The 69,510-nt window shown below is 43.0% G+C and overlaps 7 protein-coding genes across 31 annotated transcripts in view; 3 read left to right on the forward strand and 4 right to left on the reverse strand.

The window, feature by feature from the left end:
* Positions 1-1,264: 1,264 nt before the first annotated feature.
* On the reverse strand, positions 1,265-6,892 carry LOC112878438 (calcium-binding mitochondrial carrier protein SCaMC-3-like). The gene is made up of 5 exons (XM_025942934.1): positions 5,859-6,892; positions 3,302-4,081; positions 3,129-3,219; positions 2,631-3,023; positions 1,265-1,533 (listed from the first exon to the last, which is right to left on the reverse strand). Exons 1-4 carry the CDS (start codon positions 6,352-6,354, stop codon positions 2,831-2,833), a joined length of 1,560 nt encoding a protein of 519 aa, XP_025798719.1. The 5' UTR covers positions 6,355-6,892; the 3' UTR covers positions 1,265-1,533; positions 2,631-2,830.
* A 7,072-nt stretch (positions 6,893-13,964) lies between these two features.
* On the reverse strand, positions 13,965-24,950 carry LOC112881801 (DEAD-box ATP-dependent RNA helicase 41). Of its 24 annotated transcripts, none has more exons than XM_025946854.1 (8): positions 24,812-24,950; positions 24,504-24,605; positions 22,202-24,029; positions 17,682-18,188; positions 16,805-16,871; positions 15,695-15,740; positions 15,455-15,564; positions 13,965-14,489 (listed from the first exon to the last, which is right to left on the reverse strand). In XM_025946854.1, exons 2-3 carry the CDS (start codon positions 24,571-24,573, stop codon positions 22,480-22,482), a joined length of 1,620 nt encoding a protein of 539 aa, XP_025802639.1. In that variant the 5' UTR covers positions 24,574-24,605; positions 24,812-24,950; the 3' UTR covers positions 13,965-14,489; positions 15,455-15,564; positions 15,695-15,740; positions 16,805-16,871; positions 17,682-18,188; positions 22,202-22,479. The 24 variants fall into 24 exon arrangements, with proteins under 24 accessions (XP_025802639.1, XP_025802598.1, XP_025802536.1 ...); XM_025946813.1 differs by having other exon boundaries at positions 17,289-18,188; XM_025946751.1 differs by having other exon boundaries at positions 17,016-18,188.
* LOC112881930 (ethylene-responsive transcription factor WIN1) lies at positions 17,424-18,198 on the forward strand. The gene is made up of 2 exons (XM_025946864.1): positions 17,424-17,557; positions 17,658-18,198. The coding sequence occupies exons 1-2, from the start codon at positions 17,451-17,453 to the stop codon at positions 18,190-18,192; spliced, it is 642 nt and encodes a 213-aa protein (XP_025802649.1). The 5' UTR covers positions 17,424-17,450; the 3' UTR covers positions 18,193-18,198.
* Positions 24,951-34,854: 9,904 nt separating the features above from the next.
* Positions 34,855-37,280, forward strand: LOC112893130 (SPX domain-containing protein 1-like). The gene is made up of 3 exons (XM_025960303.1): positions 34,855-35,222; positions 35,334-35,466; positions 36,607-37,280. Exons 1-3 carry the CDS (start codon positions 34,941-34,943, stop codon positions 37,041-37,043), a joined length of 852 nt encoding a protein of 283 aa, XP_025816088.1. The 5' UTR covers positions 34,855-34,940; the 3' UTR covers positions 37,044-37,280.
* A 413-nt stretch (positions 37,281-37,693) lies between these two features.
* LOC112889395 (nuclear pore complex protein NUP205) lies at positions 37,694-59,128 on the reverse strand. 2 transcript variants are annotated; one of them, XM_025956002.1, is made up of 45 exons: positions 58,837-59,124; positions 58,624-58,719; positions 57,431-57,505; positions 57,227-57,331; positions 57,033-57,143; positions 56,435-56,594; positions 56,178-56,260; positions 55,943-56,065; positions 55,643-55,843; positions 53,799-53,888; positions 53,496-53,651; positions 52,176-52,292; positions 51,898-52,104; positions 51,336-51,437; positions 51,102-51,233; positions 49,729-49,859; positions 49,532-49,651; positions 49,233-49,338; positions 48,281-48,478; positions 48,074-48,192; positions 47,784-47,934; positions 47,587-47,699; positions 47,434-47,515; positions 47,253-47,339; positions 47,090-47,167; positions 45,909-46,103; positions 45,302-45,394; positions 45,122-45,235; positions 44,863-45,021; positions 44,720-44,775; positions 44,577-44,649; positions 44,288-44,478; positions 44,051-44,183; positions 43,897-43,974; positions 41,465-41,629; positions 40,224-40,394; positions 40,020-40,154; positions 39,621-39,764; positions 39,420-39,542; positions 39,232-39,324; positions 38,905-39,027; positions 38,595-38,695; positions 38,355-38,474; positions 38,183-38,258; positions 37,694-37,924 (listed from the first exon to the last, which is right to left on the reverse strand). In XM_025956002.1, exons 1-45 carry the CDS (start codon positions 58,981-58,983, stop codon positions 37,841-37,843), a joined length of 5,517 nt encoding a protein of 1,838 aa, XP_025811787.1. In that variant the 5' UTR covers positions 58,984-59,124; the 3' UTR covers positions 37,694-37,840. The 2 variants fall into 2 exon arrangements, 1 of the variants encoding a protein (XP_025811787.1); XR_003228097.1 differs by lacking the exons at positions 37,694-37,924; positions 38,183-38,258; positions 38,355-38,474; ... (1 more) ...; positions 38,905-39,027; positions 39,232-39,324 and having other exon boundaries at positions 39,523-39,542; positions 40,020-40,156; positions 40,225-40,394; positions 58,837-59,128.
* A 6,984-nt stretch (positions 59,129-66,112) lies between these two features.
* Positions 66,113-67,570, forward strand: LOC112885357 (adenine nucleotide transporter BT1, chloroplastic/amyloplastic/mitochondrial-like). The gene is made up of 3 exons (XM_025950994.1): positions 66,113-66,703; positions 66,788-66,949; positions 67,037-67,570. The coding sequence occupies exons 1-3, from the start codon at positions 66,113-66,115 to the stop codon at positions 67,568-67,570; spliced, it is 1,287 nt and encodes a 428-aa protein (XP_025806779.1).
* A 1,088-nt stretch (positions 67,571-68,658) lies between these two features.
* Positions 68,659-69,510, reverse strand: part of LOC112879054 (uncharacterized protein At2g34160-like) — a 2,519-nt gene continuing 1,667 nt past the window's right edge. Inside the window, exons 3-5 of the mRNA XM_025943378.1 lie at positions 69,228-69,290; positions 69,083-69,147; positions 68,659-68,990 (exon numbers count right to left, since the gene is read on the reverse strand). Of these exons, the coding sequence (XP_025799163.1) occupies positions 68,895-68,990; positions 69,083-69,147; positions 69,228-69,290 (224 nt within the window). The 3' untranslated portion in view covers positions 68,659-68,894. The remainder of the gene's footprint in view (positions 68,991-69,082; positions 69,148-69,227; positions 69,291-69,510) is intronic.

Genomic DNA, 69,510 nt, shown 5'->3' on the forward strand with positions numbered 1-69,510 from the left:
GGACACTTGGCACGGCCGGGTGGATCGACGCGACCTCAAGAGCCGGCGAGATGCCATTTGGTTGCGGCCTGGGTCCTCGGCGACCGGATCCGCCCAGGTGTCCGCGAGGGTCCTAGGAGCGCTCGTCGGCAGCGGCGAGAGCTGCCAGATGTCCCGCCTGCGCCGTCGCCGTCGGAAAGCAGGGATCGCGATGAGGTTGTCTAGTCTAGGCGCCGAAACCTCCTTAAATTCGAGACGTGTCAGTGTCAGAGGTAAGACCAATCTGACCCCTGAAGCTAGCAGTAGCAACAATCTCGCGAGTCCTGGACCCTGTTCGGATCCAACCGTAAAAGGGCAAAAGGGAAAATAGTTGCCGTTTTTTTCCGTTTACACCCGAACACCACCCGTTGAAAGGGAAAGAGCGAGACGAGGTAGCAAAATAGCAAATTCCGACGCCGCCGCCCGACCCCGCGCCTTGGCCTCCGCCCCCCGCCCGGCCTCCGCCCCCTCCGCCCGCCCCCCCCCCCCGCCCCCGCCGCCCGGCCTCCGCCCCCGCCGTCCGCCGCCCGGCCTCCGCCGCCTCCGCCCCCCGCCCCTGCCGCCCGGCCTCCGCCCCCACCGCCCGGCCTCCGCCCCCGAATCCCCCAATCTCGCGCGGGGTCGGGCGGCGGGCGCCGGAGGCCAAGGCGCGGGGTCGGGCGGCGGGGCGGGCGGAGGCCGGGCGGCGGGGGGGGGGGGGGGCGGAGGCCGGGCGGCGGACGGCGGGGGCGGAGGCCGAGGCGCGGAGGCCGGGCGGCGGACGGCGGGGGCGGAGGCCGAGACATCAAAAGGGCAAATTTTTTTGCTGGAGGATCCGAACACATCTAAGGGCAAAATTTTTGCCACTTTTAGCAAATGGCAAAAATTTTGCCCTTTTGCTCTTTTGCTATATGGATCCGAACAGCACCCTAGTCAAAAAAAGAAGAAGAAAAATCTCGTGAGTCTCCAATGTAAAACACAGCTTACGTCCAGTGAGCAAACAATAACTTCTGAAACGTACATGCTCTCAGATGCAATTGCAGAATCACGGGCATGGAAAGGATAAGGGTCAGTATTATCAACTGGAAGAACCATTCTTCCCAGCAACCAATCTGCACCGGTCTCCAGGCACCCACAAACGTTCTGCTCGCCAGGTCTATCAGGTAACCATGCATCCAACACTCCAGCAGAGCTCCATGGAATATGTGAGAGGATCCGCATTGGTTTATGAACATGCATCAGTTTACCATCTCTTACATTTATCAAATAGGCAAAAGGTATCGCATTCGTGAGCTGCGCACTGATGCAATACAGGCTCATCACTGAACATGTATGGTAAACACAAATAGAATATATATGAAGCAACCTTTTTCGCAGGCAACTGCTGTGTCAGTAAAGGTCACAGACAGCTTCTGTCAAAAGCTCAGAAGCGCAGGCAGTTGGACTAAGGTGGAAATGCCCCACTGTAACGGTCACAAATTGTATGAACAAAATCGCCTCAACAGATAACTATGTGCCGGAGATTCCGCCTGTACACTGAAACATGCGAAAGCACCGTCAGAACAAAGATAAAAGGTGTTTTGCTACATTCGTTGATGCAGTTTTGTGGGTTGTAGTACATAACCATTTTTTCTTGTATGATATGTTAGTGTACCATCATTTAGCACATAATGAGTCCCCTTTTTTGCAATGCATCAAACGACATGAAGTAGAAAAGGTAGCATTACTGCACTAGTATCACATTCCAGCTTTTAAGGCTATGCCAATAAAAGGGGAAAATCCAAGCCCGATGGAAGAAGAGAATCACCAAAGACAAAGACAAATATAGAAATTGTGAATCAGTACAGTGTAGATTTATTCTATTCCGGAGACAATTTTTAAAATCTCAGGCATTAGTTAATATAGGAAGCATGTACTTCTCACAAAACCACAGGAAGAGAAGGAAATTGCCCATGAAATACGATGACAGTTCCTTGTGAAAGATTTGTTACCAAGAGAGCTTTACCTAGCCAAATAATGAACAGGCAGACTGTGTGACATTATTTCCATCGTAAGACATGAGCATGCTTACTAACCAATCTCTGACATAAACTTTAACAAGGCACAAGGAATGGGTATGTTTCAGAGCATCACTTAGTTGATGACCCAAGTATGTTGCACTGATGTCAAGGTTGCTTAGACCGAATCGAGCTGCTAAGATGATTTTATTCTCTCAGACTTCAAAATGTAAGTAGTTGCTAGTATAGACTCCTAAATGATCCATAGCAAATACTTCACCATTAATGAAGTATCCATGGTCTGTATTACTTATGAGAATTACAAATAAGAAAAAATCAACTAATCCCCTAGGGAACATGGATTAGCTAGCCACTGTCAGTACAGTATGCTACAATCTATCTTTAGCGCCTTCTGTAGTCTGTGTGATTGGATCCGAATCATTATAATTAAATAAAATTCAAATAAAATCCAAGAGATTACTAGATCAATTCCCCTCATCCACAAATCCCTTTATGGTATTGTTGATCAAAAAGTTTTTCTTAGATGCAGATTATAAGTACCATAATATCATATAAGCAGAAGAAAAAAGGCATAAAAAGAAATACTTGTAGCAGAGGTTGACAAAGGACAACTACCTGTATTCCAGTTTGGACCCTTGATTTCTGTACCATAATATCACCTTTTTATTTTTGTCAGTAAGAATGAGAATGCCCCGCTTTTACTCTATCTTGAGGGCAAAATACTCTCACACTTCAGAGATGTTACGTTAGCACCTACTTATCCAGGAATGGCATGCGCAATACTATCTCTACACTCAGTTGCTGGTACACAATAGTTAATCTAGGGAGAGACTTTTCTTCATCGTCTCATAAACAAGATAGGTAATACTTGCAGCTGGCACCACTTTAAGAAGATTTGGTACAAGCCCTTTGTAAAATCCAGAAAATCCTTCACGCTGTAATGTTCTCCGAAAACAATCAGTCATTCCTCTATATCGATCCTCTGAATTGGCTGGCTGAGCTTGTATTCTGTAAGTACCATTAATGAAAAGAATGCGTGTATGGGCATGTGTGAGGGACAGAGCTCCAAGGTTGTACAAGTGTACATTTCAATCAAGAAAATCTACTGCTCACCTTGTTCTGATGACTTGTAAAGGGTAAACACATGTTGCCCCTAGAGCTCCAGAGACTGTTCCACAGCCCAACTGTACTAAAGGGCCAGGATCTACATCATAAAATCATGATTTAGTGACAACAATTGAGAAGTAAAAGGGCTGAAGTGTGAACAGATTCTGGTAGAAGTGTACCGCTGTCCTTGAGGATATATGTCTTCGACATTTCTTTCAGTGTCTCATAAACAGTAAGATCAATTCCAGCATAAGGGACCATGCCAAGCAATGATGGAACAAGGCCTCTGTAGAACGCTCGGGGACCTTCATGTATCCATATATCCCTTGATAGTGCACCAAGGCTAGGAATCCTGCCTCGTTCATAAGTCTGTAGACGAGTCTTCACTAAATCAATGGGATAAATCGCTGTCTGGGCAACAGCACCAGCCAACCCACCAGCCATGAGACGTCCAGAGGTACCAATGTCACTCTTATCTTCTCCTTTACTTTTCATTATGTATTCTTTAAGCATTTCATAGGTGTAGAACCTTATAGCACTTTCTGGAGCAACTTTTACCACATTCAATCCATTCCCTCTGAAAAAACCCACTAGACCGCCCTCTCGCCATATACTCTTAACTGCATGTGCAACTGTAGTACGGTTTGTTTGCACTTGCATATTGACTTTGAGGCGATCAAGAGGTGCGGTTGCAGTACGAGATGCTGCACCAGCAATGCCTCCTGCAATCAGATATTTGCTTGCACTCACATGTTTCCTTATTCCTTCTGGTATAGCAGCCTGCTCACCTATATCTACAAGGCAGACTCTTTCCCAGTGATGATAAATGTTTTCAATGGTCACTTCGTGAGGGTAAAGCAAAAGAAAATCTCTCCATTCCTCAAAAGTAATAATACCATCATTGTCCTTATCCACATGCTCAACGAATCTTGCAAGCTCTTCATCACCAATTTCAATACCTGCAAACATTGATCTGATATTACTTATAAGACATATCACAAAGACTAGATTTGTCAGCCAATTCCTTGGAACACAGCTATTTACATTTCCTAGCAAGCACGCTGTAGTTTTCAAAGTTAAAACGAACTTCAGATACAAGGAACTATTTCCTATTTTCGAAATGGTGAATGCGACAGTTAGGCCCACATATGCTAGCCATATATACACAACTTACACATGACCCTTCTGGCTATTTTATGACTCTGGTGACAATCCAATACGCATGAATAAACACAAATTAAGATATAGAAACTGGTTAAAAATTTTGAAATGGTGAAAACCATAGTAATACGCTTTATGATCCAACAGTAGAGGATATGTTGTGGTATTTATATTAACTGATTACTAGGTTGAAAATAAAAACCACTGAATTTGAGACATCGTGTTGGAAAATACAAACTAAGTCAAAACTCAACTCCACCTAGGTTAAACACTTCAATATATGCGTTTTTCCTAAGTGAATGCTCCAAGATCCAGTGGTATTCCTCAGCAGCAAGACAATAACATAAGCCCCATTATCTTGAATAATTTAGAGCAGGTTCCAATCATGATGTTGCAAAATCGACCAGTTTCATTCTGTTAATTTTGGAGTAAGGCATACATGCTGGTAGCGTGGCACACTACATGACTATTCACGGTGTAACCAATGACAGTTTGCATTCAAGTCTTTTGCTCCATTTCCAAGATCAGAATGTTACCGCACAATTTAGGGAAGAATTAGATTGGCTCAACTAGTTGACAACCACGAACAGTCGAACAGATCATGTGCATCTGTTTGATATGTATAAAAGTATAGTTTAACTTCAGAACATAAGAAAGGCCTTATATTTACTTATTTAGAGAAAGCACAAAGTGATATAAAGCACCATATGCATCGTTCACATCAACTTTAGTGATATGTGCGTGCGTATTTATGTTCCAGATCTCAATGAAAAAGTTTGTAGAGGAAGGCTCAATGTTTATGCTAACTCTATTCATGAAGCAGGCATTGCATCATGCTTTCACTTTCCAAGGGAGATGATTTGGCTTCCACCACTAGCAAAAAACAAAACTGAACTAAGTTAATCATAGCCGCCAGATACATTTCTCATGGCAAAAATGGACTATCTTTCTCAGAGCTAACGTAAAAAGAGAACATAATAACTAATTTCAACGTTAGGAAACATTGAACTTATCCACTTTGATACTAACGGCCAGAGTTGAGTACTAAGTACTAACACAACTGGGTAATCTATTTGCTTCAAAAAAGAAACTATCACCATACAGCATGTCTCCATCAATACTTTGTGCTGCATCCTGATCATTGAAAAAGGATACCCAAATTATGGAAAGACATCATCTTGATTTACTATTCTAAGGAGGCCCATAGCCCCAATAGAAGTCTAGAACCATCACAAAAGCCGAGTGACTGTTCTCACCAAAAGTAAAGTACCACCTTACTTGATGTGTCCATCAATATACCACATTGCATCTTCTTTTGCCGAATTTAAATTTGGGTGCCTAGATTAGGGATACTGCAGGACAAGCATGTATTGGTCTGTTGGATTATGATTTAGGAATCTCAAGTGTGGACGATTTAGCTTCCACAGCTATGTTTATCGCAGTTGCCAGCTACGTTTCTCATGACATCTATAGGAACTATCGAATTTGCAGAACCTCTTTCGACATCATCGTTAGAAAATCGAGGAAGTCAGTGGAGGCAGTAAGGAGGGCAGGAGGCGTCGGCATTGCGTTTACCAGCCTTGACGAGCGCGTGCCAGAGCTCCTCGGGCAGGATGCAGCCGTTGTGCTCGACGTCGATGGCCTGGAAGATGCGGTAGAGCTCGAGCTCCTTGTCATCCATGTACCTTCGGAAGTCGTCGTACCCGACCCGTCCGTCGCGGTCCCGGTCGCAGGCGCGGAGCAGCGCGCGCGCGTAGTCCTCGGCCCCGGCCCCCGGCCCCGCGTCCCCCTCGGGGACGGGGACGCGCAGCGCCGCGAGGCCGGCCATGATCTGCGCGTGGTCGAGGTGGCCCCGCCCCGCGGCGTCGAAGAAGGCGAAGACGGCGCGGATCCGCGCCTCCCGCTCCGCCTCCGTCTCCCGCAGCGCCAGCCGCACGTGCTCCATCGTCGCCGCCGCCCGCGCGGGGCCCCCGCACCCTCCCGCCGCCCCCCTCGGCTGAGGCGCGGCGGCCGCGGGTGCTGCCGCAGCCGCCGGGAGGGGCTCCACCGCCTGGACCGCCGCGCCGGACATGGCGGAGGCGGGCGGGAGGCAGAGGACGGAGGCGCAGCGGAGCAGGCAGGATGGCGACGGGCCGGCGGCGATCGAGGCGCGCAGATTTGGATTGGAAGGGTGGTTAGCTTCCTCTGGTTTGCTTCGTGGAGCCGGCGGCCTCCTCCCCCCTCCGCCCTCCCTCCCGAGGGAATCGAATATCCGCGGCGCTAACACGATCGCGATGCCGCGGGCTCAAAAGCGTCGCTAAAGCTTAACCGCCTCCGCCTCCGAGATGCTGCTGCTTCGCGAGCTCAGCTGAACAGCCAGCACCGACCGAGCGCGGCTGCCTACCCTTTTCCTTTCCTTGCCGCGCCACGTAATCTGGACACCCTTCTGATTTCATGGCGCTGGCGACGGATGAGATGGGGATGGAGACATCCGAGACAGCGACGGTCAACACGTGCCCGTGCTCTCGCGCTGAGTGGTTGCAACCGCCACCTCCACGCAGCAGAGGAACGCTCCAAGCGAAATCGCCGGAGCCAGGAGCTGAGAAAGAAAGAGCAGGAGTGGAGCGAGCTGCTTCTAGCTAGCTCCGATCAGCAAGCCTGCCAAAAGTCAAACACGAGAGAGAGGTCAAAAGGGGGTTGAGAAGCTGCCCCTGCGTCGTCTAGTTTCTAGAGCGTGGCGACCCGTCAAAGACGACGGTAGTGTCACGCTCGGGCTAAAGGGCGTCAGAAAATGGTAAGATCGTGGGCGAATACGATGGATGGCGTCGACAAGAGGATGCAGGAGAAGGCGACGGCCGGCTGGCGGGCTGGCGGCGGAAAGCGAGCGAGTGGGAGGAGGACGAGCTCGGGTCTTCACGATGGGATCCCGAGTCCTGGCGGAACCATGGGCAGGGAAGGGAATGTGCCGAGAATGTGCTCTTCTGAGTCTTCTCTGCTTGTTGGAAAGGCCTCGTAGAGTTTCTTCGCTTTCCTGGCAGGCTGGCCTGCCACTGCCGTGCAGGCCCCACTGGCCAGCGAGTCCTGAAAGGCCAGAGGTTTGCTTCTTTTTTTTTTTTAGAAGAAGAAGGGTTGGATTTCATTATCATAGAATTTTTACATCCATCCCCTTAAACAGGACACCCTGACAAAAGAAAGAATTACATAAAAGTCCAAAGCAGGAGCGCCGTCTCCACCGCCGCCGCCGACTGTCTCTGCCGCAGGCCGAGCCTTCTCCATCTCCCGCAATGAAGAAGAATCCAGGATGAAACTCACGGCCGGAACCTGAATTGACGAAAAGATCTTCAAAGCCCATCACTAGCACACTAGAAGCATGCTATTTATCCGTTGAACGTTCCGGGCGGTCCTTCCATTCACAAGCTCAGTCATGGGTCGCCTCACCGGCACCACCCAGTCGGCAAGCACCAAGCAGGCCAGAGGTTTGCTAAGCAAGCAGAACGTACGCTGCAACTGTCCCTAGCCAGCCCAATTACTCAGCGGGCTAAATTGACCTATAATGGGCTGCGCCGTCTTCTTTTCTCGTTTTGTTGCGTCCTCCTCGACAAAAAGTAGGAGAGAGTGAGCACCGCGCCTGTGACAAACACCACCGGCCTAAAAGGCTCGCTCAGTCATCTGTAGTGGGCCTAGGTTTGTACCTGAACCTTCACTAAGTATGGCCCGCAGATTGCCGCAGCATGCATTAACGTCTTTAGTTTTCAAAACACGCATGTTTACACAGATGCACGCACATAACTCTACACTAAAAGAACTTCTAGAGAATTGGCGAAAGTAAAATCCTAAAATAAATCAAAAAAATATGAACATCCGTCCGTGCCAAATCGAGAATTCGAATAATGATGGACAAGTTCCACCGCAAGAAAAACTTTCTTACCAGCTGAGCAACGCCCACGGTCAGCATTTTAACTGCAGAATCGTCGTGAACTCATGCATTAATAACGCACAAGTATTACAAGCAGTATATTACTACCACAATAATCAGCTGCATTGCAATAATACTGCATTTTGTGCACGTGTCCTTTTATTCCTCCAGATTCAGTATGCATGGATGATCACCTAAATATGGAGCCGCTAAGCGCTAATTTAGTATTATACTTGTGTAGTGTCCATGTCAGCTGCCTGCAACAATGACCTTCCTACCTACAACAACCATGAGTACATGTGATGATGCCGGCCCGGCCGCCGGTACGTAATGTGCAGTGTACACGTCGTCGTGCGCAATACGTACGTCCTCATGGAAAGGGAAAGGTTAGACTACAGCACTACACTGCGAGAGAGATCGAGCTCGCTCGAGCAATTAACTGAGTGATGCTCAGTTGGTTAGCTAATTAAGCTCTTGTCTGATCGGTCACAAAGCTCCGGCCGGCTGCATGTCATAGTGTGTATACTGCGTGGTACGTATATATAGCCGATGCATGCAGATCGACCGATCAACCACCAAACTACCAGAGAGACAAAACTGTTAATGCATATGCTGTACAAGCAGCCTATAGCCTACGGCACTGCGAGGTTATAAGATATCATATTAACGGACAGGATGCGGTGCTGTAGACTGCGTGATGAGTCAAGATACTGTATGTATCTCTTAAAAAAATAATGAAGCAGTAATAATATATATATATATATATATATATTCATCATAGATGTTTTAGTACGATCACATACTCCACGTACATACTCTTTGTTCGGTCAGATACGCTCTGCATCATGAGATACACATGTAGAAGTAGCTATAAGCGTGTGTAGAATGGATTTTCCTGCAGTAGGACGTATCTGACCCAACGAAAGGTATGTACAAGGTGTATGTGATCATACTAGACTATCTGTGATAATATATAGTTTAAGTATGTGACCATACATAGAGTACATGGATATACTTATTTTTATATACTAGTACTAATATATATATAATCATGATATATACCCCCTGCTTGTCCTTAGAAATATGACCTTTAGGATCTACTGTAATATAATTGGCTTTTCCGAAGGCTTGCATATTTAAGGACGGAGCAAGCAAAGTTTGAAATTATATCCTATTCCAAATATGAGAATCTTTTCGAATATACTAGACTAGTTGGAATTAGCCGGGTTGCACAAACGATTCGGTAACTAGGAAGATTTTTGCTGGCCCTTTTTGGATGGAAAGGGCCGGGAGAAGTATTAACCTTTGATCACCATATGTCACCTGCTCATGCACACCCAATTTGCTTAATGTGGTGCGTACACATATTTGAGGAGATATTAACGTTACTGCACTGGCTGGCTGGTTTAAATTTGACTTATGATAAAATTAATTAGAATAGCGCCATTATTATACTCTTCCCTCTTCTGTATAAACTCAGTAAAATTTAGATAGTCTGGATTAGGACAAACTAAAATGGCATTTTAATGGAAACGGAAGGAGTACCTGAAATGCAAATATTTTTAAGAAAAGAACCTTTTGACTCTTCCAAGTTCCAACTGCTAGACCGCTTACCATATATAGTGCTGACTGCTGAGTACGTACAACCGAACAATCCGAGTCACATCTACCTATATGCATAAATGTCGATGGTTACGCTCCTTAATTTGCGATCCCCGGACTTGATTGGCGGACGGGGAGCACGTACGGTGGCGTTACACGTGTACGCATGCAACAGCCAAGAGGGAGGATGTGTCGTGGTCAGGTGCATGGTCGTTGTCCACGGAGGAGACGCGCATGTCGTCGAGGGTGGATGGACGGAGCGAGGCATTGCCCTGACGCCGACCGTATACCACGCACGCTAGCTAGCTTTCATGGCGGCACGACGGCGGTGACCGGCCGGCCGATGATCCATCTCGAGCGAATTTAAGGGAACGGCGACGCCCGATTTATTAGGAACAAGTGCTTTCTGCATCATCATCATCCCTCCGATCTGATCCCTCGATCTCTCTTTCGTCCTCCTCGTCGTCTATGTCTTCTAGCTAGCTAGCTATCGAATTAAGGAAGGATCTTCCGATCCATAGCTGGTAGCTGCATCGCGTCGTCCATCCGTCGCTCTCACTCCATGCGGTCGGCGTCGTCGTCGATGGAACCGAGAAAACCGGCCGGCAGTAAGGACCTAGCTCATAATTCGCTAGCACATCGGATTCTGATCCCCCCCCCCCCCTCTCTGGTCTCAGTGACGGCCGGCCATCTACGCTTTGACAAGCGACAAGGACTGACTAACCGTGTGCTTAGTTTAGTGCAATGTAACGGCAGAATCATCCTTGATCACTGAACAACATGTGTACGCCTGTCACTCTGTCGTAGCCAGGCCGGTGACGTTTTCACGTCGTCCCATCTGAAAAACGGACAGCTGAGACTGAGATCGATCGGCCACCGCCCTCTTCTTGTCCGTGCGTGGACGCCTCCGTCCTCGATACTTCCGATGTGCCGCTCATCAGGTTCAACGATTCCATCGCTCGGCAAGCTAGCCTTGTTGTTTAGTGTTTACTTTATAAGCTACCCTAGTTTCATGGAGCTATGGAGAATTGATCATAAAAGGGAAAAAAAATTGCCCTGCACACACTGTTCATATTCTTTATATGCAACAGGCTGGAGACCGACCGTTTTAGAGCCTTTTGGGCTTCCCGCTGATGAGCAACATGGTCCCGTCAGTCAGGCCATTTTTGGGCCCTGCGTGCGTGTTTGCTGCCTGCACGCAGCGGGTGCTTGCGAACCATATTCGATCTGTGGATTATAGACTGAGCACAATTCCAACCCTTCAATATCATTAACGAGGCTGATTTTTGTTAATCACTTTTCGCACATTGTTAGATGATGTGTGGTTCACTTTGTACTTTTGTGTTGTGGCTGATTTTACTGTACTGTATAAAAATGCAAGGCCAATTTACACAATAGCTCTACATGTGCAGATTTATTTACCTTTTTGTTGTCTACTCAGATGTCCATGTTCATGAAAATGGTGCTCAGGGGGCTGAGTTTGCATGAGTTTTTACTTGATGCTTGCTATTTAGCCCCTCAGCCCCACTATCACTAAGTCTCTATTTTTCTTTGTAATGTGTAATTATTCCTAAAAACACATATCAATTACAATGGCAGGAGTACAGAGACAGCAACAAGACCGTGTAACATCAGCTAACGCAGTCTCTGGTATTCTTATATGTTGATGCATTTTCATGTGGTGGGTTCTGAATTAGGCAATGGCACTTTTTAGGTTCAGGCAGCATACATTTTCATTAGGCAACTTCATTGAATATTCTAACATCTAAAGTATTTTTTACTGTAAATGTAGTATGTGGTTCTGAATTAGGCAATAATACTTTTAGCACAAGGCAAATTCATATGTTTCATTAGGCAACTTAATTGAATCTTTTTTTACAGCTAAAGTATTCTCTATTTTTTAAAATTTTTGTTCAAATGTGTGAAGGTTCGAAGAAACAGGGTGTGGACTCGACTGTTTTCTGATGTTTTTGATACAGTGGGGAGTGGAAAATAGAGAGCCCTAAAGAGGGGTGCACAATAAGGTGAGTCCATCTCTCTACTTTTTTCTTCGATTTTTCTATCTTTCTCTTTTGTTTCGAGTTGTATAATTGAAGCTCGGAACTAGAGAGTAAGATTTTTGATGCACGGAGATTTTGTTTATGAGAAAATCACATGTTTTGTTTATTACATTGGTGAGTGATGGGTGAATTTGTGATGTGAGAAGTTTGGATATCGTGGCTTAGTTAGGACGTTACATTTCATCCACATGCAGCAGTCTAGGCTACTGCTTTCACAGGAAATCTGAGAACTGAGCAGAGCATGAGTAGCAAAAGCAGTATACCACTTGAAACGGAGGGTGGACATAGGACTTCACATGATGCAAGTCAGCATCATATTCACTAATCTTATTTTTATCACTGTTTTACATTTGTCATGCCGTGAAAGTATTTCAAAGCTACAACTGCTTTTTCGTTGCTTTGGTTTAGGCACATTATTATTCTTGGTTAGGGAAAGTATTATTCTCACTTAGGCAAAGCAATATACTTAGAATGACAAATTATTATTATTCTTAGTCAGGTAAAGTTTCCAGCATCAACCACTAAACCTACCTATATGCCCATTGCTTCTTAATAAAAGGTTTCAGCCTCAAAAACACTTGGATTTTTGAGAGAAAAAAAAATTCCAGCTACTGAAAAAAGGCACTCCCCACTTGATATTGTTCTGCTCTATTGGAATTGTCTGCAATTGCCGTAATTTCTCTTCTCTGCTTCATGCCGATAGGGATAACATGAGCTCATCACCTCTTCTTTGAGTGTCTGTAGCAGTTGTTTTGCTACTGTACCATCAGCAGCGTCTGTCATCAGCTTGAGCAGGTAAGCAGCTCAGCAATCCAACAAGATTTCAGATGCCATTTTCATCGTTACATTGTTTAATCATGGCTTGCTTGATTTTGGCCTGTGAATTGTGAATTGAATAGTTGTTTAGTCTATTCAGTAGAATGAATTTTAGCTCATGTGCTTTTTGTTCATCTTATTTAACCTGTCGAGTAGATTTTATTGGTTTTTTCTGTAGACGCAGGCAGCTGCAGCTTGACTTTGTTTAGTGCAATTAAATAACAACGAATATCTTTCCATTCCATTGTTCATTAGACAATAACTTGGCTCTAAATTAGGCAATAATATAGAAGAAATTAGGCAATAACGTTGTCCTATATAGGCAGTAATGTTAGCTCCCAATAAAATTGTTTTATAGAGGCAATAATAATAGTTTCCAATAAGCAATAATATTATTCTATCTAGGCATAACAGTACACTTCATGATGCAATTTTGTTTGAATACCTCACAATTCATTTTTTTTATTGGTTGCCTTCAATAAATAGTTGACATAAAACTACCAACAATGCTAAGACAAGCAAATTCTTCAACCTACTAGTTAGGATTTTTTTTTGCCCTCCATTGCTTACATAGTAAAATATTCTCTGATTTTTGTCATTTTTTATCATTGCATTGCAGGTCACCAGAGTATTGCATATGAATGCATATTGGAAGGCATTTTGAGTAATTAGAAGCAAATATTTTAGCAGTTGGGGAGTACATATTTGAGTACATTTTGCAGTTCTGATTCAGATAGTTCTGCAATGAAAAATTGTAGGCACATAAATAGATAACTTTTGCAGGTTTGAAAACTGCGGTCTAAGACGCACGATGATGCACGACATTTATGTGTTGTTTTTTTTCCAGAGGGTTGATGCTGTCTGTTCTTGAAATGCCTGACTCTTTTTGTCGTTGAGTGATATTTGTGCTCTAAGATGCCTATTGATGTTGTTTATTATTTGTTGAAATCACATACCCTCTTATGAGTGATGCCTGATTAATGCTTTGTGTTGATTCTGAATTGCTTGGGTGAAAAAAAAATCAAATCTCCTAGGTAGTGAATTGATTGATGTTTATGATGTGTTTATGCTTCTAGCCAATTTAGAGCCCGTGGCGTGCCCAAGTAAGTGGATCTGGGGGGTTTTGCTTTCGGGACGCACGATCAAAGTTGGTTGGCGCTAAAAGGAGGGGAAGTCTGGAAGCGACAAAAGAGGGAGGTATTTTTTTTTCCAAAATAGTGCGACCGTAGGGAAGTATGTTTTTATGGCCGGATCTTTAAAAATATAGTTTCTACGAGTAGTGTCCAGCAGTTAATTAACTACGCTTGATAGTTTCTGGATTAGGATGGTCCTAATATAGAGATTTGAACTTCTCGACTTACGAGGTTCGTTCTTGTAGCTACACGATCTAGTCTTGGTCGGGATTTTTTATGTTCCCATGAGCTTTATTTTGTGGTACAAGCCCTCTTGCGACCATGTGTCAAAACCTCCTAGCTCCCATGGGATCTCTGGCACGATATTACCGCGCGCATGCGTGTGGGCACCAGTGCAAAACCTGCAGGCGAGGAAGGCGCTCGCGCACCACCTGGCCCGGCCCCGGCCTGACTTTTCCGGGCTCAGACCGAGGGCAGTTCCGATGGCCGAGGAGCCGAGGGAAGGTCTTGTGTTGTACTCTTGTCTCCAGTGTCGAGTGGGGGGCCGGAGGCGCGCGTCCGGAGCTCGCCTGATCCACACGCACGAGAAAGCTTACGGTTGGAGTTGATCCGAGCGATTAAAGCCAGCTTTATTGCGCTGTCCCCAGATTTGTCCTTGCGGCCTCCCCTTTCCAGGGTGAAGATAACAGGAAACCCACTGCTGCAACAAAGTTAAAAAAAAAAAAGAGGAAGACTGTTAGAAAGATCGCAAAGAAGTCGCTAGGGCAAGCCGTGCAGCTACGGCACAACTAACCACACATCCTACTACTAGCCCTTCTTTTCTTTTTTTTTCCCCTTTCACCAAACCACACTTTGATGCCCAGTTCAGATCTACTGATCCAGGCATAGGACGGCCGGCCGGGGCCGGCTTTCTAATCATGTGTAGATTAGACGAGCGGAAAGAGTAATTGCTAGTGTGAGATTGGAAAGTGCCCAACCACCTGGGCTCGTGTCAAGGCTGATGGTCTTTCTGACTCTGTTTCATGTAGCCATCTCTGCATCGACACATTAGGAGATCGTGGCAAGCGTGAGTCCAGCACTTCTTATAGCTCCAGGAACGGAGATGTCATTAATGTGAATGGCATAGACTGGCTGGCCTACAGTGTAAAGAAGACATGCACCAACGTTTTCCAAGCACAAGCACTAGTTTGTCAGAGATTTATCTATCCTATGATGCTGTAGCTTATCTGTGTTATTGGCCATTACTGTGAAACACAGGGAGCACATTCTCTACTACCATGCATGTCTCACGTCTGGACTACTGAAGGCATGCCTCATGAAGAAAAAAAAAAAAGGAAAAACGAACAGCTTCCGATACCTCGCTAAGGTCCATGATTTTGCCGGAAATGATTTCTGGAGCCCAGCTTAGTCATATATGGTCCCAGAAAGAACTTATCCCTCTGTCCGCTACATCAGACAGGACCAAACAAACTTTTCTAACGTGAATGATGAGATGAAAGGGGAAACAAAGATTCAAAACCGAGATATCTGGCTGAAAGCGTGCAAGAGCTTCATTCAAATGCAATACCCTTTAATTGCAACATTACTACATCCTCTATTCTTCTGACTCATGTGCCAGCATCTTAAAGGTACCTTTGCACAGTGCGTGAGAAAGGGCGTACGTACCTGAGACAGTGTCAGAAGACAAGATCTCACCGAAGCTTCTTATGATCCAGCAAGAAGTGACCGACTGCCACATGCCTGTGGAGCCAAAACCGTAGATGTACTGCAGGTACCTGTTTCCCATTAATTGAGTGGACAAGGGCAACGAACTTCCATCAATTCGATTCACTTTTTATTTTACACTGATTAACTGATGTAGCAAGGGGGGCAGTTGCTTGCAAGGTGAAATATGACCCAGCTCACCTATTTATTGCAGACCAACGCTTCAGTTTTGGCATCATAGGAAGGCCTAGTACCCCAATCATGCAAATGACTGTAAATACTACAAACGTGCCAAATGCAAATTCTTTTTCATTTTCGAAAAAAAGTATGCCTGCTAACGAGAGCATAGAATATTCCAAAGTGTGACTTCTTAACTTCTATAACTATGCATAAGTCAAAACCCATGAAGATGCGAAATTATACCTCCGAATGAAATGGCAACAGTTTTTCAGGAAAGCACTCAAACAGGAAAGTTGCGGGCTAGAGCAAACACAACATTCAAGTGTTTCAAGTGTGCAAAGCGGCAAACAGGCAATAAAACATTTTGGGCAAAGACTCCAGCTCCCTTTCGAAGAGCTCCAAAATCACTCAGAATGTATGGATATAGCAAAGGATCTAGACTTGTTATAAACAGTTGTCAACCTATGTTAGACTATAAACCTATGAGCGATTTCAGAAATTAACAAAAGACAGCCAAGTTCAAGTATTTCCTACAAATTCAAGCAACATGAATTCTTCAATGAAGAACAAGTGAAGTTATGTATATAAAGTCAAAGAGAACTAGTGCTCAATGGTATTCCTTTCTGCTGCTGAATTTCCATGTGAAAAATATTGCAAAAGCCAAATGTTAAAAATATTGTCAAATTCTCCACTGAGCAACAAGTTAAGACTATATTATAACAATTGTCCACAGTGTCAGCAAAAAACTCTAATATTTATTCATACTTCCATAGAACAAACATTGATCAACACCTAGCACACACCATCGTCATCACCAGCCTGTACCGGCAGCTACCTCAGACAAGCTTAAATGCCAACCAACTCCAAGCAATTCCAGAGCTAACATCCCAGGGCAACGGCAAACATGACAATTCTCTTACAGGTCTCACTGAAATCACTCTAAACACAATCTATACTCAACTTCAAGAACCATTCCTTTCAACATCCAATTGTATACTTATATTCAAGAGAACAAAACTGACTGATGCAACACGACAAGAGATTCCAAATGAAGCAAAAGAGATTTTAAGACACAATCTCGAAAAAATGCACAAAATATTGCACTACACAATTTTTCAACATAAGTCTTACCATATATGTTGTGCAGTTGTGTCCATGCGTCCAATGGCACTCAACCATATGATTGGCCCCAGTAGCTCTGGAAAAGGAGATGAAGTAAATCCAAAACAGGTGTACATTAACCCTACATAAACAACTAATAAACTATGGGAGACTGGATCAACTCAGGGTTGCCCCACAAATAAATGTGGCAGCCATGGGTGTAGGTGAGAGTGTTTATTACCACTGTACTAGCAGGGAAGGTGGTTATGCTCTACACACACAGTTCACCGACAGCCCACCCCAGCAGACACTATTGTGGACCCCCTTCAGTTGCCCCCCTGATTCCTCTCTTCCTCTTCCGCCCTAGTTTTATCCATTAACACACGCTTGGTATACTGCTGGTGACCCCAGCACCCCTGATCTCCAGCCAGCCTATGCCGCCTTCTATCATGATGATTGTTGAGTGAAAACTAGGTCAGACATACTATCCACCCCCTTCCTCTCTGACACGTACCTGGCTGCCTACGCAGCTAACCACATTTAACGCTCACTGCAGAAGCAAGTACAGGCTGGGCAGTTTATATTCACTCAACCCAGAGCGTTCCTCCCCCACACGGCCACAAACTTCAGTTCAGAGGAGCCCCAGCAGAGCTCATCTCTGCTTCCGGTGTCCTCCATGACAGAGAATCTCCACTCCAGGAAAATGGTACAGCCAAAGAAGTTTCGTGGAGTCCGGCAGCGCCACTGGGGCTCCTGGGTCTCCGAGATCAGGCATCCCCTCCTGTAAGTCCATTCCCTCCCACTAATTTTCAGTGAAGAACATAAACTGGTGATGCAACCATAATTCTGAGTTGCAATGTGTACATTTTTGTGATGCGCACAGTAAGAGGAGGGTGTGGCTGGGCACCTTCGAGACGGCAGAGGAAGCAGCAAGGGCATATGATGAGGCCGCTGTGCTGATGAGTGGCCGCAACGCCAAGACCAACTTCCCTGTCCAAAGGAGCAGCACAGGCGAGCCTGCCCCAGCTGCGGGAAGGGATGTTCGCAGCAACATCGGCGGCGGCTCCTCTACAGCCAACCTGTCCCAGATTCTCAGTGCCAAGCTCCGCAAGTGCTGCAAGGCGCCATCGCCTTCCCTGACCTGCCTCCGTCTTGACCCTGAGAAGTCCCACATTGGCGTCTGGCAGAAGCGTGCAGGAGCTCGTGCCGACTCCAACTGGGTCATGACCGTGGAGCTCAACAAAGAGGCAGTGTCCACTGATGCAGCATCACAGTCCACGTCAGCAACAACTGCTTCACCAGCAACAGCGATGGATGACGAGGAGAGGATTGCGCTGCAAATGATCGAGGAGTTGTTGAGCAGCAGTAGCCCAGCTTCACCATCGCACGGGGACGACCAAGGCCGTTTCGTCATCTGAAAAGTTTGGATCAAACAGCACAATGAAGTCATCATCTCAGATCAGAGTTTCGCTAGGCCGGTTGGTACACAAGCAGTTCAGGTCGCTCCAGTTATATAGATGTTTCTATTACTAAATCCAACTTACAAGAACTATAAGTTTGCAATTGTGTGCAGTATTAAGTACTTGTGAAAAGCTCTAAATACACATGTTCCTGTCAAGATACTTTGTTATACATCAATGTCAGTGATATAATTTCTTATAAAGGAAATAAATAGACTATGATTGTGTTACTGTTCATACTTTGTTTGGACCTCCGATGTTGAACTCTGTTGAGAAATCTCAATAACACAGATTTGAAAAGTAGAGTCTTACTTTCTTTCTTCAAATGAAGAAGAAAAGGCTGAACAAATAAATCTCAAAACAGGATGAAGGCGATATTTGTGAATAAGACCTCTGCATTATGACAGAATTGTTTCAAAGGGCCATACTCTCTAAGATATCATCACTAAGTCAGTGTATTTCATACCAACTCAGTACTCATTTAATGTGAAGAAATACATGACATGGCATCTAACACAAACCAGCAAGTAGATAACACATTTCTTTGATCATATCAACTAAAGCAGTAACTCTACTGAAGGCAGTTACGCAGAAATGGATAGAATTCAGTCTGGAGGACAAGATGCAAATTGTTTCACTAAAAAGGCAAACATTAGAAACTCAAGGTTTTGCATTGTGTTTGTGGAAACACACATTCTTGGCACTTCTAACACCATCTTACAGGATCAAAGAATGTGGTGTTTTTGGACACTTAATTCCACATCACGTCACCACTGAACAGTAATGGAGAATGAAACATTTCAAGATGCTCTGTTCTGCCAATCTTGTGTTAATAAATAGGTCATGAATAATAATATGTTCAACATGATATAACCATCACACCTCTGCAATGTGGACGTAGATATGCACTAAGGGTGAGAGCGATGAACCCAACGTATGGACCATCAAGGTGTGCAACAAACACTTTAAAGGCCTTAAGGTCGTATTCATCGAATAAGCAAGTGTAATATATAAATAATTGATAATCATGATAGGCTACTACAGACAAAATGTCATCATGACCAGCATAACAATTGCCTTCAGGCTAGGAACAATCAACATTCAGGTATCAGAATTTGGATTGGCATCTGGCACCAGCATCCCTATGGTGGGAATTGGAGCTATACCACACAAGAATAGAGGCGTTCATGTGCTGTTTCATGTGGAATGCATATAATCTTAATAAAAGAAGATGAGGGGCCTTAAACCTTGAGAAATACAAAAATGATCATATAACAACCCACACCTTTAATCCATATCCATCGGAATTTTTGCAATCCTTCCAAGGAACCAAAATGTTTAGCAAAATATGGATTTGTTAACTACCATGAAATTATTTTGGAGCCCAACTCATTTACAGACACAGAAAAAAAAGCCACAAGAAAGGTCCATCTGAGGTCACTAAGAGACGGCCATCCAGTTAGATGCACTAGTGAAAATAGTTTACATAGTGGTGATCATCCACTACTGAGGTAGTCAATTGCAACAGCAATACTTGTAATATAAAAACATTGAGCTGAAAGAACCCCAACCAATTTGTACCTTAGCATGGGTGCAAACACAACAATGGCAAATCAAAACAAGATGTTCAAGGCAGCCCTACATATGAGGGTAAAAGATAAAGACAAAGAAAGACACAATGAGTGCGCTCTTTTTCTTTCAGAACTCAAAGAACGCACTGCCAAAAAAAGCAAGTATCAGCTCCATGGTTGGATTTGGTGGTTGGTGCAAAGCATGCAGTCAATGCTAAGGGCCCAGCCAATTAGTTGGTCAGTCGTAACGTACAATTGTATTAGAGAAGAACAACAGAGCACAGAGAAGGAAACTAGATTCTACCATAGTCGATACATAATGAGGTTTGGTTTGTCATAGAACACAGCATTGCATTCAGTACATAACATAATGAAATAGCATCTGATTAAGACCTGAAGAACTCCGTTCCTTTTGAGAGAGACTTTCTGGATAGCTACGTAAAAGAGCCAAGATAGTTAGTATGCTGCTTTTTTTATCAAGACTTTTTCTAAATTGAATAATGATATGAACATGGAAGCTTTGAATGGTAACAGTCTAGCTCTTTTTTCCCACTACCTATGTTTGTCTCAATCACATGTTTCATATAAAGTTATGTTTGACGACTTCAGTTCATTCAGTGGCACTAGCTGCTTCCCCTTGAAATTTCTGAAGTTATCTCCAATAACCACCATTGTATCTCCTTACAGTTATTATTCTTTCCACAATATACACGAAGTATCAATAACTCATTCTGTCAATGTGCTAGAACAAAACTGAAGCATGTGATCTCCGAGAAACAGAAATTACAGATAAACAGGAAACGTAGCCAGCTTGATGTAGGTGTGCTCATCTTTCGTAATTGGAGAAGGTAGTATCTATGAATTGATCAAGACTTATATAATCCACATTGATGGTGATCATGTGCGCTGTATGGCTAAAAGCTAATCAATACAGTCGGTTTTATTCATCAAAATATGGTAGATATGTGCCTTGTATCAAGCACTAACAGATTACAACATAGATGGTATGTGAAAGTTCGATAGTGTGTCCACATAATTTAGAGGTGAGACATGACCCTCCAAATTTTCTGCTATTCTTTGCTCGATAATTTCTGGTACCACATTAGCTGGTCAAGGAACTTCTATGATGCAAAAGCAAGCATTGAATTTGTCCAGCAAGATTGCTGTAGTGGTCCCATAACATTAACTCTATCCTTTGCATCAACCCTATTCCAATAACCAGTGATGTCATCTTAATTAAGACTGGTAAGCAACTAAGCATAACATATTGAGTTATTCACTTTGTGATGGTGATCTTGTCACATATTAGATCTACCAAAAATGGTTTAAATAAAAGATCACATGTATGTGCTGATTGATTAAAGGAAACACCAAGGGTAAAGATGGTTGAATGTTGCTGCAATCGTACAGAGATGCTTGTATATAGAAAATACAGTTTGCAGAACAGAATAATATTGGCATGCTGTCATAACAGTCACAATGAATACTATATGTGCCTGTTAATTTGCTATTCACTGATATTTTTTTTCTCACTCAAACTATGGGAGTAGGCAGTAAAAAGGGGACTTTAAAGAGTGGAAAATACCTAGAGATTGTCCTTAGATAGGGGTGCAAGGAAATCAGCTATCCAAGTACACTGAACCATGAATGATCTTTATATTCCCTAATACAGTTCTTTTCTCTTTCATTTCCCCCCTTTGGCGGTGCGTCATGTAGGCTTTCAGCTCTAGCCTACCCAAATTGCTTGGGACTAAAAGGCTTTGTTGTTGTTGAATTATTGTTAGTAGTGACCTTTCCAAAATTAGGCGAGTGCTCCTAAACCTTGCATGAATGTGCAGGGAGCGAACAGAAAATAATTATAACAATAATAACCGAAACGTTAACAATTAAGGGTTACGGAATTTAGACTTCAGCTATAATTTTCAGCATACTTACTTCTCATCAAATTGTTATATTGTCAGATTCAGCACAGAATCTTTTGCTACCAATGATCAACTGACAGTTTACCAACCCATACTAGACCTTTGGTAAGGACAACCACTAGAGCTTAAGATCCAACCTGCCCCTTTGAGTAGGGCTAAGTACCACAGATCCACAACATAGTGGTCCTGAAGTATTGTTTATTCATTGTTGATTTTCTGTTTATTCAGATGAATATACGTTTCATACCCTCACCACTCTTACGGGATCATACAAGGTAACATTAACCAAAATCACATATTACTTATTCACTTTTCAGCAGTAGCATTATTTTCGATTCAGGTCTACCGTCACTCCTATTATTGAATAAAATCACTTGCAGGGATTGAAAATAGAAAATAAAGAACACACATAAAATAGTTGAAAATGCAGCACATGAAACCGAGAAAGGTAAACTGTATCATTTACCGACTTACATTTTGTTGCAATTTACATATACTGTATCTTCTTTATGTTTCCTGAACAAATTTATCTTAGACGCCATGCACTGAGAAATAATCTTTGACTGTTCGCACCTGTTGGGTCAGCACATGCTTCAAATTTTCAGGAGAAGTACGAATTCCAGAGATAACCAAGTTATCCTTTTTGGTAGACAAATCTTTAGATCAATTGCAAAGACAGTCCCAGATAAACATGCAATAGCATCATATTTGGCATGAAGAAAGATTCCAAGCAACTCTTTTATACATCTTGGTCAAGGACGAGACCTCGAACTCAATTTTCTCTTCCTCTCGCTACCAAGAGAAACACCGGCCATGTATCTTGAATTTGCAAGTTCCCGGGGTATTGGAGCTCCTGCAGTCTTCAGAACCGGAACAAGCTCTTTGAAAATCCTCCTATCCTCCTCATTCACAAACAAAATAGCCATTCCCTCCTCGCCCATCCGAGATGCCCTTCCAACTTGGTGAATATATTCATCAATGGAATTTGGTATGTCAAACAATATCACTTGGCGCACTTTCAGGAGATCCATTCCACGACCCAGAACCCCGGTAGAAACTATAACAGATACTTCTCCTGTCAAAAACCTTCTCAAACTCTCTCTTCTCTCACTCATCGTCTTCTCACCATGGATAGAAACAACCTTTAATCCAGTAGCAACAGTAATTGCTTCAGACAACAGATCAGCACCGACTCTGGAACTCACAAACACAACAGCAGGAGGTTTAAAGTGCTGCTTGCTTTTGATTATCTCAAAAATCTTCTGCTTCTTCTTCTTAGACTCCACCCAAATGACCACCTGTTTGACTGATTTGTTTGGTCTGCTTGGGTTCCCACAAGAGATACGTATAACAGTCTTAGCCAGTGAGTTGGACATCTTCTCGACTTCCGAATCTAATGTTGCTGAAAACATCATAACCTGGGGGTTTGAAAGAGACTGAAAGACCTGCATGGCCTGATCCCTGAATCCCCTCTGCAGCAAGCAGTCCACTTCATCCAAAACGAATACAGAAACATCGGAAAGGTCAACATCGTGTTTCATGAGAAGATCAATTAGCCTCCCAGGGGTGCCAACAATTAACTCAATACCATTTTCAATCCTGTAAATTTGCTGAGCCAATGGATCTCCACCAACAACTAGAGCAGTTTTGAAAGGCAAACCTTTTCCAAGCACTTTTGCTTGCTCTTCCACCTGCACACATAGCTCTCTAGTTGGAGAAAGAACTATAGCCAATGGTCCTCGCTTGCCTGTGCATTGTTGCAATCTTACTTGTGAACAATGAGCAATTATGGGAATCAGAAAAGAAGCAGTTTTCCCTGAACCAGTATCAGCAGAAACAAGTAAGCTTCTATTACTCATTGACGCAGGGATAACTTGCATCTGCACTGGAGTAGGCATACAATATCCTGCAGTCTCAAGATTGTGCACAAGCTTCTCAGGAAGACCACAGGAGGAGAAACACATGATTGGATCAGGAACAGCCTCACCCTTGACACAAATGTCAAGCTTACTCCTCAGTGCAGTGATCCGGCTGTCAGCCAAAGTAGGTATATTTGGAAAATTAGTGTCCTTAATACAGATACTCTCATCGCCCAAAGGAAGATTCACACGCTTTGCTGCTTGTACTGCTGGCTTTGTTTTAGCAGCAACCCGAGCAAGAAGAATTGTCTTGCACTCCACACTGCAGATGTCATCATCAGTCTGATCACATATATATTCCCCATATCGGCCACATACAACACAGCGAGGCTCCCCAGGAAGAGCTTCTCTCTGATCAAAACATCTTTCCTTCACAGGTAAATCTGCAAAGGAAACAAATATGAGGAAAAAGACATTTTAAGGTGTCTGGTTGAAATACATGGGGGTACTGAATCCAAGATGTGCATGTATATGTTCAGTCATTAAGAACGAGAATTGGGAAATAAGGATGGTGGTATGTTTGCAAGAATAGGGGAAAACAAAATCACGCTAGCAGGAAAAAAAAAAGAAAAGGGCCATCAGCTAATAAAGTGAGCGAGCAGGGACAACAGATTCCATAACTTGATTTTTAACCTCCTAACATGGAGCATCAAGTCAAGATGAAACTTGCATCTTTCCTACATACAGTTTTATGGTTCATAACCAGATGTGTTCTCCGTAAAGAAATGCTGAGTGCCGTAATGATTATTTGCTGTAGAGTTTTTCCTTCATTTTGTTTTCGTGTCAAAAAAGAATATATGCATTCCCAATAATGTGTGCTTTGCAGGAACATGCAGCAACCAATTCAGCACAATTACCTTCCGACTCATTATTATCAGATGATGAGACAGGCAAGTTATCAGCTGCTTGGTTCTCCCCTTGGTCCATTCAGTCCAGGAAGGAAGACAAGCACCAAATAACTACACAGAAGAAAGGGGAACACCAGCTCAGACACCTCAAACAGACCAAACAAGAGATATGTATAACAGTTTCGGTTACGAGGAAGTAAAGCGCTAGATCTTCTTATGTCCATAACAAATTCATAAATGTTCCACAGGTTTCGGTTGCTACCTATGATCTGTACCAAGTAGAATACAGGTGTGAGAGTTAAAGCACAGATCGTTACCCGCGGACTCGAGGGTCGCCGCCGCCGCCCGCCTCGCGCGGTCGCAGTCGCGCCCTTGCGCACCGAAGCGCCCGCGGCCCAAGCCCTTGCCGCTGCGGTCGCAGCACTGCTCTAGGGTTTGGTGCTTAGGGCGGAGGCGCCGCGGCCGAGCGACGGCTGCTGCGGTCCTGCGACTACTGCCTGCCTGCGAAGACGAGGGCGCTGGCCTCCGACCGCGGCGGCACAGCGCCGGGTCCCCTAGGAGGTTGGCTGCAACGGCGCCTCCGATGGGATCGATACCCCCCACACCCACCTCGGCCTCGTCGGGGGTGTGATTTGCCGCGAAAGAGGCTACCGGGAACTTGATGAAGGGCAATTACCACCTCCGCTTGAGCCAGGGAGAGGTAGGTCTAGACGCCGGAACGTCTCGCGGGTTCGACGGCACGGGAAGGCGGCGGTGCCTGGAGGAGCGTTCAACGGAGCGGCGGCGCGGCGAGGCTGCGGGCGCGTACCAGCGAGAGAGCACGCGCGTCCTCGGCCTGCCTGGTTCGCGGCGTGCGTGCAGTGTGACTGGATTGTGGGCCTATTTGTTTCAAAGGCTGTGTGGGCTGGAATGGAGTGGGCCTCTTTAATCGGAGTCTTTTTAAAAAAAGGTTAAAAAAATTAAAATTCTAAAAAGGGTGCCAGTTAGGAATAATTTGAAAAATGTGTGCCTCCCGCCCGTTGAACGGGCGGGAGGCGTGGGGCCGGGGACATACGGGATGTTCCAAAAAATTTTTGCAGGCCCCTCCCGAGGGCTCCTTCGCGAATAAGAAAGTTTCTTATTCGCGAAGAGGTCCCTGAGGCAGGGATCCCGCCCGGTCAGAGGGCGGGAAGCATCACGCCCGGCCAGTGGGCGGGATGTTGACGGCCCTATTTTTTTCGTTATTTTTGTTGGAATTTATGATTTACAATCTATTTGAAATTTGGACTATTTTCAAATACAATATTGATTCGCCATGCTCTTTTGTATACATATAAAATTTTAATTTAATTTTATGAAGAAGATTGCTCTATCTAAAACTCGTATGAATATGGTTAAACGATAACGTTTTGTGATGTAGAATATAAATATTACGATAGTACGATAGATCAAGCAATTAAAAAGAAAATAGTATAATAAAAAATAGTTTAAATATAAAAAGTCCACCAAATCAGGAGTATCTACCCCGCATGTCCCGGATCTCGCGCTCTCTTGGTCCTCCCCCTAGTCCTAGCACGTCTGCGTATGTGGTCCTCCGAATACGTAAATACATCTGGAGCACGATGAGGATGAGGCGGAGGAGGTGCAGGCGTGAACGGGTCATCCTGAGACTGTGCACCTGGAGCGTCGTACATCTGGGATGGACCAATGATATCAGGCTCGGCGCCGCCGCCCACCAGCTCCGACCAAGTGGCGGAGCCGCCCTCCCAGTCATCTCAGTCCGGCACACCGAATGACCACCGTATGCAGGAGCTCCCGTCGACCATGCATGCTGAGCGTAGCCCTGAGAGTACGGTGCAGCTGGTGCAGCTGGCATCGAACGTGACGGGAGAGACGTTCCTGGAGCATAGACGCCAAACGTCTGAGGCTCCATTCTTGCAGGAGGAGGTCCCATTGCCGTCTTGGCCGTCGCCGGCCTGAAGCATACGTGCGAGTGGCAGCAAATCAGCCTCACGTAACCTGTATATTTTGCATTGTGGTTACAATTATCGTGCAAGCTATACATTAGTTTCGTTAAAAAATATAAAGTAACACCTGTCAAGCCAGCGGTCGTCCAGGTGCAACAACTTCTTTGCTACACGAGGGCGCAACTCATGAAGCTCCTGGCCCTCCACCGCTGCCAGGTACGACTTGTGCCGTTCGTCGATGTGCGCGTCAAGGAGCTCTGGTGTCTGCGCCATATCTGCATAAAAAATATACGTACCGTAAGACATATTCCTACAAACAATTGAAAATACTAAAAACTATTTATAATAGAACTAACCTAACAAATATTTCTAAAAGCTATTAAAAATACTAAAAACTATTCAAAATATAACTACCCTAAAAATATATTTGAAAACTATTGAAATTATAAATACTATTCAAAATATAACTACCCTAAGAAATTTATCTAAAACTATTGAAAATACTACTAATAAATATTTCTAAAAGCTATTAAAAATACTGAGAACTATTCAAAAAATATTAGTACCCTAAGAAATATATCTGAAAACTATTAAAATTATAAAAACTATTCGAAATATAACTACCCTAAGAAATATATCTAAAAACAATTGAAAATACTAAAAACTATTTATAATAGAACTACCCTAAGAAATATTTCTAAAAGCTATTAAAAATACTGAAACCTATTCGAAATATAACTACCCTAAGAAATATATATGAAAACTATTGCAATTATAAAAACTATTCAAAATATAACTACCCTAAGAAATATATCTAAAAACTATTAAAAATACTCAAAACTATTTAAAATAGAACTACCATAACAAATATTTCTAAAACCTATTGAAAATACTGAAAACTATTCTACGTATAACTACCCTAACAAATATTCATAAAAATAATTAATAATTATACGATTATAATACCTCCAAACTGACGTGTGGACAGGGATTCGCCGCTTCCTCTCCTCCTTTTCTTTTTTGTTGATTTTTGATGAATATTATGAGAATTAGGGGTGGGTGGGAGGCTTAAATAGTGGGGGGGTTGACATCCCGCCCGTTGGAAGGGCGGGTTGCCCCTCGAGGCAACCTCCCGCCCGTTGGGGGGCGGGATGCCCCTTGGAACCTCCCGCCCTCCCAACGGGCGGGAGGCCCCTCGGAAGACACCCCGCCCGTTGGAACGGCGGGACGTCGTGTAACTTTCGCGAAGAGGCCCTGCGAAATTCTTTTTCGACCCCCCGCCGACCCCCCACCCGTTGTATGGGCGGGATATTTCATCCCGTCCGTTTATTGGGCGGGAGGCACCTATTTTTCGAAATGTTCTCAGCCGCAACCTCTTTTTCGAATTTAAATTTTTTTAACCCCTTCTTTTTTAAAAAAACTCTCTTTAATCGCGGCTCTCTCGGGGTACCAAAATCGGAAGAAGCGGAAAGTGGACTGGGCCTTCACGGCGTCACGAGCTAGGCCCGTCTCCATTTCTCGTCGGCCTTATAGTTAAGTTTTGTGGAATGTTTTCAATTTTTTCTCTCTCTGTTTTTTTTTCCCGTTTACAAGGCGACGTCCTCGGGCTCTGCATACGCCTCTCTGTCTTCCTGGTGGTTTTCAGCTTCGCCACTTGCATGAATGCGCTTGCTCAGGTCGAACAAAAAACAAAAAAGAACAGATGTCTAGACTAGATCTTATGCCCTCCAGCTGCGTGTGATCCGCGGCATATGCGCCGCTGCATTTCTAGATGGATTGCTAGAAGGTACTGCCCCTTGGGTCAAATAAACTAGGGAAGGAGCATCGAATAGCATATGCGTTGTAGTGTGTTCGGCCAGATCGAGCCAAGAATTCCAATGCAACAAGCTTGCCAACAAGGTGCCGCGCCGGGTTCACGGCTAGGTTCGAGGTTGCTTGCTTCACGGGTCCAAACGGCCGCGATTGGCTTGGCCGGGGGCGACGCTTGCTCCAAGGGATGAGAAAACCGAGTGCCCGTGTCGTTTCTCTGCGTGCCGTCTCTGCCTCTGCCCATCACTGATGTCCTGACCAAATGGCAGCAACACAACAAATATATGGTAATATTCCCTCAAGAAACAAATATATGGTGATGCTACCGCGCCTTACTATGAGGTAAAAATTTCCCATAGCCTGTAACTATCTACGTTGTGATTTTTATTTATTTGTTTTTTCCAGGTTTAGATTTTGCATTGCAGCTGCATAGTTTATTACATGGTCTATTCGTCCGTATTTGGATTATGAGCTTTCTCACGAAGTAGCATACGTACAGTAGCCCCGTAACGGTGGTAACGTAACCCCAATCTAGTACCATCATTTTTTTTAAGAAATACGGTACAGACGTAAACGCTCATAAACACGCACGCACACTCATCCTTTTAATAGATGAAACCTGACTGCCATCGGTCCAAATTCAAGCGCAGAATGAGCCACGTCTATGGTAAAGATCTACCGTTGGTCCTTGTTTGTTTTAATCGGACGGTCCCAACACGAGCTAGCGCATAGCGATTCTTCTTTTGAAGCACACCTGAAACGTTGTCCGGTAAATCTCTAGACTCTTCCAGTCTTTCCTGCTCCCACAGCGCATTACTCTCTCTGACGGTTGACAGAGGTCGGCCTTGGCCACATCGCGGCATCTGCGCGCGCATCCCTGCCGCTTTCGTCACACGCTGCCGGCGGCAAAGTGGAGACGTCTAGGGGGTGGGTGCCCACGCGGAGCGCAACGAGCACACACTAATCTGAGTACTCTTGCGGTCGGGCATGCTGGGTGCGAGCATCAGAGCGCAGCTCGCATCCGCGCCAAGCCAACGGCCGTCACCGGCGGGCGCCAGACGACCGCCGCCGCTGGTTTTGCTGTCGCATGAAACAAAGTTTCTAGCATTTCCAAAACTTACCATTTCACGTGCCATTCTCCGTCTCTCATGGTTACAGTCCGAGCTGAGGTCTGAAGCACACAATTAGTTGGGAAAAGGCTTCAATCCCGAAGCACTTGGGGGGAGCTGGAATTTTGGATCTCGAGCTTTTCAGTCGTGCTCTAAGGCTCTGATGGCTTTGGTTTGCTTGGAAGGAGCCTGATAGGCCGTGGGTTGGCACGGCATCACCTTGTGACGAGACTGATCGCAGTTTGTTCAGAGCTAGGACTTTGGTAAACATCGGGGATGGACGCACAGCAAAATTCTAGCATTGCCCTTGGCTGAATGGCTTAGCACCTCAAGACTTAGCACCTTCCCAGTTCAAGCTGGCCTGGCGGAAAAATAATTGTGTTAGAGAGGACTTAGTTGACCACAAATGGACAAGGGGCTTAAGGAGGATGAGCACAGCGGAACAAATGGCTGAGTTTGTTGGACTTTGGGATGCGGTACGGTCAGTTCAGTTTTTGGACACACCAGATGTTATAACTTGGAAGTGGACAGCTAGTGGAACTTAACTCGGCAAAGTCGGCTTACAACATTCAGCTGCTTGGGACACAAAGGATTTTTGACGGTAGAAGCGTGTGGCGTGCTCATGCAGAGGGCAAACATAAGTTCTTCGCCTGGCTTTTCGTCCAAGGGAAAATCCTGACTGCTGACAATCTCGTCCGGAGGAACTGGCCTTGCAATCCGATTTGTTCACTGTGTGATCAAGAGTTGGAAACTGCTGCCCATCTCTGTCTGACCTGCAGTTTCGCGAAGGAGGTGTGGTTTTTGGTAGCTAACTGGGCGACTTTGGATCTTCGACTGATGACAGGCGATGTACACTAGATGTCAAGACTTGGTGGGAGGCAAATCTTCAGCACCTGCCGCTAAAGAAACAGCGTTCAGTAGCTGCGGTACTAATGGTTAGCCTGGTCCATTTGGAATGGAAGAAATAGGAGAATTTTTTAGCAACGATCGTTGAGCCCGCTACAAGTTTTCAACCTGATCACGAACGAGCTGTTGCTTCGTGTTACGGCCTGTGGCCGACCCGAGTTAGATTTAGTTCCCAATGTTACATCTGTTTAGCTTGTTTAGTCTTTCAGCCTCAGCTTGTGTGAGTTATTTAGTTTTTTTTAATCATAACTTTGTAAGACTCCACTTGCTTCCTTCTTAAATTCATTGCAGTGCTCCTGTTTTATTTAAAAAAGAAGAAGGAATGTCACACATCATTATTGTATCTTCAGTGAGTTTCTAAGTAACATGGTGACAAAATATATGGAAATGTTTTTGTGTGCAGGCTTGACGACATAATTAAAAGAAATAACTTTGTATAGTCACATCATGGGCACCAATATGACCTCAAACATGGATATATTACATTCGAATTTACGAGGACAAGAATAACTTTTTTCCATAAGAAACTTAATTTACATATTGTTTTACTACTGTCAAATCCTATGGAGGTTAGGACCATGTGGCAGGGTGTGAAAGCCAGCACAGGTGGCAAAAATGAACACATGAGACGGTGGCACGGTGTGCTAGACTGCCGAAACGGAGGGGAAGGAGCACATGGTAAACAATATGCTTTCATCTAATACTTATGTGGTAAACACTGTGTTCTTTGAAACAAATAATTGTATGATCGCCACAAGACATTCTTCTTTGCATTAATTTGCAATCCGCTAAGTCCATTCCAAATGATTTCTCTGGATGAGTCAGCAGATGCACGTACCGCTGTGAAGAAGCGCTCTGCAATGTACTGCTGGTCATCTCTGATTCTCTGTTACTGCAAATAGGCAAACTCTGAAGTCTTTGGTAAACCCCAGTCAGGGCGTGGGCATTCCGGCACTGATGTCCACCAATGCAGGAACTGACCAAAACATTGAAGGCATATCTAGAGAGCGAAACAGTACTCTGATGCTTGCTTTTCTCAAACGGTAGAAATACTGGCTAAATACAACTAGACGCCAGGTTTCCAGATGCAACCCTATCCTATGAGCACCTCCAATATACTGAGCCGGCAGATCTTCAAAATTGATGAAGTCACCGTAGCCGTCTCGCTGTCGACGGGCACATCAACTATATACCACTAAAAGAATAGCGCCGGTTAAATTCTGAAATAAATCGAGTAAAATATGAACATTCGTGCCGAGTTGGGGACTTAAATCTGAGTGGGCAAGTTCCACCACAGAGAACCTTACCAGCTGAACTACGTATTCTCTGTTCGCACCTAGTATCATCATGTGACTTGGAAACTAACTCGAGCTCAATCTTTTGCTGGAACTCCATGACGTCTTGTACAGCCTGAAAGTACTATTTCTCTTCTTGGCAACTCATCCAGACAACTCTCATTGTATGTAATAAGTAACTTATATTTACTCCTTTTGCCTAAAAAATTATGCATTTCTTGCAATGCAATTGTGGACAATTACTTGTCCAAGTAAATAGTCAGAGTTGCATTATTTTTAGGTGAAGGAAGTGTATAAAAATGTGAAAAGTTAGCAACCAATAACATACTATATGTGCTCACACGCTCATCTCAGTTTAAGTTTCTACGCGGTGACTTCATCAATATCAAGATATGCTAATTTAACCTTTTTCGAATGTGTTCATGACGACGCTAGGATATATACGTATGTGGTGGATGTGTTTGTATGCTTATAGAAGTGAGTGTACTTAAGTGTATATAAATATGTGTACGTGCCCCTTGTTAGGATCTGTTTGGATCCACCCAACTAAAATTTAGCTAGCTAAAATTTTAAAACCAAATTTTAGAAATTTTAGTTGAGGTGTTTGGATCCTTCAGCTAATAGACCCAACTAAAATTTAGCTAAAATAGCTAAACTTTAGCTGATCTTTTAGCTGAGCCGTTTGGATCACTAGCAGCTAAATTTAGCCGGCTAAAATTTAGTTATAAAAACTATCATGACATCTAAAATCTTACATACTCGAGTGTGCTCAAAGCTAACATTCAACTATACCATGGTAGCACACATTAGTGGAAGTATGTAATAGATATATTTAGAATCTATTTGGAGGAGCTAAACTTCAGCGCATATTAACAGTGTAATATATATTAGCACTCTTGTTTGGATGGACTAGTGTTAAGTTTTAGCACTTTCATCCATTAGCGTTAGGATCCAAACGGAACCTTAATTGTATATATGTCATCTTACGCCATTTTAAAAACAATTTAGCAGCAGTTTCGCTTGAAAAGTTAAAGATAAGATAATTTATGCTCTTCCCACGTGGATGATCCGCTACTTAATAAGTGATAAATTGACATACTTTTTGGAACATCCGATAAATATTATCCAAAAAGGATTCACACTTAGTTGACCCAAGTGACTGGTAAGAGTATCCGAACATCCTTACCTCGTATAGCATACTTTTCGTACGAGATCTCAATTCACACGAAAACTCGCGAGAACAAGACTATAATATCCACGTACCTTTTTAAGGAATCTTTCGGGTCCCACCGATTTTCTACTTTTCTGTCCCGCGGCATCATCACATCACTGTTTCAGCAAGCAAGAAAGATCCTGGGTCTCGTGTCAACGGGACCGAGGACCTTGATTCACATGGTCCCTCGCCAGTGCCGGCCAGTCCGCCGCGCCGGCGGCCGGAGCCATACGCGACGCGCGATCGATCCGATCACCGGCCGGCCGGTCGCGGGCTTCGCGTGCACGCCTCTGCCTCGCTTGCTCCGTCTCAGGTTCTCCGCATAGTCTTCGTGTTGACTTGGAGATGCTTTGTTCCGCGGCGAGGAGGGAGGAGGGATCCCATTGGCGCGTCGGCGAGCGGAGCCAGAGAGAGAGAGAGAGAGAGAGAGACAGGGGGGATCCTCTCGTTCTCGGGGGCGGCGCGATCCGAGGGAAAAGAAGGGCGCCTGCGGGCATATCCGCCTTGGATATTCGTTCCCCCAAACGGATTATGCTTGGAATCTTCCGTGCCCTGGGCCGTATGGCGACTTGGCCTTTTTGGACGTGGTGCATGTGGAGCCTCCAATGTGTCGAGCGTACCCAGTGTCATGCACAGCTTACAATTTAATTTTCTTCTGCATTTCTCTATGCATTCTCCATGCAAGAGTGTTTATCATAAGACGCTGTGTTTTTTACTCCAGTAAAACACTGGGTAGTTGTTGTTACGGTGCTTATTGCTGGTAAAGTTTAGTGGAACCAGAGTCTGCCTGCAAACTGTGGTGGGAAATTTCTTCAAACTAAAGAATCGTAGCACCGTCTCGCAGCAGCTCATCTTGAAAGCTAAAGTCAATGGGCACACACACCATTGATTGGACCACGTGAGAGAGTTGCACACGGGCTGAGCTTTTATCTGCTCAACTTGCCTGATTAAGAAATGCGTCTTGCCTTGTTAATCCAAGCAGTAATGCAGGTTCTCATTTTCGTGGCCCGCATGCAACGCCAAGTTATGCTTAATCAGCAATCACCATCAATGGTGATGGTGCCAGCTAGGCGGAGGAGGAGATCTCAGCGCGATATTTCGCGGTAGACGACTCCGTGTTTCAGTCGGGTGTTATTTTAAGAATAGGATATGCGTATCGTGCTCAACAACGAGAAAATGGCCTCATTCTGAGTCGTCACCCCCCAAGTCGAGCTTTTGGACAAATTTGCAAGCTAATCAAGCCAGCCAGCTAGAAACTAAGAAGCTACTATCCTCTCTTTTTCTTCCGGCAGCTGGTTTGGCACATTGGAGTGCCACGAATACAACGTATTTTAATGAGCTAGGGCATGTAACGCAAACTATGGATCCTTTTTGACATTGCGTGCTTTTTTTTAAAAAAAAGGCACTTATTTATTTATGTTCATGTTAACGTTTAGTTGATAGCATGTTTTAATTTGTTAAGCCAAATCAAGAAGAAAATATGACACTAATGAGCAAATGTTCTCTAGTTAATTGTATTGACAAGTTCAAGGCATCACGTGATAGTTAGGTAGAAGAAAATTACTAGACTAGGGATGTTCAATTATAATGCTCTTACTCGCTTTTGCTCCTTCCTCAAAGTCCAAGAATTATATTTACAACAATCTGGCAACTGTAAAATGGAAAATAATCTTGAGATTTACCAAAAGTTCAAAACCCAAATCTATGCAGAATAAGAACAAACAATTTTCTCGATAAGGAAATATTTCGGTGCATGTCTAGTTTGTGCACCAATGTTCTGCCGTAGCACATGTTTTTTGGACCTTTTTTTTTCACTTGGGTTCATGTTCATCCCTAGGAAATATAGCAAGGCCAAAGTTTAGAGAATTTATTTTTCCCATTAGCCGTTGCCCACTTGTCATCCTTGGGTGCCCCTACAATTTCCTCTCCCACCATCCAAACCCATCCAAAGTGACGAAGCCGCGCGTCGCACACAACCGCCACGGCGCGAGATATCGTCGTCGGGAATATTCTGACCTTCCCCATCACCACCCGCGCATATCCTCGTTCGTCCTCCTCTGCATCCACCCCCCTATTTATCTCGCCTCCTCTCCGGCCTCCCCCACACCCGCATTCCACCACGAATTCCCCCACAACTCGATCCAATTCCGGTTCCTCCCACAACCGCAATGAAGTTCGGCAAGAGCCTGAACAACCAGATCGTGGAGACGCTCCCCGAGTGGCGCGACAAGTTCCTGTCCTACAAGGACCTCAAGAAGCGGCTCAAGCAGATCGGCGCCGGCGACGTGGACGGCGAGCGGCGGAGCAAGCGCCAGCGCGTGGGGGGCGGCGGCTCCCCGCCGGCGATGACCGCGGAGGAGGCCGGGTTCGTCGCCCTCCTCGACGCCGAGCTCGACAAGTTCAACGCCTTCTTCCTCGAGAAGGAGGAGGAGTACGTCATCCGGCAGAAGGTAATTGCTTGACCGCCACCGGTTCGTTCGATCCAATTCACATATCCTTTTCGTTTCTTCTCCGCGAATATCGGTCTGATTCGTGTGGTGGGTCGGGTTGACGGGATGCAGCTGCTGCAGGACAGGGCGGTGAGCGCGGCGGAGACGGGGTCGGCGGAGGAGCTGCTGCGGGTGCGGAAGGAGATCGTCGACTTCCACGGCGAGATGGTGCTGCTCGAGAACTACAGCGCGCTCAACTACACCGGTGAGCACGCCCTCACCTCTTCGTGGTCGCAGCTTGTTGAGTGTGCGCGTTTTTATCGAGATCCGCAGTGGGCTAAGTTAAGGTAGCCACGTGCACCTGCTTTTTCCGTGTCGGGATCTAGGAATATTTTAAGGTATCCTATGATACGTCATTTTTATATGATTGAAAATGATATGGTCAATCTTTTACTAAAGTGCACGTGAGAATCTTCTTTATTAATTTATTTAAAGTAACTTAATCTAATAAATTTGAGTTGCGCCCAAGTGGGGCACAGAGGTAGATTCCATACAGTCCTTTTTAGAAAAAGTGTTAGATAATAATATGATGTCATCTGCGTGCAAATTTGAACCACACGGCTCGTTTTGTAAACGTAGTAATTCTCTCGTGCTTCAGAGTGTAGTTTTTATCTATTTTTTCATTCCTCCCAATGTTTCATCAATTGGTCATACTCGTTGATCCATGTAACCATCGCAATATAATATCACTATGTTCCAAATTTTTTTAACTCCCCATTTCATTTGTAAGGCGAGATCATTAGTGAAACATGAACTGTTAAGGACCACTGTTCAACTTAATCAGTGCCTTTTGCAACATGGGAGTTCAATTTCTTAAAAACAACAATCATTTATGGACTACCACGGGTCACGTGATAAGAAAGTGTGGTTCCCACTAAAGTTGTGGGATTCCAACAACACATATGAACATGGAAATATTGGACTGAGAACTTGCTATTCCAGTCGGACGAACACTGGGCAGAGGACACTCTTTTTGACTCTTTTAAGTTTTAACTAGACACTTGGGACAGCAGAATGGTTCTGTTTCTTAGTTGAAGAATTGCTTTGTTATTCTGGACTAGGGACCAGAGGGCATTCTGGTTATATACATGTAAAATATAAAACCTTTTTCCATTTGAAGAAGTTCTAGTAAGCTTATTCATCCTTAAAAGTTAGGTGGGTACCTACACGCAGTCTTAGCAGATTTCCATTCTTTTCCCTCCTACATTTTAAGGTGCAACAATGGACGGTTCTATTTGTAACTCTACTTGTGAACTTGAGCAAAAAAGCTACCAAGTTGCTCTGACGGTTCCTTCTGTACTGCCGATTGCCGTTATGCTGATGAAGTCGTCCTCTCTTTAACCAGGGCTGGTCAAGATCCTCAAGAAGTACGACAAGAGGACCGGCGCGCTGATCCGGCTGCCCTTCATCCAGAACGTGATGCAGGAGCCCTTCTTCACCACCGACCTCCTGTACAAGCTCGTGAAGGAGTGCGAGGCGATGCTGGAGCAGCTGCTGCCGAGGAGCCAGCCGCCCGCGCCACCGAGCGACGACGGGAGGGAAGACAGCGACGGCGACGATAAGCCTGTGGATGCCGCCGGCTCCTCATTGGCCAACGGCGGCGGCGAGGTCCTGGAGCTGGAGGAGATCGAGGACATGGAGAGCACGTACATGAAGAGCACCGTGGCCGCGCTCAGGTCGCTCCGGGAGATCCGGAGCGGGAGCTCCACGGTGAGCGCCTTCTCCCTGCCGCCGTTGCACGGCGCCAATGGGCATGCGGAGGAGCCGGAGCAGGAGGGCTGACGGGCTGCCGCCGTTTGCGTGGATCGAAATGACGGAGCAGCCTTTGTCGTCAGGTGGCTGGGCCGATTGATGTGTGTAAAATGCTTCTTGCTTGCAATGCTCAGAGAAGATTTTCTTACTTCGGTTCTGCGCCATGTACACACACAGTGATTGCTTTCGCACATAATCTGGCAACTGATGTAAAAGTGGGATAATATCTTATAGGGTGTATATACAAATCTTGAGAAGGATTCAATATGGATTTGGCGCTACATCCCTGAAGATACGCCGGTGAGCTCACTGGCAGGCAAGCGGCCTCCCTCCGTGCAACGCACCAATGTAACCATGAATATGAATAGAAGAACCGAGCTACACAACGTAATTTCTGTCGATGAGAAAGACTAAATACACGAGCTATACAATAAGTATGACCGCATTAACTTATTGTACAAGCTAAGATAGCACTTATCTCGTATCTGTGAGGCTTGTAGACGGCCGTAACGCGGGACGAACACATTCAGGAGAAGAGCAAGAGGGCTGGGGTTTACATGTCAGCAGGGACCAGCCAACAGGACAGGGAAAACGCATTAATGCACGTGAAACCATGCCCATCCATATAGAATAATAGAAGACACTCCCGAACAAACAACAAACCCAGCAAACATGCCATGTAACATAAAACTGACCGCCTCGGGGCAGTCCAAGTTATTAATGTAATTCAATAAGTGAGCTAGCACAACAACAATGTTTTACATCTAGAAATCAAGCGAAGTGTAGCTATCACACAAAACACGTATATTGTACAACACACACCGCCGTCATATGGTCATGCTTCTGATGGTCATCTCTTTTAGTGTGGTCACAGATCTGTGGAACAACTTTAGACTACGTCCAACTTTATCCTGAAAAGCAAACAAATGTATTAAATTTGATGGACAAAATTAATCGCGCTTAAACACGGTTTCCCTTTAAACTCCAGTTTAATTATTGAATGATTAAATATATATTGATCTCATGGTACAAAATAGCAGTCATATTTCAACCTTACCACTTGTCCAGAACTGTGGAAGCCTATAACTGAAAGCAGAGTGAACATAACATGGCAAACTACTTGGTCCTTGGAGCAATAGTAACAATATCAATTTATGCGAACTTCATACCTCTTTAAAATGTTCAAGCCTCTCCAGTACAGGAAGTAGCTCATCAGAAAATGGAGAAAGATCTTTTGCGCAAGCCCTGCAAATGCAGAGAAAAATGTTGGATTTCTAATGTAATAAGAACAGAATCGTGAGATATAGAGCCTTTATTTACACCAATAATAAGCATTCTTACTCGTCCTGGAAATGAACAAGGAGAATGGTAATGGCACATTCCGCTATTTGAAGCAGAAGGGTTATAAGCTGATCTCGGTTCCCAGCCATGCAAGACAAATCTATCATTGCAATGTACCTCCTGCAAATAAAGAAACGTGTTACCTAATAGCACATAATATTGAAGGATTAACTAGACAAAAGCAGCAAGTGTTAGAACCAAGAATATTGCAAAGAATCTATAAGGCAGAAAAAAGGTAACCTTTTACGGATGTTATCATTGGGAGAGATGCAATCTTGCTTCATACATAACTTTATTATCTCATCGACCTCTTTTCTGGATAACTCATTCAAGTCACGAACCTAAACAACAAAATAAGACAAGTTAGCTATTGAGGAAAAAGTATGAACTACTTCATAATTCCTAATAATAGCGACCATTTCAATCAATTCTGGATCTGTCTTCCTAGTCAGGTTACGAAGCATAACTTATTTTCTCCATACTTCAATATTCCACTCAAAAGAAAATCCGCAAGTAAATTTGTGAACATGCAGGTCAGAAACAGCAATACCTTGTTTAATAGCATACATTTTTCTTCAGCTACTCTTTCTAGGGCTCGTGTTACTGAATTCAGAAGATCAGAAACCATTTGTAGTGTTGGTTGTTGTTGGTCATTATTATGGTCATACGAAACCTGCAAAACCAAGGTGTTGGGAAGACATCAGTGTCAAAGATTTCACAAAAAAACTAATCCCTGTGCCCCTTCATTTGTGCTACCTGAATTTTTCTTTTAAGAAAAACTCAACTTGCAGCACGTGCCAGAACCAAACTGCAAGTTTTTTTTTCCCTTTCTCTCTTCCTTTTTTTCATTTGATAAGGGTAGGTTTAACGTACTCACTTGAAATCGCATGTTCTTCTTTGTAGCCAGAACATACAAGTAAGATATAAGGCTGAAGCAAAGACCAAACGCTATGAATTCTGACTTCTGATTCTGGTAAGCAGCAACATGTAGAAGTATTAAAAAAAAGACGTGGGTGCATAAAGTCATCATTATAATATGTCTATTATAAAGAGGACTAGGCTTACCTCAATCATGTTGGGCGATTGCATAAAATTCAGAGACCCAAAGTCAAGGCTAAAAAGAGAATGCATCAAGGCAAATAGATCTTGGATATAGCTGCATTCCTCATTTTCCTCGTATGCCCACACCTACAAAGTTTTTAGCACCCGTGAACCTCTAAAACAGATTAAGATTGACCAAAATCAAATAAGAAGTGAACAGTAAACCTTGCTGAGAATAGAAACCACCAAGCTAAGGCGCTCCAATGTGAACAAATTAGCTCCAGAAACGTTCTCCCTTAAAATGCTATTAAAAACCGACTGATGCTGCTTTGAGAAGTCCACTATCTCTCGTACAATTTTGTTCTTCACCTGAAGTAACGCGATTCAAAAGGCCAGATTCTTAAAATGTCAGTACTATACAGCAGTAAAGATATGTAGTATCCAGTTATCATAACTAAACGCATAAAAAATAGTGTTTCCTCGTAGTTGATTGCTTGTTATAATGTTAAATTACTTTTACTGCAGAATCAGCAATGAACCACAGATAAAAATTTTACTCATTATGTTCTCCCTTTTAATCACACAATTGAATGTGCACTATACTGCCACCCAAAATCAGCTAACCTCAAGAAAATCAGTTGAGTCCACGAGCGATGTAAACGAGGTGACTATTCGCAGTACGGGTGCAATAAGTGACTTCTTCTTATCAATTTCGCCAGCCCGTTCTTTTATGATATTGGAGATTGCCCTTGAATTTCCCTGACAGTATACCAAACTGTAAGTGTGAATTCATAAAAACATTTGGTTATAATTGCAAATAAAGGGCACCTTTTTTTGCACACCCATGAGATTGCATGATGAAAGGTTTTGTAAAACACCCATGGACAACAAAATCTGAGAGCCATGATTGCCATACTGATGACTTATTCTCAGCAGTAATGAGAACTGAGCATCGACAGTGCAAAACCGTTGTGAAGATTCTGATGTGAATGACGAATCCTGAAAAACACCCATAAAACTGATGACACCACATATCAGGGTAAAATGCTAGACACAGTGACACGACAAATAGATTATCACAATAAAACCTGCATGAGGCATTCTCTAGGCAGACTTTCTTTTTATTTTGAAGCGATATTCATCGAATTATAGGTCATCTTTAGCATATACGTGTACTGCAACAGATGTTAATGAAAAATCTATGTCCAGGTTTCATAAAACAAGACACAAAGATGTTTGTGCGGTGTCTTTCAGAAAAAAACAAAGTGAGCATAAGTGCACAACTAAAGTTCAGGAAACTATGAATATGCTCGAATAAAGTTATCAATCAAATATATATCCATTTCAAGCAAGTTCCAAAATCCAAATACCTAGTATAGCAGGAAAAATATATCCAGCCTCATAATAAACTAAACATTACACTTAATTATTCAAGTTAAAGAATCAAAAACATATTTTTTTGAAAAAAAATCCCAACGTACTCGTTACAACAAAGCATAAAGCTACGCACATAAGTATAGCTCAGATAAATATGACAATGGAAAAGGCCCAAATCGCATTTGCAGCCATACTGTTTGTCGTGAAAACAAGCACAAGCTGGACCAGGAAGCTATTGACTATGACAGGAAACCTAAATCATATTCCAATCCTCTGAAATAGGATACTAAATCAATAGATAGAATTGTCTGTTATACATCCCTATTTGGAACAAGAAAATCAAAACTAGCAACCTTGGCAATTGGGAACACCCCTAGATAATTTCAACTTCAAAGCCATATTCTCCCTTCCCACCATCTACAGGAATGGCAGTCCCAACATTAACACCTTAGCCTGCACTGTGCAAGTCTTACAAGGTTGCCTACAAAAGTTCTATAATTCACCTATTTTGACATTACCCACCCAAGCATGCACAATAAGAAAAGAAGTCCACAAAGACTGATCCATTTTTCAAGAAAATCAGCAATATCAAAATGATGTGAATGCATGATAGCATGAAGTCTGCACTTGGGATCAGCAGGTTGAAAAATGAAAAAAAGAAAAGAAAAGAAAATAGCAGTGGCAGTACAGACCTTTGACAAATAGTTTGTAACATCACTTAGACATGATCTAAGAATCCCTCGACTTTGAAGCTGATTTAAGAAATACTTTTCATGATCAATACTAATTAGTGCATCAAGAACATAGAAGGAAATTGCTTTGCCAGCTTCACTCCCATGGACAGCATCCTTAGTAACCTGTAACAAGAATTAAAAAAAAACGGATTATCAGATTACCTATATGGCCAACCATTTAACTGGTTCATTTAATCATCTCCAAAACTCCTGAAGATGGGATATTGCAGTTGGTCAAAAGCATAAAGAGCATTGCACAATTAAAATATGTCTCTGGACCTCATAAATAATAATCAAGAGACATTGTATGGTAATTGAATAGTGCTAGCTGCTAGCATGCACAAGCATTTCAATTATAAAGATGCAATAGGGTTTGGCAAAAATAAGCATAATAATGTTGGAACTACTGTGCTATTATCTCAAGTCACAAATTAGATCACATTTTAAGTTTTTTTTTGCATGCAAATATACAAAGGTGTATCTCTGAGTTTCCTTAGCAAGATACAAAAATCTGTTTATTGCCTATTGCAGCATGGAAAATAGATGGATTCATTATTAATCGGGGTAAAACATGCTGACAGAAGTAGAGCAGTAACTCCATTCCTGGACTACGTGCCTAGAGCTAAAAGGACAAATGACTGGAACCAAAGGTGATGTAAAAGAAAACGGTAGGCACGAGAAGCTATCTGTTGTACAAAATTCAGAATAGTTTTGCACTACACAATCACAAGAATGTGATGTAACACACAACATGGTCTTTACTGATCTGTTAATGGCTTCATTCTAGGAACGTTTAGTTTCTGTATATCCTTAATAGAAATGTGACTGGGAATTAAACCTTGTAATCGCAATTATTTCAGAACTGCTAGGCAACTTCTATATAAACACCTGTCATGGTTGACCAGCACTACAAGTGCCAGGCTAAGCAGGTTGGCAGGTGGACCTCACCTAGGACTGCATGGATATTCTATTTAGAGTAAAATGCACCAGAGGTCCATCAACTTGTAAGAGAGTGTCAATTAGGTCCATCAACTTCGAAATTGCATTTCTGGGTCCATAAACTTGTAATTTGTGTCATTTGTGTCAGTTAGGTCCACAGACTCTGAAAGTCCATTCCTAGGTCCATAAACTTATAATTTGTGTCACCTAGGTCCATACCCCGCCACTTAATCTTCATGCACTGATATCGCACCAACATAAATCTACACGGTGCCCGCACGCTGCTGGAGTTCGACAAAAGGGTCAAATTTGAACCCTGATTTCGAATCAAGTGTATAGGGAGAGGAGAGAGGAGGGATGAAAGACTTATCTTGGAGGTTATTGACATGTATTAGGATTCAAAGGGGGGCTTACAGACTGTCATTGGTGAGTTCTGGAGCTTAGATCTAGATATGACCTCGTAATATGGGTGGAGAGCAGGGGTTGATGGCTTGGGAAAGGTGGAGGAGGTCACAAAGGGACTCAACAACATGTATACCGTGGTAGGGGATATTATGTCTTCCGTGGCGCGGGTGGCCGGATATGGTGGCGCTAGGTGTTGTGGTGAAAAATCTCGTGACGACTTTAGACGTGGGTCAACCCAGAGTGGTTCTCGGTAAGGGATTGAAAGATACTCGTGGACAGCGATATCGGGGCGACCTTTGTGGGCGTTGTAGCCACACGACTGCTCATGGATGAAGTTCATGGACCTAAAAATGCACTTTTGGAGTTTATGGACCTAAGTGATACAAATTACAAGTTTATGAACCCAAAAATGCACTTTCAGAGTTTATGGACCTATGTTTTCAAAGTTTATGGACCTAAGTGACACAAATTACAAGTTGACGGACCTAAAAATGCACTTTTGGAGTTCGTGGACCTAAATGACACACCCTTACAAGTTGGTGGACCTCTGGTGCATTTTACTCTTCTATTTATGTAATTCCTTTTATAATCGGGATATTTCAAATATGATTGTGACTAAATTGGATTATATCTATAAGATCCAATCTAGGTAGAGACGTAGAGTGAGGATGCTATCCGTAAAGGTTAAGCAGATAGAAGGGATTTCCTTCTATCATCTCTCTCCCACGGCACTGTTGGTGCAGTACTGCTCATGTCAACAATACATGCTGCTGCCCTCCTCTCATTCTCCAACCAATCTCAAGCCCATAACAATACCTTTTGCTGTTTATCTCAAATTTAGCATATTAGGGAAATGCTGCTAAAATTCCACATAATGGTTGAAATTTGGAATGACTATGGATAGTAGATGTGATGACAGGCTGAGTTAGTGATACCATATCCATGCCATGAGGCAGACGTGCTACAAATTTTACAGTAAGTTATGTTTCCCTTGCACAAACAAAAATAAACTGCACGAGTTTCACATAAACAAAAGAATGGCTTACCAAATCGACGATAGCTTGAGCTTCCTTCCTTATGATGGAAAAGTTGGCCTGTACTAATTCATTGTGCTCCTTGAGAACCTTTTAAAAGCCAAAAGAATGATAAGGCAAGAGTCACATTACAAAGGGGGAAAAAAGTAATGCAACAGAAAAGGACCTTTTGAAGAGTGAAGTCATCATCATCGGCCTCTTGTTCCTCCAGTAGCAAGAACCGTAGAACTGATGGAGGGACATCAGAGTCAAGAATGCTACGACAATACTGAAAATAACTCAGTAATAATGCATATTGTCTGCAGAAGACGATTAAAGGTCAGTATTCACAGAAGGGACGGAGAAGGTGTGAAGCAAGGAGTGGGTTAGTGGTGCTAAAAGTCACCAACTACAATGAAGTTACCGTCTTCTCAAGGTTTCAGATGATTCGTTTCTTAGTATTGCCGTCACCAGCTTGAATAACAATGAGTTACAAGCAGCATTTGGTAGCTGCTTCGACGAAATAATGTCAAGGCAAGTAACCGCATCAGAATCTGCACCAGCTGGGCATATGAATCTTTCATCGCGCAGTTTAGCCATACAGGTCAATGATACCTTAAAATGACCAACAAATTAAATTGAGAACACAGATACAAAGGGTATGGTGCTTGATTAAGACATTAGTGTTTGCTACATAACAACATGCTTCTCACATTGGTTAAAATATATGCCATTTTCACTGAACAATCTGGAGATGTTGTTGCACTCAATGAAGCATCAAGCAGCCTGCATCAAGCAAGATTAGTACAGTTATCCAAATTTTTTAAAATTTTATGTGAAGGGAGGCACAACTTACTCAAACAATAGCTGAGAACGGTCATCAAGTAATGACATTCTTCTTGATACAGCAACCTAGTTTTCACAAATAGTAATCAGCATATCACATAAAATTTTCCAGCCTACACAAATGATAAGCCAACAAGCAAATACACAACTCACTTCAACAATCTGTGACCAGCCAGTCAACATGTGAAGTTGGGCAGCCTGCTCTTCAAGATTTTTATTATATCGCCAAGCCCATTTCAGCAAATGATGAACTGATTCTTTTAGTTCACTTTTCTCAGGCTCGCTTAATTGTGAGTTCAATTCTTGTGATATCTGACAAAATAATAGATCCATCAAACACAAAATCATTTTTGAAGTGATCATTTTTAAAGAAGTATAACATAACAAGGATGCATAGGAATGGACATACAACCTGGAGAAGTTTTCCATGAAAAGCATCCAGATCAATCAGTCGATCACCTCTCTCTGAATAATAATATACACCACCAAATTCACATGTCGCAGAGTTCCTTAGGATCTCCTCAATCTGTGCATACCAAAACCTAATGAGAACTAAAAAGAACTAAGGAACTGGAAGGTGTAAAGGGCATACCTTTGATTCAACTCCCAGGTTGGAAAGCAGCTGTGGATACTTCATTGAAGTGTCCGGACATCTGAACTGTAGAACCTCAAGCAAGTCCAGAACCTAGGTGCAAAGTTACAAGTAATATAAGGTTCTGGAGCATGGAAATGTAGATAAAATACCACATTTGAGCACTTGACCAGAACCATGAAAGCTTAACGAGGTTTTAAACCCCCACATTTGAAACTAGTATACAGAAAAAGGTTAGCTTAACCAGCATAACCAGGCTTTGCTCAACGAAGCTTCGCACAAACAAAACTTAAGGGCTAAACAATCAAAGTATAAGACACTATTCATTCATCACCAAGAAAAAAAATAACAAATCCTTTGTCCCAAGCAAGTTGGGGTAGGCTAGAGATGAAAATATGAATGCAACAAGAGGTATGACCAACAAGATATAATAAAAGTTAAGAAGTAGAAGGTATTGAGAATAATGATGATGATAGAAAAAGCAGATCAATAGGCTAAGTCAAGGATCGGGCATGTGGATTGCTGATTTCCACGTTCTCCAATCCAAGGATGATTCATCAACTAGGGAAAAAAGCCAAATGAGAAAAATGCAGATGCCATATGTTACCTTATTTCTATTTGCTGGTTCATTGCCAATGCCAGTTGAAGCATCACGTGAATGGACCAAACTTGTACTCTGGAAGTTATCGGCACACTGACCAAAAGTATGATAAAGAATAGCCACGCATGCTTCCCGGTACGCAGGTGACGATATATCGGATAGATGTAATGCCAGTGCTAACATCTTTAGCAACCATGCCCTCTGAAAACAAAGAAATCATGGTTTCAACAGAATGAAAAATACCAAAATAGATATAGCAGGCAACAATCAAAAGCAATAGATCCCTAAAAAGGCATCTAAATTTGCCGTCCAAATGCAATTCTATAGTAGCAGAATTTCAACATTTCAAATATGTGCCCTTATATTTCAGGAGCATTGTTACCAGTGTGCCGATGTGGTGCCAAGGTGCTCGAAGCCAGGGATGACCCCCCCCCCCCCCCCCCCCCACAACAACACACACACACCCCTGTCAGCTCACTTTGCTCCCATATGGCACAGCCAAGGGAGGGGCAAGTTCTTGGAGGTAAAGATTATTGGAAAGACAGGTGGACCGCATCACCATCCACAGCACTCCAAGATCCAATCAAAACCCTGGTTGCGATCTTGTTTCAAGTCAAGGACTAAGACATTGAAATGAGATAAGCAGCAAGGTAATGCATGAGTTCAGCATGAGAAGGGGATGTTGGGACTGGGGGTCAGCTGGGCCAGCATGGTGAGATCGCCTTCCCCTCTTCTTCTTTTTTTCCTTTCTCTTCCGTATGTACCCTCCTCAGCCTTTTGGCCATATGGCATCGCCACAAGTAACAAGGCATTGTTCAAGAGTGCAGGACTCCAGATGATCCAGTCAAGAGGGCAGCTGATCAGCAATTTGATAACTATAATGTTCTAACTTCCAAGAGTTCAGTTCCTACTTATGAAATGTAGCACATCCACAGAAAATGAATAGCAGAAAACAACAGTGGCTATCCAAACGTGGCAGACATGTCGAATAAATCACCATGTATTCTGATTTTGATATCCATTTTCTGTTCAAAAGCTTTATGCAATGTATCAAGAATAATTCAAATATAAGGTTTATTTTACAGTATGTTGGAATCATAAAACACTAACCATTTGTTGCACTTCTATTAGTTTCTGCATGTTCTCCAAACTAAAATTTTGGCGGAAGATGGAAGCTCAATGTATACCTCATGGAGCATGCTGATACGAAGAGATTGGTTGGTGTTCCTTTTCGGAAGTGGTGTAACTCCAATGGTTCCAACATGCTGACATTAGTGGGCAAGGAAAATATAAGTTCTAATTGAAACTTTTAGCAAACAATGATTCAAAAGAACAGAGAAGAATGAAAACCTTAGAAAAGAACTGGTACTTCTTTGTACTCAGGAGATCCATAACAGGTCCGCAAGTTAAAGGGTCAAGACATAACTCGTACAGAAGCTGAATTCAGAAGGAGAGAAAAATGTAATGTTATGATATAAAAGTAAATAAGGTGGAAAATCTCATATCTGACTACTAAGCAAAAATACCAAACCTGAAAACTGAACTCGTGCAGTAAGGCATTTATATCTGGCTTTGTCACCTTTTCAAGATTGTCAAGAATTACCTTCAAACAACTGAGATATAACGAGGTGAGTTCAATTAACAAAGTATATCATTAAACATAAAGGCACAGTCTGGAGCTAACCTATAGTGAGATTTTGGTTTTAGAGCAGTTCGCTCAATGGATCCATTGACATCAAATCTCAAGAGCAAATGTGTTATGTTTGGAGCTGGACGACAAATATTGTCCACAAGCAACTGCATATATGATTGACTAGCATAATTAAAACACAGGTCAATAAATAGCTCAACAAACAAGGTCAATGGGAATGAAATCACAACCTGCAGTATTAGAACTCCAATATCATCTTTTGTGTCCTCTATAACCTGAAAATCATCAAACCGGAACTCCAAGCAAGCGGCATAATCTTCTATTACAGTTTTTCCAACGTCAGCTTCCAGAAGCAACTGTACCAGGCCAACTATTCTAGAACTGCCATAAATAAATAAGTTGTAAGAACATATATAAGCAAACTAGCACACTTGAATTCATTACAGAAATTTCATGTCTTAATATTGAACAAGAACTAGACACGCAGCAAAAGGAAAAAATAAAAATAATTTGGATATACCTCAGGATGCCCATAATTTTTATTGAACACTGTTGAATTTGGGGAAGATAGTCATATCGTATAAACTCTAGCAATGCTATTATCTGCCTATGATTTTTTGCTAAAATAACATCCAATGGCTGCATAATCCATAAAAAAACAGAAAAGCAATTAGATGAAGATATGGCCAGGCAAAACCCCACAACCAAAATAAGCAAAGTACAAAACCTGGTAGAGCGGCCGGAAAACATCGGCAAGAGCCAGATCTTTCTCCATAACAAGAATAAATATTTCAAGAGATAGATGGACAGTTTTCTCCAAAAGAATACCATATGTTTGGGTAGTCCGCTCATTGATAATAGAGTCAACACCCACTAATATTATGTTCATGATATTGCGGAATGCAACTTTCCCACTCATGAAATCCTGGTAAGAATTCCACAACCACAAATTATTCATAATGTACAACTAGAGGTGAAATAGAAACTGATGCAAAAATGTTATATCTTTAAACAGACATATATATCTGGGATAACATGCACTCCACAAAGAAAACAAGCAAGCAAATCCACTGAAGCAAAGCATATTAGTACAGGTAATCTGAAGGATAAAAACACATACTTATCTGCTAAAAAAGAAAAGGTTTTTTAACCAGAGCATCACCATATAACTGGGAATGAAAAATCAAATTGCAATACATTCCAGAAAGTATTGCTATTTTTTTATGGTATTGCTATTTATTTTTTTAGATGATACTATTCCTATGAAGATAGTATATGTAGAAAGAAAGCTCAATGTAGTGCTATCTCGCCTACAGTTGTGAATATAGTAGAACAATATGAATTCATGTATGTTTATAAGCAATATTCAGATAAGTTTTCAGCCATCCAAGTTCCATATAATGCAAACAATAACTCAATAATATGATGCTGCAAACATGCTAAATACCTTCCAATACTAGCTACGGAATATTATACACACATCGCTAAAGGATCACTGTTCTAGACTCCTGACATCAAGTAGGGAATCTGTAGTAAGGACTGCGCGATGTTCACAATGAAAAGTTGCTCCCATTGCAACATGATGGTCAATGAACTTCCAGGTACAGTAAATAATCCAACATTGAGCATATGTAATATGTTAGCAGTTGGCACTTCTCAAAATCAGTACATGGACATACTTTGAGTAGTTCTAGCAGAGGGAGCTGTCTCTCAATGGATGAAGGGGCTGATGTGTTAACAGAAGCATAAATGTCATCATCATTTATGTCATACATGCTCAAAACCCTGTAAAAACAATAGCCAATTTGTTACTGAGTGCACCACTGCATTTTATGGCAAACAAAGCAAGAGACTGGAAGATCAAAGAAACTATCCCAGATAAAAAGGGATATCTGGATCAAGGGTTCATATTCCATTGTTCCCTATTCCAAAAAGAAAAAAAATAATTTTCAAACAAAAAAATTCACACTCTACTCACATGCGGAAATGCTCCAGGCAGGCAAGTGCAAGCTCCCATTTTTCCTGAGGGTCAGCGTAGGCTCTTTGAGGAAAAGGACCAAAGACATCCTCATAAACAAACTTAAAGATACCCATGAACCTGTTAGAAAATCGTATCTTACTCTCAGAAAGTGTTGAAGGTCAGGAAATGACAATAACTAGTAAAAAAGTAAGCACCTCCGGCCTTTGTCACTTATGTTTCTTTCTTCTGCAATAAGTGCATTGATCAATTTGAGAAAAGATATGGTCGAGGGGTAACTCTCCCTCCTTGCTTCCACTTCATTCAACTCAAATCGCATATCATAGATCTGCCGCCAACATAGAAGAAACATCATGCTGAATTGAGATTATAGTGATATTTCATATGAGCATGGCAGACTAGTAGATTGTATGTCAGATTCTGCTAAAGGTTGACTTTACATCCAAGATCAAACAAAAGAAAGAAAAGCACCTAGCATGAAGGGTTTTGCAAGCATAGGTTGAATTCAAGTGTTCCGTGTATTTGTTGCCCCATATGTTGAAGCAAAAACAGACGAGCAAAAACGAATCGAGTAGCATTATCAACAATTCAACACTTTTTTGTTGCTGCTTTCCAATGCATCAGACGACGGGCACCAAAGCCTTCCAATAGAGGAAGCTGTAGTTGTTTAAGACTTAAGAAGCAGACCTTGTTTCACCTAAGTGTAGTGTTAACTTTGCCATTAAGAACATTGGGGGATTAGGCAACTAATAAAATGCACCTCAACAAACTTTAGTGCTACTTTCCAGTGCATCAGATAATGGGCATCACCTAGAGGAAGCTGATCATTTCAGAATAGGATCTTGCATCACCTAACTAAAGTGTTTGCCAGTTTTGACATAGATAACAGGCATTCTCACAAAGTTGTGGCTCCAGAGACTGAATATAAGATAACCAAAACAAGATAACATAAAGAAATATACATCATAGTAAAATCAGATAAACTGAGAAAATAGTGCCGAGTCATAACTAAACCAAACATAGCATCTAGCTGCCAGCACTAAGGGAAAAGGTAAGATCAAGGTGCAAGATTGGCAGCTATATGAAATAATTAAATGTATAATTACGAATACAGCGCAGGTTCATTGTTTGTCGCAACAGAAAAATAAAAATATTTGTATACCAGGTTAATTTACGATAAACAGTACTTCATCAACATATGTAAAAAGATGAAAATAGGTTTTTTTTAATTTCTTTCTTTATACTCCCTCAAACAATAGTGTGGCATTTGGAGTTGCATTCAATCAACACTGACCATAAATATCGTTGTTAACATCACAGTTTAACTTTTCAAAACGGTGTAGTTAGATTTTATCTTGAAAAAAACTGTCTCATAATGTATCAATATTACAACTTTGCTATATTTTACAATAGCAATTAGTGGTCAAACTAGTGGGTTGGTGGTTGTGCCGATGTCCAAAACGGCACTTTTGTGACTTGAGGAAGTATGTTAGTTTGCTTGAGGACCAAAAAATGAATTAGAAAGTAGACAGTAAATATAGGAAATTAATGAAACGGTAAACATATGTACCTGGGTTGCTGTATGGTGGCCTACTGGAGCTGTAACCACCGGAAGGTCATATTGCTCAAGATAATTCCAAATAGCATCTTTTAGTAGGGGTGACACTTTGATAAATGCAGCTATTGAATTTCGCAAAGCCCCCTGCATATGATTCAAGATCATGTTACGAGAAATCATAAACGCCACCCAACCAAACATTAAAAAACAGATGTACATATGTACTCAGAACATAAAGGCTTGTACCTTCAAGTACGGAGGCACATTTTCATAGCTTAGAAGCTTAAATAAAGGTTCAATGTCAGGGAACCATTTCCTTCGTTCCATAGGATTCCCATTTTCCACAACCTACAGCATGTTCACAGTTTCTTTAGTCAAAACAGCAACAGTAATCTATATAACATTATGCATGACGAAAAGAGCATTTTATAACACACATAGCATCTGATCAAAGTGTTGCTACTTAGTACACATTTATGGCCAGTACAGCTGAGGGACCAGAAGAGTTTTGTCTCAATGAAAATTCTACTAAGTTTCCAGAACCTCGATATAGAGCTGTAAGCATGTAAAAGAACCTACTCAATGGGTTATAAGATAAGAAAGATTGAGAATTTGCTAAGACAAAGGCTGATTCAATTTCTGATTTTTCAAAGAAACATGTGATATAGCCATAGAAAATGGAAGGTAACGCTGAAACTAATATACTCGTATAATGATTCCAAAATCATCAGAAGTGCAAGTTTTACTGTGAACACTGCTAGGCAAGACAAGCAAAACAAATGAATAAGAAATGCAAGAAATTTCACACCTTCTGAAGAACTGCTAAATAAGCAACAAGTGCCTGTGCATCCCCCTCAGGAAAATCAGGTAGTATGCTTGCAGAAGATTGAATGGATTTTTTAAACTTCTCCTCATAGATAGATAAGCAATCAAACAAAGTGCTCCACCCAACTGAGCGATAAATTTTTCCCTGAAGCAGCTCATAGACTTTGGCAGCACCAACTTCAGTGGAAGCCTGACAAGTCCAATAGTTCAGTCACAGAAAAAGATGAAAAAACCAAACAGAGCAGTAACCATAATGCATACCAAAGTACTGAGAAGTTCAAGGAAGGCCACAAGAGTTTGTGTGTTAGTATGGTCTTCTCCTGCATATATAACAAAGGTCCACAGTTCCTCGTTTCCATGCACTAGCTCAGGCTCTTTCTGATGAGCACACACACACACAAAAAAAGATGTGATTATCATACAAACTTCTCAAACCAAAAGCAAAGTAAAAAAGAAGAGCATGTGAGACATCATTCAAATAGCATGCCTTATTAACAACAAGGCTAATTAAAGAATGTGTTCAGCAGAAATGAGATAACCTTTTTGGATCTAGTGCACTGTCAAAATTTATTTACTATTGCAAGTACATTTGTAAGATCAAAAAATGGGGTTTAAAGTGGAACCCAAGAAAACTTTAAACTTAACAAATAAAAATGCATTATCATCCTTTTGGTGATCACAATTACAACAGATGGAAGTAGTTACTAGACTAGAGGGAAGAACATTTCTTAACCTTGAATCGAAACCAAGGCCAAGGCTCACCTTTGATGAAGCACTTAACAATGTCCATAAAATATGCTAAATATAAAGTGGCAAACAAAGTAAGAAATTACAAACTAGCTTAGCCACATAATAGCCTGACAAGTTAGCCGGCAATGAGACAGACCAGGCTCTTTCATAATGAACTCCATTGAGGCCTAGCAAAACTTGTTTGATGCATACCAAGATTATAAAAAGTCTATCAAACATTCAAACTAAAGGTTGCATTCTACTATGAAAACTAACTGTGGTTGAATTAGATGTGTCAATAACATCTCATCACATTCTTGAACATAAATACGAGTGTCTGACTGACCCGAGACTATCCAACATGGTAAAAGAAGCATTGGTCCTGGGAAATGACACTCAAACTCGGACACATGTTGCTGGAATCTGACTCGGATTTGAATTCTGGTGTTCAAAGAACACTTGATAGTCATGCAATTTATGGTTCCTATGCCCCAGAATGGTATATGGAACGTGTGTGTACACCCCAAAATAGATCATGAGCACAATGTTGTGTGCACATGCAAAATGTTTGTCCATTTTGCTCAAGACACAAAGAAGCAAGAAGAAAAGCGATGCAAGAATAATGCATGATGCAGCATTCCATTTCTACATTTTTTTCCTTGCAACAATGCACTGCAACCGTTGTCTTGGGAAGCACTATCAGCTTTTCCATTAACAAGTGGTCACAGAAGATTATCATTATAAAACAGAACAAGCTCACACATGAGGATGCAACACCCATGTCAAGCTAAATCAATACATGTTTTCAGGCTCCCTGATTTGATTTGACTATATGAATGGCAGAAGCATTACCTGATAGATTTCTCTAATTAGTTCCAGCAAGGATACAAAAGGCTCATTAGTAGGCTGACCACCTTGTTCCCCATTTCTAGCAGGATCTTCTCGATGATCTCGCGGTGGCCCATATGGACTGAGGGCAGTCATTGCTTTTTTCTTAATTTCCTTTATCTGTTAATTAAAGAAGATAACATTATCATTTTTGCACAAGTAATTAAGTTACTTGGCACGTAATCCCAATCGTAGATCTCTATCAGCTGCAACACAGGAAAATAGATAATATACTAGGTTATTATGGTTCCAAGAAGTAACTCTAACCTTATCTCTAGAAGTTGGGTGGGAAATAAAGCACATCATTAACTTGTGTGTGTAGCCAGTGTACATGTAGACAATATCCTCATCATCATTCTGCATTAGATGAGAAAAAATAAGGATAACCAAGAAAAATATGGTAATATCATGTCTGGATAAAATATGTTTGACATTGTTGGGAACGAACTTTGACCACTAATATCCGAATTATCAAAATTGACAACAAGAAATACTAGAACTTTAGGACCAACCATGATTTTACATATATTAAGGTGTGTCGATGTGTCAGATCGAGATCAACAGGGTACAAAGTGCAAAAAAGATGCATAACCGCACATGGTGTGTTTTGTTGCCTATACAAAGGGTCAGGATGAAATTATACAATTTTTTGGATGCTTGGTTAGGTCACCCTGCCAGCCTGCCCTATGTAGATGTTTGGTTGGCAGCAGAAAGACAAGACACATAATACAACGTGAAAAACAAGGCATCACCATGGCGTATATTTGCAGAAATATACTCTACTAGCCCTTAGTTTTTACCTTTATACTTTCATATACACAAATATCACCTAATAACCACCTGTCATTAACTAGTAAACACGGCTAGCGGAACCTGCTCTCCCGCTAATACATCTGGCTGGCATAGGTCCTTGACCTGACCTCTTGCAGGCGACCAAACACGGCTTCAACTGCTGTAAATTAATACGGCCTAAGCAAGCTCCACTCGTGGACTTATATCTGTTTTGGTCGAGCAGAAGCATATCACATTTTAGGATTTGGACATGAATACTCCGTAAAGCATATTTTAACTAGATACTTTGTAACACACAATCTTTCTGATTTCCACGCACTCCTATCCAAAGTTACCTAAAGAATTAGCTCTGGTACCTTCGAATTGGACTGTGTAAAATCAGTAATCGACATGCCCAAACCTGCGAATCATGACCTTTGATATTCATCCGCCTCTACCATTATTATTATACTTTTATTACTATTATTAATACCTTTTACTTTTTATTCTCTATATTTGTGATTTCTTGTTTAGATGAATCTTAGATTGTCAAATCATTCATGTCCAGATCTTCCCCTAGTTATCCAGGCATCCTAATCTACCAACAGTGTTTCATAAACTCAAATCCCAAGCAAGATACAGAAATAAGGATAGCTTATGCTTCACAGGGAAATAGGCAAGCATCTTCTCGCAATCAGGATGGATGTGAAGCTTTTCTCTGCACAGAGTACCAACATATACCTCATAGTTTGGGCATCAACTACGGATAACAGGAAGAAAAGTTAATGAAGTACATGTACGACATTCATAAACTCATTCATCAAGCTTTTCCTTCTTAGTTTCTTACGTCCTGCTCCCCCTACTATCACTCCACACTTCCGCAGTATGAGGTTTGGAAAAGATCAACAATATCAGATAATAAATATGCTTGAATTTCGAGAGCACAAGGATTCCGAAATCAGTGAGATAAAGGTTATGAGTGGAATGAAGTTAGAGACAGCAACTAAAAAACTAATGGAAAGAACAGAATTCAACTAAATAAAGATGAGCCGCTGTAGCTTTGCTTCTAGCACGCCTCGGCGAAAATCAAACTAATATAATTTGGTAGAGGCAACAGATAAGCATGACAAAACAGAAGGGACATATACCGAGAAACATATGGGAGGCAAGATTACGTGGACATATTAGAGGATTCTTTTTTGAAACGATAATGTAATACGTACAGAACATAGACTATTTCAAACTTCAAAAAATAATTAGTTATTTGCACAACCAGCAGGACCATGAATAATTAAGCATGGAGTTGAAAGAGATTGCATTGAAATACAGATTTTCGATACCTGGTATGCAGCTGTTTTCAAAACTTGCTCCAGCAAAAACTCAAAAGAATTTTGACGACAGATAATTTCCAGACATGACCAAATATCTGAAATTTCTCTTGAATTACTTCGATCTTGAGTTAGCATCAAATGAACAGACCATGCAAGTCGCACAACACCAACAAATCCTTCAACAGTCATATTGTTTCCTGTCCTCATCACCTGAAAAAAAAATCATAGGTTGCAATGGTAAAAAAAATGCTGTATGTTCAATCAAAGTATTAAACAGTGATTAGTGAAAATACATAAATTAAAGCTTACAAGTTCATGAAATTCATGTCTAAATGAGGAATCATACGATGACAATGATCCTTTCTCATGAGAAGTACTTAGGGCATCAGAAATAAAAGTTGCTACAAGAGAAAACAGAACTCCATAGGTGATCTGCAATGATGAAAGTAAGTAAGCTTTTGTTTGACAACAACCATTATACAGATCTGCACAACATGTCTACAACCATTATATCATTCCAAAGTAACTTGTTCAAACTTCAAACCTGAAGCTCCACACTTGTATTTTGATTTGCTTCAGCTGCACAGTCTTTCAATATTGAAAATGCATCCTTAACCTCCTTGGGGCCTAAATGAAGTTGCATAAAGCATTATTGTTTGCTTTCCATAAAGTGACATGAACAAAAGGTAACACACACACAGCAAGTAGGCTGATGCACGCAAATGAATGATTAAAATCACTTGGTAAGTGCTAGAAAAAAAATCATTTGATAAAGGCCATACAACTGAAGGTTTAGCTTACTCATTAGTTTAATAAGTGCAGAAAGAGCAAGGCAGTGGCTTAAACTTAATCTCTCTCTCGAGACTATTGCCCTTCTTTCCACAAGAGCACCTCTGAAGTCAAGCACATATCGCTCAGAGCTTGGTCGGCCAATTCCAGCTGGTTCTTCACGGTTCAACTCCTTTTATGGAAAAAGTAGTTATACCTCAGTCATCATTTCCCACAAAGAAAAAATACTAAACTTTTGGAGCATTTTTTAAACAGATTTTTTAGCTGTACTGGTTGCTAAGAAATAGCTGGAACGAAGAATGAACTAGCTTAGGATATAACAGCAAATAAAACAATGAACAAATGAACAGGGACAAGCTAGCAACTCAAGACCAACATAAGCCCACCTAGCTTAGCGCAAAATCTCTACCTCTGTCCTTGTACACTATTTAACATGTATTTAAGCTTTTTAAATTTAAACTTGAGCTCAAAGGGTTAATTCAGAACCATTATTTGAAGAAGATCTGAGTTTACTGGATATGGCCTTAAGCTCACCGTGGTCATTTTATTTTAATATTCATTGAATAAAAGGCATGCATAGGGTATATATTCAAGTGTCATCAGGTCCAACCTTTACAAGCGCAATTATCCTTTGCCGGAGACCATCATTAAATAAAGGCTGCAATTGCTCTTCAATTTCAGACATTAGATCAGCATCAAGACCTTGGTCAAGTGCAACAGACTACAAAAGATGAAAGAAAAACATCAAATCATCCTTCAAGTCAAGTTATTCTACAACTGTAATCAAAATGATTAGTAGATTACTCGCAACAGAATGTACAACGAGGTTATAAGATCCCTTCTCTCCATGTACCAGAGGCCAGCTGCAAGTCTATATATTTCCAATGGTTCTCGACCATACAAAACCCACTGCAAAATCACCACCGTGAATGCATGTAAGATGGTCAGATAGCAATCCAAACATGGCTGACAATAGAATAAGAAAAAGTTCGATTCTGCAAAGAATACCTCTCTGTTAGCATCAACTAGCAAACGAACACACTCAATCTCATTAAGATTGAGTTCATCACTCAACTTAAGGGCCTGAAAAACACAGAGATGCAGATTTAAGTCTTGAAAAAAGCAAAAGTGAAACTACTACATACTGCTGTCATAAATCAAAGGGCGTAAGTAGATTTATAAACAAAAAGATAAAGCCGTGCCCTCATGGGGATTCATAGACACAAGTACAACCACAGAAAACATTACAGATCTGAGCCTCAGGAATAATTAAGAGAGTGTGATAATGATTTGTGGGTTCAACCACAGGTAAGAATCCAACCAGCACAGTAGAGTGCGGAATATATTGTACTTGTTTTCTATCACAGATTTATCAATTAAAGGAAAAGGAAGGACATCATAAGTCATGCAGTAAACTTGTTGCACAACTTAAAGCATGTGATATGAGAAGATAAAGCCTACAGAAAATTGGAGCGGTAGTTTGAACATTGCTCTTTGCTTAACAGTAACAATGTAGCATCAAGCCAGGAATCTATGAGCCTAGTCATACACTCACACTTTTACTACCTGGTGCCCAAGCTAGCAACATCCTAGCATTTAATTAGCAAGGTATTGATGTGATAAACACATTATTTTCCCATTCGTGTCAAGATGGTCAAATGTGGTCTCGGTTCATCATCTTAGGCTAGGTGCTACCAAGTACGAAAAGTAAACCTATCTGTCCACAGAACATTGTAGTAGAAACCACAACCAACCATCATCCTCAAAAGAAAAAAGAATCACCAGACCGTAATCCTCCATAATATAAAATCCTATAGTACTATAACACAAAGAAAATTGAGCTTCACCATTTCAAATGTTTGATACCAAACCACTGATACTGAGAAAATGAAATATTGAAGTAAATCATAGCTCATCTCAGCCGAAGTAAGAAGTCACATTGTTACAAATGACAATCTCATCTATTGGAGACTAGTTTTTTTTTTGAGATATATTGGAGACTAGTTCAAAAGTACAGGTTTGCACCGAGATGTACCAACTCCTAGAGTGCCATTCTCATTCTAAAGCTCCAATCAAGAAAACAAGCATTCACTCGGAGCTTATCCTGAACAGTACAATTAAGCAACTCGTGCGCACACCCTGGGCAAAACTAGCTAAATGATTGTGAATCCACAAATATATTGGGGAGGAAGGGAGCTTACAGTCTGCACATCAGTGTCGTCGAGAGTGATGGGCGGCATGTCCGGCAGCCGCACCTCCTTGCTCTCCACCTGAGTCCGGTCGGACGCCTTCGGCCCCTGCCCACACACACAGAAAAAGATGCCCAGACCCAAATTAAGCAAACCCGAGTCACCAGGCGGCACCGGCGAATCCTAGCACACAACCAAGCGAATGTCCGGCACAGGGGAGCGCACCGGGAAGGAGAGGAGCGCGCGGAACGCAGGGGCGGCATCGCGGACGGCGTGGAGGAGCTCCACGCGCTGCGACGGCGACGGCGGCGCGGGGCCGAGCAGCGCCGCCTCGAAGACGGCCAGGAGCTCGCGCGGCGGAGGCGGCGCCATCGCCGGAGAGCAAACCCGCTCGCCGGCCGGAACCCTAGCGGGGAGTCGGCGGTGGTCGGCGAAATGGGAGGGGAACTGAAAGCGATTTAAAACCCTAGTACACGAGCACGGGGCGGCAGGCGGGCGGGCTTCTGGGTTTTGGGCGCTCTGTGTTTTAGCGACGGGGAGACAAGCTGTGTGGTCGCGTAGCAAGACGCACGACGGCGGCCAAGGCCGTGGCATCTGGGCCGTTCGCAACTTTTCAAGGCTCGCCACGCGCCGTCCGAAACAAGTGAGGTTTCCCATTTGCGTAGATGGATTCCTCAAAAAAAAACTGCGTAGATGGATGGCCGGATGGGTAACAATGAGAACTCGAATGTTTATCGTACCTTTCCTTTCTAAGGACTTTCGTGTGAAATTCCTTCCTGCGCCACCCAAAACTAGTGGAATTTTTGCAACTTGTAATAGAAAAATTGAGCCTGCCAAAATGAATTTTAACAAATGAAGGTGTTTTGAATTATTTTGTAGGAATCAGAAAAATATAGTAATTATAATAGTGAGGCTAAAACGTAGGATCATGTTTCGGACCAATGTATTACAGCACCCAATTTAAGAGGCGTTAGATCTTTCTTTTAAGATTTGTGCTGAAAGTTAATTAGTAAAGTCCTTGAGTTAGTTAATATTTAAAGCTAATAGGGTGGGGCTAAGGAACATTCAAATAGATTTGTTTTTAGATTGTGATCGTCCCTCCACTTTCTTTGAAACAATAACGCATCAAGTCACCAACTAAGGAATAATGCATATGTTAACGGTGAATATGGTTAAAGAAATTCTATTTTTGTAGTTGGTCTGAGAAATGAGATATAATTAGTTATTAGTCTCTAGCTCTAACTTTAAATGACTTTGTGAAGAATGAAATTAGGTAAGCCACCATGTTACTTTTAAGTAAATCTATCGTATAGATGAGAGAAATGTTTCTATTTTACCAAGTCTTGCTTTCATAATGGAGAATAGTATGGGTAATGAATTTACTTCTCCAACAAATGCCCCACTGCATAAAAGATGTGTCTCAACCAACTTCAGATAAGTGGATTGATACATCTATGCCACGTAATTTCCTACTCCAGAGACAATGACACGTCAATAATGGAAAACAATAATGGTAGAACTAAAGAAGGTAGTGACTATGTAGATCATACTATACCCATACTTCCATGGTTCCAACATGCATTCTCTAGGCTATAATAAAGGACTAGTTTCTCATGCAACGAGCAACATCATGCCAAAAGAATAGGGAAACATTAATATGATGGTTGCTACAATTATCTCTATTTTGCTCCCTGACATTGAAACAATAACAAAACATACACATGGAAGAAATTTTTAGCGTAGACTTGTAACAACATCATGGCAATATTCATTGTTAAATATATTATTTGTGTGGTTATTTCAAGAATTATGATGGTGGTTGAATATTTGATCATAGCTACAACATGTAATTGACTCGTTTGATTGAGGAATGTCACAAGAAAGTCTCTTATAAAATGTGAGCAGTGCTCCTATCTCTACTAAAGGGTGATTTGATAATGGAAGAATAGTGATGAAAAGTTTATTTCTGAAACAATTCTTACTAGCAAAGTTAGATTTATACACCAATGCCATGTAAGTACCTCATATGAGTGCATGACATGTCATCCATGTAAAATCATGCGACACAACGCCCAAAAAAACTCTAAAAAATGCAAAAATGAAGATGTCATCAATCACTATCCATGGATCGCAAGGTGATCCAAGGCTCCAACCATGCTTGCCTTAGCCACCATCTCAAGCTCCACATGAAGCATGACACCAGGGGCAATGCACGGTGAGTGAGAATGTGTCATACACGCACCACACTTGCCCTCACAATGCACACAAGACCTATAACTCAACAACCGTCTAGAACATTGCCTCACACATGACAATGCCATTTTTACATAAAAGCATTTAAGTTGATGATCCCTCTATTCAGGGGCGGATCTAGGACCCGGGCTGGGGGTGCTGCAGCCCGGGTCCAACAAACAAAACTCCATTAACCTCCATGTAGTATATAGTGAAAAATTAGCCTATGTATCTTTAAGTATGTGCATGTAACTCAATCTCCATTGGTGCAGCCGAGGCCCAACTCGATTTCTAGCTCCACCCCTGCCTCTATTTCTTCTTCCCCCACCTTGACATTGGAACAACAACGATATAAAATGGTAGGAGGCGAAGCTAGGTAGCCTTAACTCTTCACTTCTACAACACCATAGTAATTCCTAGCTCAACACAATTAGTGATTTGAGGTCCTTGACCATGGACTACTAGATTTAACCTTAATGTACTTGTTTGATCGATGAATGAAATTAACTGATCTGTCACCAACATATTCGCTAGGCAATTTTTTATATGCAAATGTGAGAAATGCTCCTAAGTGCTACAGATGCATGATTTGATGATATAACCTAACATGGTGGATGAGTTTATTGCTAAGACAAATGCTCCATATATGAAAAGTGTGTTAACATTTGGGAGAAACTAAGCAAGGTTTACACGGCGGTGCCACCTTACTGCCTACTCATGAGTGGATGACAAATCAGCCATGCAAAGACCTCGTGAACGATAACAAAGAAGGTGGCAACACCGTACCCATAGATTACACAAGGCTCCAACCATGTGTACCCCAAGCAACCCTACACGATACGTAAGATCCTCATGTGGAAAGCGATGCAATGATAGAGCAACAACATGATGGTGCACCTGAGCACTCGTTGTATGTGTACCAGCCCCTATCTACGAGCACACCATGTGAAGCGTCCTCTCGTCAGAGGTGACTAAATGTGATACAAATATCAGACTCAGGAGGCTGATAACACATTTATTACATCAGATGGTTCATTACCGTACAAACCGTCGAGGTAGCGGGCACTGAAGCGCCACTATCAAGAGGGACAACATAAGGACTATAAACCAAACCAAAGTGCCAACGAAATCTAAGATAACATCAGAGTCTTGCGCCATGGTAAGCTTCCTGTGGAGACCCTGAACCACAGGCAAGGTTGGGTGCAGGACAGCGACCTACTCGACGTCTTCAGGGACGAAGTTCGGATCCTCCTCTGTAAAAACTAGGCAAGAGTGAGTATATACGTACTCAACAAGTCCAACCACACCCGCGGAGGGGAATAATAAAGATCATGCACGGATATATCAAGGATGAGGCTAGGTCTCATTTGCGATAAAGCGGGGGCTTTACACATACAAGGGTTCATTTAATAAAAGAGTTTTCTCAAGACATTTCTATAGTAATTGAATAATAAGCGGGGTTGATCCTACACCAAGGATCCAAGTTTTAATGCTACCGGACTCCACATTCCTAGTAGCTCACTACACAACTGCCGGGCACTTTCAAAACAACTCACGCCACAAAACCAATCATCCCAAAATGTCTATTGAAGTGACCATGCCGTAACTCGTCCAATACCGTGGACACGGCTATTCGAATAGATTTTACAATCTGCAGAGGTTGTACACTTTACCCACAAGTAGGGTACCGCACTACGAACACCTTAGTGTCGCAGCGAATCCTAACAATGCCATTACCCACCTTAGCTGAATCTAACTAGCCAACACAGAAGCAACCATGGGTTAATGACCTATCAACAAAAACACAACCGGAACATAACTCACACAGATCGTATTCCTTCTCCATGATCTTCCGTTGCTCACCCGCTCTCCTTTTGGCTAGCAGAACAACTAGTGGGGTTTATACTAAGCCGTTGCCCACACAACAGTCGAGTGGTTGTACGATAAGTGGGTTAGGCAAGATGACACCTCAGTTCATCCTTACATTAACAAGACAGACATCTCCGAACCATGCTCAACCACAAAGGTACAAGCACACCAGTGGCATTTCACACAGAAAACACCGTCCATCTCATTAGGTTATATCTTTCTTTTATTTTTCCAAAATCCCGTTTTATCTTTTAAAACACTCACACCCTTATTTTCGGTAAAGCGCTTTGTGGTCATGATTAAAATATAATAAAGGGAAAAAAAGGTAATAAGCATCTCTAGCAGTAGTTAACGTCCAACAGAGCAAATCCTATATAGACATTAACCTAGGTCATCAAGGAATAGTCGTAGCAATCAAGGGGTGGCTATCCGACCATGTCTTGCAATAAAACAATGCATTTTATAAAATAGGCCAATAGGTTGCGTTTATAAAACTGGGATAAATATGCATCAAAGGATGGGATTGGACTTGCCGTCCTCAAAGCCTTCCGGAAGCTCCTCCTCTAGGTACAGGTCTTCGGGCTCCGGCTCGCGGTCCTGCTCCTCCTCGGTCACACCGTCGGCTACAACACACAAACAATCACACAATAAAACAAAGTTCGCCGACGAGCTAAAAAGAAAAATAGAGAGCTTCGGTTAAAAATAGAGGAGGCTATTATATTTGTTGGATGTGGATCTTGGGACTTGGAGAGAATATTTGATGCGTGGTGAAGTTTGGAATCGATTCAGAACATAATATCGCATGAAATGGGGGCTGTGGACTGCATAAGGAGGAAAAGTGAAGGGGGTTATGCACAAGTCTGTCTTTCTTCTTCCTCGAGACCGAACAGGAGGGGGAGGGGAATAGTAGGAGGGGGGCGGCTAGGCCATGGGCGCCGGCCCCCTGGCGCATGGCAACACTCGGGGAGGGGAAAAAGTAGAGAGGAGGCCGAGGGGGTCCGATTCCGGCCCTCACCTCGTGCGGAGATGGTCTACGGAGGGCTGTCCACGGTGATGGGTGGTGGGCGGCAATGGTGAGCAGCGGTGGCGAGCTGCAGCGTGAGGTAGAGGAGGAGAGGTGTTGGGGCGGTGTGGGTGGAGTGAGGGGCGGCTTGGGGTCTGATTTATAGGCTGAGAGGAAGAGGGGAGATGGCCGGCGGGGGGGGGGGGTCACGGGCAGTACAGGAGCCTCGCCATTAATGGCGGCCTGGATGCTCGGGGACAAAGTGCGAGCTGCGAGGGTGAGGGGACGGGACGGGACGGGCCAGCGCAGCAGCGGGCCGCACGCCGGCTTGGCGTGCACGGGCAGCAGCGGGTCGTGCGCTGGCCCGCGCGTGCGCGCAAGGAGCGGGCTACAGCTCAAGCAGGCAGCAGGTAGCACGGGGGAGAAAAGAAAGAGGAAGCCAGAGCAAAAAAAAAAGAGTCTGGAAAAAAGTTAGAAGAGAGAAATAAAATGGATTTAAACAAAATATGAGAAAAGAAGAGATAGGACACGCGCGCGGCGCTGACGGTCGCGGCCGGGCAGGCGCACGCGGCCGACCGCGACACGATGGTTATGTAACGGGATGGCAGGGTTGGTGGAAAAGGAAAAGGGACGGGCGGCTCCGTGGAAAAAGAGGAAGAGACATGTCGGAACGGCGGAAAATTGGGAGGTGGGCTTCAGGAGCTCAAGCGGCGGAAAAGGTTTAAATAATTTTTAAGCGAGTGATTGGTAACGTAATTTAAATAAGATAAAAACACGGGCGTTACACTATGCACGCATGCCTCAACACCCAACGGACTTCTAGAACGGCACCTCACACATCTCGATACTAATGAATCGACTTTGACCTCTAAACAATAGCCAGTTTAGATACATCAATCTAAAATGACTTGTTTGATTAAACAATAAAATAAAATTAGTTGATTTATCTGCCACCTTATTCCTAAGCAAATTTTTGGTGTAAATATTAAGAATGGTCATATTGCATGGAGACCATATTTGGTACTAGAACATAAGGTGGGATGAGATGGTTGCTGAAACAAATGCTACATATAAGAAAATTGTGTTACCAATTTGGACGACAAGCCATGCAATATTTACAAATCAATGTCATGCACTTTGTTGTCGAGTGAACAACATGCACAATGTGATAGAGAAGAAGACTTGTATAAGATGTCCTATGGTGTCTTTTTGGTTAAAAAAGCATCAACGTTGAATAAACAAATAATAGCCATAGATCGTACAACATCACTTCGTGTATGTCTCCAACCACGTGTGCCCCAATGCACATCAAAGAACACATGTAAATTCAGTAAAGAGCAACATCTAGTAACACATGCCATGAACAAGGAATCTAGCATTATACGTATAGGCATCTGTATGACGGCGGCACCGTGCACGAATGCCTTGGGGTCTTAATGGCCATCTAGAACAACACCTCACATATCGTGACAAATGGAACCTTGTTGTATTTGTCTCATGCCAATACAAAAAGGTGCCTTTACTTGTTCTCCATCTCCAACAACAGCTCAAGCAAAGACAATTCATTCAGAGGTGTCATCTTCCTTACCGGTTGCATGTTGTTCATATACCACCTTGCAATCAGGAAAGAAACTTTTACGTTGTTCATATACCAACACAAAGTGCCTTTACATGCTCACCATGTCCAATAACAACAAAAACTCAAGCAAAGACAATCGATCCATAGGTGTCATCGTCTTTACTGATTGTGTGCTATTCATATGCCACCTTACTTTATAGCCGCAAAGCACTCGTAATCATCCTCCCAAACGCCACGAAAAGTTTCATGTTGTAGAACACATGCATCCCTCATCACTAACCAACATGGCTATCTCACACCTAGTAGCATCCAGAATGTAATCACTGCTCATGACTGTCGCCAGTGTGCTAAGGATCGGTGGGTGCTCTTGGCCTCATCCTCACGGGGTTCAATAACTGAAGCTCCAAAGCGTGTTGGCACCACTTCTGTTGTAGGTGAGTCCAAGAACCCAACAAACACTGCAAGATGCCATGCAATTCAGGTAAGATTTTTGACACGTACACACAAGTACACCACTGATGTGCACGCCAAGTAGATGAATCCTTGCAGCTGGAAAGGCAACCCACAGGAGGACTGCCACATCAGCAATTTGGCACCCCCAGGAATCCTAGCCACTTATAAAAGGCACCCTCCCCATGGCTCGAGAACAAGGGAAGTCATCTCCTCATTGAGATAACCATTATATTGGACTTCCTCACTCAAGGTAATTCTTAATTTGTTGCTTTTTTCTAACATTGATCATAAGATTGATTGCATGGATAGTTTTGTTGATGCGTTGTCATGGTGTTTTTAGGCAAGGATCTGCTTTGAATTGACTGATGGCAGCGACAATGGCGGTGATGACGACGGTGACCAAGAGCAAGGAGAGCTGGTCCCTGCAGCTCCCAAAGCTGGCTCTCCCTTGGAAGCCACTAGACGGCAAGACCGAGCTAGAGTTCCCTCGTCGGGCGATGTTCGCCAGTGTCAACCTCAGTGCATGCTCAGGAGTTGCGCCAGGGCGCGACCCGCTAGAGCACAACACGAAGGCTCGTCCTGCTGACAACTGCGACATCGCACGCCAACTTGGCGTCACCGTGCCGGGGGAACATGATAGGGAGGATATGGAGGAGGTAGCGAAGAAGAAGAAGAAGGGTGGCAAGAAGCAGCTAGTGGGCGGTCTGAGGAAGGTAAGGGTCAAGATCGCCAACCCGCATCTGCGACGCCTGGTTAGCGGTGCCATCGCTGGTGCAGTGTCGAGGACGTTCGTGGCGCCGCTGGAGACGATCCGTACACACCTTATGGTCGGCTGCATCGGTGCCAACTCCATGGCTGGGGTGTTCCAGTGGATCATGCAAAACGAGGGGTGGACGGGCCTATTCCGCGGAAATGCTGTCAACGTTCTTCGTGTCGCTCCTAGCAAGGCTATAGAGGTACCACATCCATCTACACTCTTGAAATATCTCAAATTCATGGTGATCATTTTTGTCGTTTGTTTGTATGGTGGTTTTGTGCAGCATTTCACCTATGACACGGCCAAGAAGTTTCTAACCCCCAAGACTGACGAGCCACCAAAGGTCCCGATCCCCACGCCACTGGTCGCTGGAGCTATGGCAGGAGTTGCCTCTACCTTGTGCACCTATCCCATGGAGTTGATCAAGACCCGGGTTACCATTGAGGTGAACCAAACCGAAGCCATTTTCTCGTAATCACAAGCAATGACAACTAGCAGCTTGCAAGGCTAACCATCGTGTCATGGCTTGCAGAAGGATGCATACGACAATGTGGCACACGCGTTCGTGAAGATCCTGCGTGACGAGGGCCCGTCGGAGCTGTACCGCGGGTTGGCGCCAAGCCTGATCGGCGTGGTGCCGTACGCAGCCTGCAACTTCTACGCCTACGAGACGCTTAAACGGCTCTACCGCCGCGCGACCGGGCGACGCCCTGGCGCAGACGTGGGCGCGGCGGCTACGCTGCTCATTGGGTCGGCGGCTGGCGCCATCGCGAGCACAGCCACGTTCCCGCTAGAGGTGGCACGCAAGCAAATGCAGGTGGGCGCCGTGGGTGGGAGGCAGGTTTATCGTCACGTCTTGCATGCCATGTATTGCATCCTCAAGAAGGAGGGCGCCACCGGCCTGTACCGCGGCCTGGGTCCTAGCTGCATCAAGCTCATGCCTGCCGCCGGCATCTCCTTCATGTGCTATGAGGCTTGCAAGAAGATCCTAGTCGACAAGGAGGATGAGGAGGAAGAGGACGAAGGTGATGAAGCTGGTGTCGGGGACAAGAACAAGGTAGCATGATCAAGTGTTGGTATTAAGACCATCTTGTTGTGAAGCCTGGGAGAGGAAAATAATGGACAAGTATATTTGGAGTTTGATTTGGTTCCTCTAGGTATTATGCTTTGTTTGTATTCAAAACAAGTACTAAGTTCAAAGTTGGGGTTTGTGTTTTCATGTCGCATGTTTGTATTAGTTCTCTATTGGCCTATTTGGAGTTCAATTTGTTGTCATGTTTGCAAGTTTGTGTTTGTACCGTATCTTCATATCTTACTTTGGTTTGTCATGTTATGTTTGCATTATTAGTACTATATTTTCATATCTGCAGTTCAAGTTGGTGTGTTTCAACTATAGATGGCCAAACATGCCGCACGACACTACACGGCACTAGCACGGTCCTAGCACGGCACGAACCGGCACGACACGACTGGGCACTAAGCCTTAGTCGTGCCGGCCCGCTGGCATGAGCAGCCCAGCGTGCCGTGCCGGCCCGCTGCACAGCAGCCTCCACCGCCGCTGCGGCGATGTCGGTGAAGGTCATGGCGGCGTTGGCGCCGGAGAGGCTACGGCCTCGCAAAGGGTGGGGGAGACCGCGGCGGCAGCCGGGACGGCGACAGCGCATGGAAGGTCACGGCGGCAGCAGCCGAGACGGCAACGACGCGGGGAAGGTCACGGCGGCGGCAGATGGGACGGCGATGGCGCGGGGAAGGCTACGGTGGCAGTGGGCACCGTGCCGGCCCATTAGTCGTGTCATGCCCATGCCGGTACTACGTACTGAGGTTTCATCCCACGCACGACACTACGGCCATGCCGTGCTGGCACTATATCCATCATGTCGAGCCGTGTTCGTGTAGTGCTTTTTAATATCGAGTCCCGTGCTGCCCATTAAGCACGGCCTGTTTGCCCATCTATAGTTTCAACGTTTGGTAAACATTGCATCAAGGAAGTGATGTGTTCACATTGAATCGGAGTAAACATTTTATCTGAATTGGCAATTGTTACTGATCTCTGCACAATAATCAGGTAAGATGTGAATGGATGTAGCATGCGCTGTCCTTCCGATTCCGCTACCTTAGAGAGAATTTCAAAGTTTGCAACACCACCACAAACGATTTACAGGCCGAACAAGGGGATATCTTCTGAATGGAAATAGGGACAGGACAAAACAAGAGTATCATACTGAACACAAGTTGTACAATCCAGAACTAATGAATCAAGTAAAAGCGCACTAAATAAGCTGCACCCTTAATTGATTGTACAAGCACACGACTCTTATGACTCGACTAAGAACTGAGCAAATCTAGCTCCAGAACAGTAAAATAAGCTACAACAGGGGCCCTGCAGGTATTTAGCTTTGCTCTTCAGCCTCAGCGGCCTCCCTCTCTTCCGCAGCCGCAGCCATCAGCTCATCAAATTTCTCCGTCTTGCCGAGCAATATTTCAATCTGACCAGGGCACACATTAGTTAGGTGTAAGTAAAAGCCCCTACAATAATCTTGAAAAAATGCATAAGCATTGCCATGGGAAACAAATTTACCTTGGCCTTCTGCATAGGGCGGCTCCTAGTTTCATCTTTTACATCAACAGTAGATGTCATGATCTCTGCAAGTGATTCTTGGTAAGATTAGGCTGAAAAGAGAATGGAATTCATTGAACATTATTACTCATTCATCAAGACTCACTCTTCTCGACAGCAAGGCCATTATTTTTCAGAATTTCTGCAACAGTCACCACCGTTGCAATGGCTGAAAGGACAAAGTTACCACGTTTAGCATACAAAAAAGGTCATGTACATACACAATAGCAGAGGTGAATAGGAGGGGGAAGAGGGGGAGGCAAATAAACCAGGTATGCGATACAACAATTCCCAGTGTAAATTAACAATACAGCAATGCCTGAAGTGTAAATTAACAAACTCCAATAATATTTGACTTTGGTTAGATAAATTATGAACTGACCAAAAAT

This window comes from Panicum hallii, chromosome 1 (genome assembly GCF_002211085.1).
Source record: "Panicum hallii strain FIL2 chromosome 1, PHallii_v3.1, whole genome shotgun sequence".
Lineage (NCBI taxonomy): Eukaryota > Viridiplantae > Streptophyta > Magnoliopsida > Poales > Poaceae > Panicum > Panicum hallii.

Excerpts from the sequence above, each read along its gene's own strand:
- LOC112881801 (XM_025946836.1), bottom strand. The coding sequence starts at position 24,573 with ATGGACCAAGGGGAGAACCAAGCAGCTGATAACTTGCCTGTCTCATCA. Across the intron at positions 24,030-24,503 it reads TGATAATAATGAGTCGGAAG|ATTTACCTGTGAAGGAAAGA; the intron begins GTAATTGTGCTG and ends TTTCCTTTGCAG.
- LOC112885357 (XM_025950994.1), top strand. The coding sequence starts at position 66,113 with ATGGCAGCGACAATGGCGGTGATGACGACGGTGACCAAGAGCAAGGAG. Across the intron at positions 66,704-66,787 it reads CTCCTAGCAAGGCTATAGAG|CATTTCACCTATGACACGGC; the intron begins GTACCACATCCA and ends GGTTTTGTGCAG. Across the intron at positions 66,950-67,036 it reads AGACCCGGGTTACCATTGAG|AAGGATGCATACGACAATGT; the intron begins GTGAACCAAACC and ends CATGGCTTGCAG.
- LOC112889395 (XM_025956002.1), bottom strand. The coding sequence starts at position 58,983 with ATGGCGCCGCCTCCGCCGCGCGAGCTCCTGGCCGTCTTCGAGGCGGCG. Across the intron at positions 56,261-56,434 it reads TGCACTTATTAAACTAATGA|GCCCCAAGGAGGTTAAGGAT; the intron begins GTAAGCTAAACC and ends AACTTCATTTAG. Across the intron at positions 51,234-51,335 it reads ATGTGCCTCCGTACTTGAAG|GGGGCTTTGCGAAATTCAAT; the intron begins GTACAAGCCTTT and ends AATCATATGCAG.
- LOC112878438 (XM_025942934.1), bottom strand. The coding sequence starts at position 6,354 with ATGTCCGGCGCGGCGGTCCAGGCGGTGGAGCCCCTCCCGGCGGCTGCG. Across the intron at positions 3,220-3,301 it reads ATATATCCTCAAGGACAGCG|ATCCTGGCCCTTTAGTACAG; the intron begins GTACACTTCTAC and ends TTTATGATGTAG. Across the intron at positions 3,024-3,128 it reads TTACAAGTCATCAGAACAAG|AATACAAGCTCAGCCAGCCA; the intron begins GTGAGCAGTAGA and ends TGGTACTTACAG.
- LOC112881930 (XM_025946864.1), top strand. The coding sequence starts at position 17,451 with ATGACAGAGAATCTCCACTCCAGGAAAATGGTACAGCCAAAGAAGTTT. Across the intron at positions 17,558-17,657 it reads GAGATCAGGCATCCCCTCCT|TAAGAGGAGGGTGTGGCTGG; the intron begins GTAAGTCCATTC and ends TGATGCGCACAG.
- LOC112893130 (XM_025960303.1), top strand. The coding sequence starts at position 34,941 with ATGAAGTTCGGCAAGAGCCTGAACAACCAGATCGTGGAGACGCTCCCC. Across the intron at positions 35,223-35,333 it reads AGTACGTCATCCGGCAGAAG|CTGCTGCAGGACAGGGCGGT; the intron begins GTAATTGCTTGA and ends GACGGGATGCAG. Across the intron at positions 35,467-36,606 it reads CAGCGCGCTCAACTACACCG|GGCTGGTCAAGATCCTCAAG; the intron begins GTGAGCACGCCC and ends CTCTTTAACCAG.